We start from the raw sequence: 72,089 nt of genomic DNA, 5'->3' as shown, positions 1-72,089 counted from the left end.
ATGAGTGGATTTTTGTATCTAGAGATGGTATTGGTGCTTATGATGTCGATAAGATAAAATAAAGGGTGACTTTTTAAAGCAAATTGATCCTCTCCTAAAAATTAAAAAATAAAGGTTTCAATTCTCAAAATGTTCAATATGGAGGAAAACAAATATCTCTTTTTAAAAATCAGCTTTAAATTTTTGAAAGGAAAAATATGACTGCAAGCAATGCACCTGACACAGGTGTTGGGTGCCTTATACCACTTACACTGGGGAAAAGGTGGTTTAGGAATACTATTCAGATAACTTAAGGTTTCTTTGTGCACTGGATATGTAACAACTCATTAAAACCCTCAGACTCCAGGAAGGAAATCCCCTTGGAAGAGGTAGCCAGGAAATGCCCATCTGACACAAGTTCTACAGCTATACCTGGTCAGAAACTCCAGAATTGTGTGGTGTCAAATAAACAAAATGCGTAACCTCAGGCCACTGCTCAGGGCAATTCCCCAACCTTCTCCTTTTACTAATAGAGATGTAGTTAACACACCAAAGCTGCTCCAGGCATAAGTTTTCACAACATTCAACAGGTTCTACATGAAATCTTACCAGTTTTTTTAAGAAACCACAAGATACTCAAATATTTACCCCAGTCCTTAACTCCCAGAAAAATCCAGACTCCTTCATTTCCAAGCTGTGCTCTGCACTAACCACAACAATCATCTGCACACAACAGATTTGAGTTACAAGCAGAGAGGTCACACTATAGTTGAGCAATGTCTTCCTTCACAACCTGCTGGTGAATGCCCAGCTCTTGCCTCACCTCAGTGGTCAGTGGGATCTCTGTGGCTGATGAACTTGCCTTTTCTAAAAACCTTTGGTCTGTTTTCCATCCTGTGGGTCTGTTTACCTGTTAGAACAGGGAAATAAAATCCTCTGAAAAGACAGGAAAGGAGGACCGAAAGTAGAGGTGCTTCTTATGGGGGTGAATAGACAAAAGCTGTTCCCTGAGGTGAGAGCTGGGTGCTGGGGGGTAGGAAGGAGTTCTAAGATAAGTTGTTATCATCCATAACTTCCCAAAATGTCTGTAATCTCAAAAAATTCACTGAGTTTAATCTTTCCCACAGCAATATTGTGATGCAGCTGTCAGTGTTCTCTGCTATCTCACTCTCCCACTTGTCCTTATACTCACCATGACACCATCAAAACAGACTTTCACCCATGCTGGTCTATCAGCCTTTGCTCAGCCCTGTGTCAGATCCCTTAAGGAACTGTCACCACACTTGGAGAAACCCCACACAAGCATCACCCAAAGCAGCAGCAGCGACATCTAACACGCCACCAATGCCTGGCTGACACAGCAATGTGGGTTTGCCTGCAGGAAAACCATCTGTGACTGAGCCCCTCTGCCAGACTGTGGGTTTCATGGTTCATTTTTGCTGCATTCAGACCAGGGGAAGCAGAGCACTCTCCCCTCACAGCCCCTGGCTCTGGTTGCTCACTGGCTGCACCCTGGAGCATGAGTGATGGTGGCTCAGAAAGGAAATGTGGTGTCACCAAAGACACCCTGATGGATGCAAGTCAGGCCCCTGCTGAACATCCCAAGGGCAGCCAGAGTGTGTTCCTACTTCTCAACCAGATGCTGCAACAGCCACAGAAATTCAGAGGTGACACACTAGCCCAGCTTTGAAAACAAGCCTGCCCCTGGTTTCTGCTGAGGAACATTTCTACAGTCCTAATAATATATGGATTTTTTTGGATCTGTGCTGAGCCACACTCGAATTGTGGCTCATGTTGCTAATCAGCCTCTGCCCAGCTACTGCTGTCAGTGAAAAGTCCCATATTTACCTGGTACCCCCTAAAAATTTGGTAAGAGGAAAACAAAAAGAAGTGTGTTGGTATTTTTATTATAGGGAGGTAGTCTAAGGAGAGAGAGATGGGTATAAAAAAGGAGAAAAAGAGTTCTGTCTGTGGTTGGGTGACTTTTCCTGGGGCTGAAATGAGTGATTTCAAATGGCTCTCTCTCCACCAGGTCATTAGATCACCTCAGATGTTCCACCAAACACCTGATGGCTGCAGTTTCACTCCATTATGTTATCACACCTATGACTGTGTCACATGAAGAAGGTACTGCTGCTCCACTGCTTTCAAACAGAACAAGAAAATGGCAAACCCACAGCAACACCAAACATTCTTAAGGAGCTCTTAAGGGGTCCAAAAATGTGCTGCTAAACACAAGTTTTAACATATGAGTTGAAATTTATCTCCCCTTTCTACCCTTTGATAGATAGTTTTAAAGATACTGCAATTCTCCAGACAGCAAGATAAATTTAGCTGTGTTACTACCTTCTTTTTTTCTCCAAATCCAACAGCACATCCATTGCCTCAAATATTTACCTTATTCTTAACAGTTGTTTTGCTGCTCTCCTGTTAAGCTGAACTAATGTTGGAGGGTGGAAACTTCCTTAAAAGCATTTATGAAAGAGGTGAAAGATGTGATGTTTGGGATGTCTACCCTGTGCTTCTTTTGGTTTGCAGCATTATAAGATGAAACTAAGCACAAAGTCAAAGAGAGATGAAATTTAACAAGCCTTGTTCCCATTAAAGAGCAATGCTCCAACTTTAGCTATGAATGTTTTCGTTCCTGAAGAAACATCAAGCCAAGTTTTATCCAGAAAAGAAAAATGTCCAGAATTACAACACAAAAAGGGTTATTAAGATATGATAACCCTGAGACTGGCTCAGTTGGTTAAAACTTGGCTGTAATAATGCCAAGGTCATGGGTTCAATCCCCTGTGTGGGCCATTGACTTAAGAGTTGGACTCGATGATCCTTGGGGGTCCTTCCAACTCAGAACAGTTTGTGAGTCTGTGATTGTGCTTTGAAGAGTGACATTGTAGGGAGAGCCAGAGTACGAAACAGGTATTTATAGAGGATGTTAATGGTCTCAGGCTTGCTTGAGCAGCAAACTTGGTTTATACTAGTTAAGACTTTTCAACCATACACTTTGTTTCTACTGTTAAAATGAACAACACTCTAGTTTAAGGAGGAAGTCTGTTTAAAACATGGCTACAGCCCTCAAAAAGAGGAGCCTGGAGATGCACTGGCTCAGCCACTCAGTTCCTACCACACTGCAGGCCTCAGATGGGTCTATTCCACAACCAAAAGTGCAATAGAAGTTCATGCACCCAAGTTAAGTTAAATTGGCCAGTGCAGTGCAAAGCTCACCTGGGCACTCACACAGCCCCTGAGAGGCAGCCTGAGCACTGAGCACTGGCAGCTCCAACATGAGCAGTAACTGGAGATGGCTGTTTTGAGGCTACCTCAGTCAGATCTATGCAGGTTGTATTCAAAATACAGAACAGAAATCCTCTGGAGAGTAACACCCAAATGAAGACTGAGTAAAGGAAAAAGGAAAACATCGACCACACAGAAATATAGAACAAAAAAAAAGGAAGGTGTAGTCAGCCCTGTAGCTGTTTCAGACTCTTCCTGGCAGACACACAGATGAGTCAGGCTCTGCCTACCAAGTGAGTTCTCAGCCTTGCATACCTAAATACTGTGGACAGGAGCAGTATGAATCGCCCTGCTTTGATATCAGGAGATCAAAGTGTTCCTACAGACACATGGCTTTGTCATATTGATATTATGGGACAGCCAGCTTGGGCATGAAGCTGTGCATAATGAGACTTAATAAGCTTAAAGAGCTACCCCTGCATTTCTGTCTTTAACCACATCCTGTTATTTGATTTTCCTGCTGGTGCAAAGCTATGGCTGTCAGAGCAGGCAGCTGGTTTGGGGATCTTAGCACTCTGATCCTTTCATCACATCATTACAGTGGCACTGGGTGAAGCGTGGGGCACAGGGGAAAAGCTTGGATAAAAGATTCCCTCTGTCTGATTTCTTTCTTGCTATATTATTGAGCCATCATCCTTTAAGCTGCTCACTATTTATGATGTGCACAAAATACATAATTAATTGTCCAATTCAACACTAGCACTGTGGCCTCTGACAGACTTTCATTTATCTAAGTGTGGTTTTTTTCTTTCTCTGGATTTATGATGTTTCTTAAGAAAATTAATTTGGTCAAATTCCCCCTGAGGTTCAAGGGAGCAAACCACTCCTTCATTTCCACTGAAGTTATTGTTATTGGATTTGAAATCTTCCTTTTAACAAAGAATTAATTTGCATACATTAGAAGCGAGTCAGTTCTCAAATCAAGGAAAATACACTGAGAGATATTCCAATGTATTCCGACATTTCTCTGCTTTTCAAATGAGTTTCAGATAATCATTCCCTAAACTGTGATGGGATTACCCTTCCCTTTCCTACAGCAGAAATATAGGAAGACATTATGACCCACAGAGTCTGGGAGTCGTTCCTTTGCTGGAAGGAATATCCACCTGCCCAATGGAAGGAAGATTGTCCAACACTTTGGGCTGCGGTTTCAGGTTTCCCAGAGACAGAGAACTGTGCAGAATGTACTGCTAATATATATATATATATATGTGTGTGTGTGTGTGTATATATATCTGCTGAAGGTATATGTGTAACACCCTGACAGCATAAATGCTGCCATCAGTTAAGAAAATTGGCCTGACATGATCTAAAATACTTGTTATTTAGCTAAAAAAAAGTCAGATTCTGACTACAACTGCTTTAAGGATGGAAATACCACAAACAGACATAATTCTTAATATCTGTTTGATGAAGGTGGAGAAAAGACCCTTGGGGATGCAACTGTGACTTCACACATAGTGGTCAAGACTCTGAGATACAGAAATATAATTTCTATCATTTTTGATACAAGACAGATTTGGTTTCAGATATCATTTCAAAATACCAGCAGGCAGTGGAGAGGAGCGTGGCACTACAAATAACAGTAAATAGGGATAGTCAGATATTAATCATGTCTGCAGTAATATCTCTATTCCTTATGTGTATTCACTTTAAAATAAATTTCAATAAATTCAATAAAATAATCATTTCAGGCTTTTTTTTGTCTGATGCTTTTATGCTTCCTTTCCCTTGAGTAATTCAGTGATCTGCAGAAATATGCAAAACCTTTTAATTTAAAAATCTCATACTTGTGTTACTCTTGCCAATCCTCTATGGTCTGTGAAGAATTCAAATGATCAACTGCAAAAACTATATATTTAAAACATGGAAAAATCTATAATCCACTGTCTACAACTACCAAATAAAATAGAAATTAACCTCAATAATTTGCGTTTGATTATTTTCCTACCAGAGACTGAAGTGCAAGAAGTTCTCTGCAACAGAATGCAGGTGATGAGGACCTTACTCAGTGCTGTAACATAAAAAGGAGAAAAATGTGATATGTGCCTGTAGGTACAGCATTATGGTTAAATCTAACAGGCCACAACAGTGAAGAAGTCAAAACAAGAAAATACCACTGTATAAGGTTGAGTTCTTGTCAGCCAGGTGCTGATTTGTTTGCATTTTTTACTAAAATCTTAACGATTTAGGTAAACTTTTCTTGCAATAATAACAGTCAGAACTAAGTCCTGCTCCTTGTGAAGCTTATGGCAAAATATAATGAATTAAATGGGGACACTGGAACGTATCCCTCAGTTTTCAGAGAGCTACTTGTACCATCTGCTTATTAATTCATACCCTCAGGACTTGTTCTCAGGCTACAGCTTGTGAGCAGCTTCAAACAACTGACATTTTGTGGCAAAAAGTCAAGCTAGTAGAGGATATGACTTTTATTATTCCCTCCAAAATTTAAGCCCAAGATTCTCTTGAACTTCTTACAAGTTAGAGCCTTTTCTTTCTGTAAAGCAGAAAAATCTAACACACCATGTCTGAAAGTGCCACTTTCTGTGTTCTGTGTGATTCTTGCCTGATGGAAATTTGCTTGAGATGTAGCTAAAATCTATGATCTGTAAAATACAGCAGTAGTGATGTGTAGTTACAACAGAGCCTCATCTAGATTTGATCAGTTTAATTTCTTAAACTTGTTGCTCTTGTTGCTCCAGCCCCTCAATCTCTTGCCTGAACTGAGGGGCCCAGAACTGAACACAACACTCAAGGTGTGGCCTCCCCAAGGCAGAGTCCAGGGGAAGGGTCACTGCCCTGGGCCTGCTGGCCACGCTAGTTTGGATCCAGGCCACGATCCCATTGGCCTTCTTGGCCACCTGGGCACACTGTTGGCTCCTGTTGAGCTTCCTGTCCCTCAGTCCCCCCAGGTCCCTTTCTGCCTGGCTGCTCTCCAGCCACTCTGTGCCCAGCCTGGAGCACTGCAGGGGGTTGGGGTGGCCAAAGGGCAGGACCTGCACTTGGCCTTATTGAACTTCATCCCATTGGAATCAGCCCATCTCTCAAGCCTATCCAGATCCCTCTGCAGAGCCCTCCTGCCTTCCAGCAGGTCGACACTCCCTCCCAACTTGGTGGCATCAGCAAGTTTGCTGATGATGGACTCAATGTGTAGTTACAAGAGAGCCTCATTTAGACTTGATCAGTTTATTTTTTATCAAGGAAGGGTGGCATCCAGAAACCAAGTTATGAACATGGTTTCCTCAGTATATCCAGTATATTGGCACTACCAGAAAAAAAACAGTAGCAGAGCACCTATACAGAGACTCGTGGTCCTTAAAAGATTTTATTTGCATCAAGACACTTTCATAATGATGAATTTAAGATGGTTACAGTTCATTTATCAAAGCCACTGTCTGAATACTGGAAAAATGGCATCCTGTCCTGTATCAAAACCAGCGTGGCCAGCAGGCCCAGGGCAGTGACCCTTCCCCTGGACTCTGCTTTGGGGAGGCCACACCTTGAGTGTTGTGTTCAGTTCTGGGCCCCTCAGTTGAGGAAAGAGATTGAGGGGCTGGAGCGGGGCCAGAGAAGAGCAACGAGGCTGGAGAAGGGAGTGGAGCACAAGTGCTGTGGGGAGAGGCTGAGGGAGCTGGGGGTGTTTAGCCTGGAGAAGAGGAGGCTCAGAGGTGACCTCAGCACTGTCTGGAACTGCCTGAAGGGAAGTTCTGGCCAGGTGGGGGTTGGTCTCTTCTCCCAGGCACTCAGCAATAGGACAAGGGGGCACGATGGGCTCAAGCTCTGCCAGGGGAAATTGAAGTTGGAGAGCAGGAAAAACTTTTTTCCAGAGAGAGTGCTCAGGCATTGGAATGGGCTGCCCAGAGAGGGGGTGGATTCCCCATCCCTGGAGGTTTTACAGTTGAGCTTGGCCGTGGCACTGAGTGCCATGATCTGGTAAAGGGGATGGAGTTGGACCAAGGGTTGGACTTGATGATCTCAGAGGTCTTTTCCAACCCCATTCATTCTATGATTCTATGAAATGAGATAGGGCTCAAGCACTGTCCATATAAGACCTGACTCTGAACACTTTGTTCCCATAAGGACAGTGCTTGTCAGATAACATCGAGGAAGTTTTAACATTGCTGTGCCCTGACGGACATTTCATTGCAGCTGCCAAGTTTAGGATGAACAAAGGTCTTGCCTTGTTTTTAAAGGAGCACTCTCAGAATTGCTCAAAACACAAAACCTTTGGCAAATGATTACTGTACCAAAGTCAGACTGTGATGTCTGGTCAGACTGATCATGATGTACCTTCTAAACCAGCAGCTCCTGTGCTGGCTCAGCGTTGGACTCTTCAGACTCTTCCACACTGCTCTCTCCCCTCTGCACCAGCTGAATTGGGTTGTCAGAAAATATGAAACTGCAAACAGGAGCTCCTCCTTTATCTGTTCAGAGCAGAGCCAGACACTTTGCTGGTGCAACATGAAATCATGATAAAATGAGTGGATAATTCCATGGCATGTGATGTCCCCTGGGGTAGGGTACAACTTACTGGAAAAAAAAAAAGCAAGTAAGCAAGCAATCAGAATATTTAACATTAAGTTTTTTTATCTTCTGAGTTCTGTAATCCCAATTCAGTGCATTTTGTTTTCCTTCACTGCATCACCACTGCAAACTGTGTGTTCTCCTCTCCAGCAGGACCACAGACCACAGCAAGCAGATGGGCAGCAGCAGAGCAAGGTCTAGATTTTTGTGAGTTGCCAAAAGCCCCAAGTAATTACTCCCCAGGTATCCAGCCCACCATCTCACAGCCATCAGTAAGAACTCATGGAATTTGCACTACCTACTTCAGGATATTTAGTTGTTCCAATATCTCATAAATGGAGTTGTCTACACCAATTTTAAAAATCCGCTCCCAAACTCAGCGTGCTTTGGCTCAGTCTCTGTGGAGGAAAAGCTTTTTCTTCTCAACATTTAAGCTGAAGCCTCGAACTTCCACCACATTTAGAATCCTAAAGAAACTCATTTTTCAGTCACATCTTCAGTACGGAAATAACTGAGAAAAACTGCCCATCTCTTTGTTGGTGCAAATGCAAGACATCAGGGCTGACTCTCATGTCCAGCTGCCATGGAAATGGTACATTTTTTTTTGAAGTTTTAAGCCTCATTTGCATTATCCAGAAGTTTCTCAATATGTTCATACACCCACAGTTGAATAGACCACAGCTATTGATGGAGATAATCAAACATTCTCTTTAAAATGGAGTTTTTCCCTTGATTTATTGTAGCCATTAAATGCTGCCTGCCTTACAGGGACAGCAGCAAACCCAACACACACCAGAACCATTTTTGTTGGAGTGTGTGTGTTGACTCTGACCACTGCTGATGTAGCTGCAGGTGAATGAGCTAATTCATGCTGATATATGATCTTATTTATGCTTTTGATGTTGTCTACCTGCCTAGACAGAGGTGGATGTTATATTAATTCATTTATTCTGCCTAAAGTGTAATATCTCACCAGACTGCTCAAACTGCTTCACATAAAACAGGAGAGTAAAAATTTCTTTGTCTTTTTAACCTTGACTTGACTGTATCCTATTAGTAGTCTAAAAACACACTAAGGCTCCTTCCAGGCAGAATTAGTGCTTAAATTAAACACTAAAAACCTCACTGACATATGCAGGTTACTAATTTTTTTTACAGTAACTATACTCAATATTCTTAATCCCTGTGTTTGTTGATTCTATCTGAGTCTTATGGTTAAAGAAAAATTCATTATAGCACAGTAGGTTTAAGTACTGATAAGAAATCAGTGAGTTTCTGTCCTCAGAAAACATAAGGTTGGAAACCAAATTTCAAGAGAGTAATGAGAAATAAATCTTCATAAGTTACTGTTTTAAATGAGGGATAGATGATTATTCACTGTGATGAACTTCTTTCCTCATTGCTTTTCACTTACACATTTATGGAAGGATATGTTTTCATTTTTGGAAAACAGAAATATGGGCACACTTCAGGATTTCTTAACCTCTGCTATAGATTTTCAATTGTTAGTTTTAGATGCAAAACTGCAGAGCAAATACACAACTAGACAGAAAAGTTGAAGCCCTCTCTTTTCCATGTGAATGGAAGTTCATTGAAAGCAATGTACAGTCCTTTTGGCAGATTCTAATCTGTTCAATGTCCTTAAATTTAACATAAATATTGTCTATGCAGGGCTAAGCATAAATAAGAGACAATGTTTCTTTGGAATTTATTATGTACAGCAGCAATGTGCCTTTCACTTCTGAAGACATTGTGTTAAAGATTATTGGCATCCTTAATCACATCAATACTCATTTCCATCCCTCCATATAGTGACTCTAAAAAAATTTGAAGGAAAAATAAAAAGGCTCTTTGATAATGAAATAAAAACCCAAAAGGACACTGGGGATTGAAAAGGGTAAAAGCCTGTCTGGAACTGATTGTAAACTGATGACAAAGTGAAAACTGGAAGATTTGTTTGAACCAGATGTTTGTTCTAGAGCCGTTCAACCATCAAAAAGAGAATGTCTCCTGAATACTCACCAAATGAGGATTGATGAAGGAGCATTAAAGCTGCACGAAACCTTTTACCTCCTCTGCTAAATAAGAGTCCTTGCAAGAGAACTGCCACTGAAGCCAGAGATTCCTGCTTTGACCACAGGCACACACACCTTGAGGAAGAGCAGTGTGTGATCTGGAAAAATCCTGCTTTGTAGCTGTCAGAGAATTCGTGGCTTTCATATGGCAAAGGTTTAGAAAGCAACTAAATTATAATTCAAATGTTGGAACAAAAACTGTGCATCAGAAAGACAAGCCAAGGGCTGGCACTCAGGAAAGCATCAAATACCTCTGAAGTTTTCGGAGTGGGTTGCTCCCTTTAAGCCACTCAAACCACCTGCCAGCCCTGTAGGGAAAAGCTGTGCTTCCGTTTGGAGAAACCAAAGGTTTGGAGGGGTGGAATGGGACTGTTCCTGCTTTCATGCAGAGAGAGGTTTGGGGGATGTGCAAGACTGTCTTTGAAACAGAAAACAAAAGAAAACTGGGACAGAAGTTTTAAGAAAACCCCCAAGGGGCCTGATTCAAAAGCCAAATGCAACAAGTAGACTATTCAACATCAAACTTAGAAAGAGTTGTGTGAAAAACTAATGTTGGAAGCACATGCTGGTAAGTAAAATAAACAGAAAAGTTCACAGGATAGCATTTCTGAGCCTATAGATTCTTCATTAATGCTGTTATGCATAACATGTCAGTAACAGAAATATCAAGGTTATAAAACTTGCATTCCAAACCTGTTAACCTAATTTACCCTAAAGCTATAGTGCTGCCCAGAAAAGTAAGGATATATCTCCTTTTCCTGAAGAAATCTCCCAATGGTATTAAAAACAAAACAAAGCAAAGCAAAAGAAAACAAAACCCTAAAAAATTATGATCCTGACAGTCTGGTGGATTAAATCTGATTTGGCAAGATGAGGGGAACCCCATCAGTGAGCACAAAGAGCTCAGCCCCTCATCTTCACACTGTTCTTCCCACCAGCTCTGCTGGAAGGACAGAACCACTACTTGTTTCTCCACCATAATATTATCTGATAAATTAAATAAACTCAAAAAATCCAGAGACTAGATTTTCTTAGTTAGAAAGTCATGAAGAAACAATCTTAATAAATGTTTCATGACAGACTTTCAGACTATTTATCTGCTGGTTTAATTATTAATGGCATAAGACAAACAGTGTCTTGGGGTCCAGTAATAGTTGGTGTTAAGCTTGAGAGAGAAACAAATGTTTCTGAGGAGGCCCAAAGTCTAGAAGTGTTATTACCTCCAATAAAAATCTGAACTAGTTCCTGTGGTGAATGATTACCTGAGGATTGGCCAGGAATGGGTGAGTACTGCTCTGTGTGAAATAAAGCTCACTCTGGAGAGAATCTATGCCCACTTTCCAGTAACTTCAACCAAGGAGAGTCTCCTCAGGAACTGAGGCAGCTGCTGAAGGGCTTCCCTTGCCGTGGTGAAAGGCACAGTCCAGTCACTGCAGCACAAGAGTCAAACTGCAGGGACTGTGGCCTGCCAGGCACACACAGATGTACATTACAATTCAGGACTCAGGCAGAGAAACCTAAATGGGTTTCACTTGGAATGCAAATGCACTTTGGAATGTGATCTTTAAGTGGTGTCTTGGGTATACAGTTGAAAGTCAAACATAGCCTAAGCACATTATTCATTAGCAATCAAAAATTCCTTTGCTTCACTATCTTTGTATTAAATTCTTTACCAAGTATAATGCACTACACTCCAAACTTTCAGATTTGACTGTCAGGAAGATTCTCCTTCCAGAATTCTATACATGACTCGTATTAACAGACACTATTTGTTCCTATAGAGGCATCCAAAGCAATTATAGAAGGAGGCAACCATAAGGGTTTGATGTGTTGGTAAATGCAAGATGATAGAACTGAATGTGATAAAGTCTGGATGTATATTGAGAACATTTTTGATGCCAGTGTTTGTACAGTTGGAACGAGGGGCTTGTTTTCCTTAGTGAACATACACCTGCAGGGGGATATTCTTTAATGGATAGGCCCAGGATTTTATATTCCTTTATTCAGTGAAAGGCCTCGATTCTGTAACTTCTGCTGGTGCATTTTTTAAGTTATATGCCGAATTTTTCTTGTGATGGAGCATGACAAAAAGATCATTGCTGAGGTTCCTTCTACTCAAGGTAAAGGTAAAACAGTTTTACTTCTAGAGGGTGGAACTGTCCACCTTGACTCAGTTTCTCAGACTGTTTGAAAACACAGCTTTAAGTCAGCTTGGTCCTTTCTCTATTTAGAATGTGTCCAGTAACCAGCAGATCACATAAAAATGACCCAGACATCTCAATTCTTTGCTCCTTACCTGAATCACTGAGGTTTCAGGTGTGTCCACACATAGACCCACAGTGAATTGCTGTCCCTGGAGGGGAACTCTGCAGAATCTCATCAAAGCACAAGCCATCAAAGAGCTGTAACTCTCCTCTTAGGATGGCTGGAACACCTCTATTAGAAGAATTAGGACCTGCAGAAAAATAAAAAATATTTATTTTCAGGGGTCCACAATGGAGGTAGCACCAAAATTGTAAATCTTTGGTCAGTGGAAGATCAGGAGGAATTTGGATACCTACATAACAACTGTAGAAGTAAATATTCAAATGACCTTAAAATATCTGAAATGTCTTGCACTTTACCTGAAAGTTTTCTATCCAAATATTTTAATTACTGAGATTGTTTTCCCCATTAAACAGCATGTTTTACTTGGGTATTTATATACAGGAGTGGAAAGGATGGGTCAAGCAGATCAGCGGGTCTAGAAATGGACACAATCTCACTTTGTTATTTTTTTTCCATATTAAATACTCCCATTCTTCCAGTTTTCTTGCTGACTCTCCCAAAACTCTGATGCATATTTAAAAAAAGAAAAGCAGTATAATTGAAGTTAATGGCTTGCATAATCCTTCCTCTAAAGATGTAAGATAGAGCTCTGAACATGCTGCTTCCTTGTAATACCTGCTGTGATCTGCAGTGTAGCTGCAGCTTGTCAACAGGATAAACACAAGACAGAGTTGTGTGTCTATTTGGGCATGACAGCTGTGAAAAGGAGATTACAAACCCCCACTCAGCCACCAGCCTTATGCAATGGGAGCTTTAAATGATACAGGAAAGATAACACTAAACAGAGATTTTTTTTTTTTGGTCACAAGGAAATGCTCTGCATCAACATCACACCTTTGTCTTATTTCTTACCTCAAAACTTTTCAAAGATTTGCCATTTCTGTGGCTTCAGGTTCACTGCCCAGATTAAGCCTAATCTCTGCCCAGTGTGTATTTAAAGTGGGATTTGTGGCTTTGGCTGCATGACTCCTATTGAAGTTAATGGGAGTCAGCAGGGCAAATCCTCACATACCATTTTACAGTTTGTCCCCCTGTGTGTTTAAAGCCTTCTCAGCAAATGAACCTGAGCCTAATAGCTGAATAAACAAAATGCACTTGGCTATTTTGACTAATGAATTAGGCTTCCAATCCCACCTGATAAGATTTACAAGGCTGCTGAAACAAGATCAGTTAAAAAACCCCAACCCTGGTTTTATAAGACTACAATGGCTCTCAGGGAGTAATAAAGGAATTTTTGTGACCCACGAGCTCATTGGAGTTGGTTTGAACAAGTGAGAGTTAGTCAGGAACGTTTTGTGAGTTGTGTTTGGGTTGGTGGTTTTGGGTTTGAGGGTTTTTTTGTTTTTGGGTTTTTTTTGGTGGGGGGGGTTGATGGTTTGGGTTGTTTTTGTTTTGTTTTGGGGGGGGGTTGTTTTGTTTTGGGGCTTTTGGGGTTTTTTTTTGCTTAGTAATACCCAGATTTTTCTTAAACTCGCATATTGCTTTCCTAAGAGTATTTCAACCCTGACCAAAAAAACCATCACTAAATATTTAGAACACAATTTCTATAGGAAGAGGATGAAATTTGACAATCTCCATTCCCTCCTAAATACACAGTGAGATGGCTTTATGATTAAGTGAGACACAAAATATCTCCTATGTTAAAAAAGTGCATCTGGGTCAGGGCAATCCCAGACACGAGTCACAGGCTGAGAGCTGCACTCACTGTGAGAGCAGGTTCTGACATTTATCTCAGTGAGGAGTGGAGGAAAAGCTCATTGCAGGGTTTGAAAATGTCTGTCTTGGCGAATAGATTCACTTTTGTCCACATTAGGATAGTTTATCATAATTTCTTGTATGTTATGTATTTTCCATTCTTCTTCTCAACATGAAGCCCAGGCCATTATGAATGATTTGTGTTGATTTGGTATTAATGTATATTCTATGTGATCACTGCACTCCCTCAGGGAATAAAGGTGTAAAGTGCTGCTTAACATTCCTTCAAACATTTTTCATTGCTGCTTTACTGTGCATAATCTTTACTGGCCCCCACACTAATTTCATTTTAGAGTCTGCCTGAAGGGAATAGCTGGAGGTGTGAAAGAGCTGGAGGAGGATAATATGACACTTTATTATGAAGTAGCAGTTTGAAAGTTGTCAGCTTGGTCCTTGCTTAAAAAAAAAAAGAGTGCAGCACAATGTATGAGGTGCATTTTGAGCAGATGGACCTGGTCATACACACAGCAAGAAACCAAGAGGCAACCCCAGACAGATTTAATACATATGATTTCAGATTCCTACATATGATCTCTCTCTAGACCTGTGTATATTATTATTGTTACTACTGCCACTTTTATTCTGCCCCTGTGGCAGACACAAATATTTGCAGAATGGATAAGAAAACACCTGGCCCAAATATAAACTAGATTTTTATCACATAGAACTGATTATAAAACAGTCACAGTCTATGAATAAGATTAGACAAAAACCCCAACCAACAAAACCAAAAACAGCCACCAAAAAAACCCCCAAACAAAACCAAAAGCAAACTAACAAACAAACCAGGAGACGACTACAGACAGACAAGTGCAAAGAAATACAACGAGCCTATTGATCAGTCTGACCAAACAGCTGGTGGTTGATGTACTCACAGTCTGAGTCTGTGCTCAATTCCCCCTGGACAACTAATAAACTGTTGTTAATCAATTGCAGCACAAAACCACATTGCAAGGCAATTCTCTTTGGTGGCTGAATATTTCTGTATTAATACCTTCAGCTTCCACTGTCAATACCTGTGGACCTGCAGATCATCTAAATAAAGGATCTTGACCATATTATTTTCATGTGAACAAGCTGAATTCCACAAGTTACAGGTGAAAATTAGATGTCCCAAAAACTTTTGCTTGGCCAGCAAAGTTGCAGGTTTGACTGGAAATCACCATTTCAAGTCCTTCATTTCCTTTCTCCCTGTGTATCTTACAAGTTGTTCCCCACCTTTTTTTCCTCTCTGCCCCCACCTCCCCTCACTCTCTGATTCATTATTGTTTCTCTTTGTAGCTCACAGACATTTTCCAGCTGCTTCCCTGCTGAGCACAGTCCACAGCTTAAATATGATGCACTTGAGGATCACACTCTGAGCTGTAGAATCATGGAACCATTAAAGTTGGAAGAGACTTCTAAAACCATCAAGTCCAACCATGAATCCAGCAGTGCCAAGCCCACCAATAAATCATGTCTATGACCACCACATCTACCATTTCACCAGCCTCCTAATTTTCCTGCCCTAACCCCTAACACTGAAAGAATTGTCTTAAATCATAAGTTCTATCCTTGCTTATCTTCACATTAATTTCAATAGTGAACAGGAACAAGATTAGCAAGAGATTAGCAAGGAGATTTCCTTTGGGATGCAGCTTTTGCTCCACTCAGAGCATCATTCTGTGCTTTTCTGAAAAGTTACAATAGAATTATAACCTCTGCCCTTAAAGTGAACCCAGCCCTCATCCTTTATTCCACATTTTTGGAGCAGGGATACAGTTTGTTCATCACTGCTGCATCATAGTATCTATGACAGAGCAATCTGTATTTCTTTTTCAGAGAAACAACACTTGAGAAATCTTGAAAGATAAAGAATTAAACCATTAACTGTAAAATATCTCTGGAGTTTTGGGGGAGGTAAAATAAAAAAAAAAACACCACAAACCCCAGCACGTAACACAAGCACAAATATGGAATAGTAAAAAGGCAGTCCACAGAGAGACTGATATATCTGATTAAGTCTTCATGAAAACCAACACAGACAGTGAGCTGAATAATAAAGTATTCTGAAAGAAAGAGCTTAAGCAAATTACTTCTATTTGTGGAAGCAGGGACGTGCTATGAGACACAAAGTCAGAAAAATCCTGGCATGTATACAGGAAGCAATTAGATAGTGACAGATTTATTCTTGCCATTCCAAACACAATGGGTAGGTTAGTTTTAACCCAAGTCATCTGTGTAGCCTCTACTCTTTTCTGAATACAAGATTATACTTAAATCATGTCTTAAGTCACCCCTCACTGTAGTATATGACTTAAATTGTACCAAATACCTCTCACTCTGAGGCAGAAAAAGTGCAGAATCAATGAAATTTAACTAAACTTCTCCAGCTCTGGTGTGCAGCTGGTACCAAATAGACACCCACTGACTTCACAGGAGCCACACCAGAAGATGTGACCCCTTCATGCCCAGAGCTTTAAAGTAAGTGGACAACAAAGAAATTGTCATTTAACATGACCTAAGCTTGAGCTTTCTCTCCAATACACAAAAAGCCTGAACAGTAGGAAAGCACACAATGTTCCTTCATCTGCCTCAGGTGGCACCAGATTTCATCAGATATCTCACTGTTCTCTGGAAAGAAAACCCCAAACTTTCACATTACTCGAACTATAAAGTATTTCTTTCAAAGACTGGGACAAAAGAAATATTTGAAACCAATGACACACAGACAGTTTTACAACTCCTCCTGTTGAGTGCAAAAAGCTATTCATGTTGAATTCATTCATGAAGCCATTTATAGGACTGGGGCTGAACAGAAATTCTACTTTTTAATAAAATCCTCTTGTGTTTCATAATTAAAATGACGTGCAGGGATGTTTCAGATGTGCCAGAGATACATTCATACTAACTATGATCACAAGGTGATGCTGAGGTAGCCACATATTTCTGCTTCCTGAAGGACCTAAGACTGCCCAGAATCCCAAGGGCTGAGCCAAGAAACCCAAAGCGTGCAGAGAACTCCTGGTATCTTGTACTGGTTCCAGTATTATTACTTAGCAAGGGACCAAGAGGTCTGCAGACTCCCCCAGCAGACAAGAGAAACATTTCACACTGCCAAGTGGGCTGAGCAAGTACAGCAAACTACAAAAATACTTCTGTTTTTACAGAAATAATGTCTCTAGTGTGGAGATGTTAAAAAAAAATCAATTAGGACTTTCCAGTATCAGAAAAAAGTCCTTTAACTATTAGAGGGTCATAGGAATGATTGTCACTTGTACTGCAGAGGCTGCAGATGTTGCCCAGGAATTCCCTTTCTCCTGCTGTGCTCCCACATCTCACAGAGGGCAAGGACTCAGTGGAAACTTTAGGGACAGGATAAATAACCTCATAAAAACCCAGTGCAGAATTTCTGTACCCTGTGTCAGGGTAAGAAAGGGTCTTTTCAGTCCAAATGGCACAGTCAGCATCATTTTACCCGTTGTTCACCTGCTTCACTTCCATAGGCTGCAGCCACCTTGGAGCCATGATTTTAGTTTAATTAGCACAGTAGGCTCTGATCTAGGGCCTATGAACTACTGGAACATCAATTAGCTTTTAATGCTGCCGTTCAGAAAGGCCTCTGGGCTGCAAATAGGGGTCATTTTTCTGCAAGTCCCAAAGGCAGAGCAACCCTTTATCTCCCAGCCCAGTTTCACTCCTGTCCTGTCTCTTCCTCCTGCCAGCACTTTAGTCCCATAGCAGGGAGTGCATTTCACTTATTAAGATCTCTAAGGAAACAATATGTGCAAACCCCTTCTTGTAATTTAACACATCCATCACCTGGTTACATTTTAGCTCTGCCTTGACTTTGCCTTGCAAACACAATCTGAACCACATGCAGTATTCAGGAAGGTGAAGGCAGGTCATGCAAAACAGTCATCTGTGCTGCTTTAAGCACTGCCATTTCCAAAGGTTTTCCAAAAGCAAACGCACCAGAATCACTAATTGTCTGCAAATCAAGAGGGATTTTTCTAGGTTGCTCTTCAAAGCAGTATCTCTGGATTTTGTTTCGATTTCTTTACTTCCAGCTGTGCTGAGGGAAGGAGGTTTAGGCAAAACCCATGTCTGAGAGCAGAGATGATCTTCTAATCTCCTATCTAAATTAATCATGGCTGCTTCATACTAATATTTTAAGTTGTGCACATTTTGCTTTCGAATTAAATAGCTTTTCTTCCCTTTATTTCCCTTTTTTTCTTTTGTTGTAAAAAACCTTTCACCCCTTTATTTTGCCATGCCAAACAAGCTGGATTCAGGTGTTCTTCCACTGCAAACTTCCTCTTTCCTCTAATTTCTTGCCATCTTCTTTACCAGACCTTACACAGTTTGCCACAATGTATGCAGAGTTGGAGCAAATCCATACAAGCAATTTATAGCATCAGTAAAATTTAAAATGAATTCTGATTTCTTTCTGTTTCCTACTAATTTTACTGAACTCTTGGCTAGGCAGAAATCTTCGAGGTTTCTACATTTTTATAACTTATACTAGTCCTCATTTATCTGCAAAACAAAAAATTATTTTGGCATTACTAACACGATCTCTTTACTAGAAATATGAAATACATGTGTGAGTTGGACTTGATTAATGCCATTATTTTGGCAGCTGGAGGCAAACAGGCTCTACTATACCCATCAGGGACAGAAAAATGTTAGAGCACCACAAATGCCCTTTCAAGCCAAGCAAATTTCAGACTACCAGTAAATTTGTCACTAATATTTAGAAGATTGAGGAATGAGAATTCTCCCCAGTTGCAGGCATGGACATTCCAGGATAAAAACTCAGATCACTGATTGTATCAGAACTCATGGATGTCTCTGAGTAACCCATTTTTTTTTTCTTTTACCAAAGAAAACTGATTTTCTGCCATGTTGTGCCATTTTAATAACATGATAAGCCTTTGGAGATCCTGATCTTCTGCCAGTAGGGACTGTTGTATAATGGGAAACTTTAAGGAGCACATAAAAGGACAATCATACTAAAAGGTCCAGTTTGGGCACTAATTATTTTCAGCAGGGGAGGATTTCTCTAATTATCAGAGTAGGATGGCACAGGTACAAACCTCCTGTGACAATTCTCTTAGCTCAGTATCTTCTTTTAAAGCAAAGCCAAACAGATACATATATTTAAAAAACTTTTAAAAGGGGTTTAAATGACATAACAATTGTAAAAAAAATACTGTAGACATGCATTTGCAAATATTTCTAATATTTTTCTTCCTTTCTTCTACCTCTCTATTATAGATACTTTTTTACTTATCACCCCTGTCTTTCTAAACCCTGACACTTCACATGCCCAGACATTGAAATACTTTGAATCATGAAAAGTTCCCTTCAAGCAGTTTATGTTTCCTTTTTCTGAGGACAGAACAGACACTTTTTCAACTCTTGCTGCCTTTCTCAGCTATCTTGCTAAGGATCTCTCAGACATCAAGAAATCAATAACTTGGAGATATTAGAAAAACTGTAGTTTAAAACAGGATGGGGGAACATCTAACCAAGAAGATGAAGCAATATTTGGCACAGCTGAGGGAAGAAATACTGAAAGTAGTGATGTAACAGAAAGAAAAATATACTGTGCTGGTTCTGCCGACCTGGTGCAATGTCTTATGTGATACCAATGCTGCAAATACCTCTATTTTTTTTTCTACACATAAAATGTGGCTTACTTTGTTTTTCCTCAAAGCTTTTCTGTTCTTCATTTCAACTGAAAGAACAAAAGAAAAAATCCAATATAATCAAGCTTAATCCTATTGTTTAAATTAGTTACTCATTTCAGATTTCATTTTCAGACATCTCAGGGGCAGGAAAGTTCACTTGATCATCCAATTTGATCTCCCATTTCCAAAAAGCATGTAATTAAAGCATGATCAGCCCCTGACTAATGCATTTGCCAGAAAACCACTCACTCCTGAAGAAACCCAGTTGCTTTTCAGTATAAAGACATTTACTCCTTCCAGAAGTAAAGTTCCCTCACAGCCTTGGTCTGTGTTGCATTCGACTGCCCAACAGGCTTCTAAAATTATGCAAAAAAACATTTCTACTGCACATGGTGTTCCCATCTGAAGTCAGGCCATGGATACACCAAAAATCGACAGTTAGGAGTGCATAATGATTGGGATTAATTAAACTTAGGAGTTAATGTGTATCCCCCTGGCATATTAGAGGCTTTCATAGAATCATAGAATGGATTGGGTTGGAAAAGACCTCCGAGATCATCCAGTCCAACCCTTGGTCCAACTCCAGTCCCTTTACCAGATCATGGCACTCAGTGCCACGGCCAAGCTCAGCTGAAAAACCTCCAGGGATGGGGAATCCACCCCCTCTCTGGGCAGCCCATTCCAATGCCTCAGCACTCTCTCTGGAAAAAAGTTTTTCTGCTCTCCAACTTCAATTTCCCCTGGCAGAGCTTGAGCCCATCGTGCCCCCTTGTCCTATTGCCGAGTGCCTGGGAGAAGAGACCAACCCCCACCTGGCCAGAACTTCCCTTCTACTCCTGTGAGTTCTGAGATAATTTTAAGAGGCATTACGTATCAGGTAGAGAGGATGAATTAAGCCCCAGTTTCTCCTGTACAATGACAAATGAACCCTGCAGCTGGTCAGCAATCTGCTGTCAGACTCTCCTGCCCTGTTCACAGTTCTCAACACCCTTTCCATTCTGTACCAACAAAGACAATTTGCATTGCAAGGTCAATTGGGCTTTACTTCCATTTGGAAGAAATGATGCGGTAACTTGTTAAAGAAGATACTTCTTTTAGGTTATTTATGAGTCATGTACTTCTACAAGATAATTTTTTTTTAAATACTAAAAAAATATCTGATGCTACCAGTTATGCTTAAATTGGAAGGCAGGGTGGCAGGAAAATCTCAAGGCATGAAAGCAGTGGGGTAGAGCAGCAAAGGCTTGTGGTGTGAAGCAGATTAAGCACTGCTTAATTGAACAGCACTGTCTCATCCCTTTGTTCTGCTTCACAAGAGCACCTGAAACAGCATTTCAGTGCACCCACATCTAAGAAATGGTAAAGGAGAGGAGAAAGAAAACTACCCTATAAATTCTAGATCACTAGAAATATATGTTAACATGTTTTAGTTTGAGATTACTGATTAAGGCTAAACTTGAAATGGCTGAGAACCAACTATAGTTATACCATTGGTGACACTAAGTAATTATCATTTAATTACTATAAGGAAAAAGTAAGTATTGGCTTCTGATGCTGGAAGGACAACCAGCTTCCTGCCTGACTTTCCAGTGGTCATTGGCAGCTGTACAAAGGCATCAAGGCAAAGACAACAGGGGGAATAAATTGCAGAGGATATAAGTGAGGTTTGCAGCCTCCAGGCTTGCTGCCATCAAAAGAGGGGATCTGCCTGTCCCACCACCCCACACAAGCCCTCTCCCTCCATGAATTCCAGGCTGGAATGGTGATGGCAGGCAAGGGAAGGGCAAGGCTGCTGTGTGATGCTCCCTGGGCAAAGCTGAGATGCCAGCCCTCCCCAGCTCTGCAGTGCCAACCACACTGACACCCTGTGGTTTCCTCCTGGAAGATTTTATATCTCTCCAGGTTGGAGGGTTTCTTCCTGAATCCCTCAATCCCTCAATAATCTTCTCTCTGTCCAGCTGAAGCCTCAGGGGAGCAGGAGAAGATTATGGAGAAAGTTACAGACAGCTGTTCCTTGTGTTTGCTTGACCTTTCTGAGGTTTGATTTAACTCACTGATGTGCTAAAAGGGATGCAGGGCTGGCTTGCTTACTTTTCCTTTCTTTTTTTATTTCCTTCTTTCCTGCTCCATCCCTGGCTTTGCTTTCTGGCACAGTGCTCTCAAGTCCCCTCAAAAATACTGGAATATATCCTGCAATTGATTCATCAGCACCTCGAAGAAAATAAGGCCAGCAACGGCCAACATCAGTTTGTCAAACCATTTTAAATCACTTTAATTTCCTTCCCTGAAAGAACTCATAGAGAACTATTAGATCTGTCTCATGTATCTTCTCTTTGGCAAGGTCTTTTTCACAGGACAACCTCACAATCTAAATGCATGTCAGATAAAACCTACAGGAAGACTGAAATCATGATTGGAAATTGTCTTTCAATGTTAAAAGAAGGACTGTGTTATGTAGCCATCTTTACCTAATATTAATCATCACTTTTCTTAATTGCCCACTGAGAGTATCCTTATTAAAGTCAAACAAAAGTAGAAAGAACATACCATGAATGTGCTACTTTCAGTAAGGGAGGAAATGATCTTGAAAAACTGAAAAAAAAAAAAAAAGCAGCTCTGCCAAATATTAAAATAAACATTAGTTTCTACACTTAAAATAATTTTAAAAATTATATATTCTAAAGAAGTATTCACTGACTAGAAAGAAGTCTTGCAGGAAAGGCCTGAAGATTGTAAAGAATTGCAATGTGGACATGAATCAACAGTGTTAAAAAAAATTGTATACCAGGAGGTATAAACACAGCCTACAAAATAAGCAGCCAAATATTTCCCACTGTATGAAAGATGTGGAGCAACTGAACACCAGGGGAGAGCAAGACCAAGAGAAATTGTGATTTGACAGAGAGGTTTTGTCTGTCAGGAGAGGACAATGCTGCAGATTTCAAGGGGTAAAAAGCTGCTGCAAAATTCTCCATGTCCAGGGCAATCAGATAAATATTAATAAGCATTAAAAGAGATTCAGGTGAGATATGAGGGTAAGTTTTTAATGATAAGGGACATAATGATAGACTTTTGGTCTTAACTGTTCACTCTGACACTGTAATGCATTTTGATTTCTGATTAAACAACCTTTAAATTGCTGAGATCCAAGAGGAGGAAGGGGGATTAAAGCTTTTGTATGGTATTTCTTCCCTCAGGAGAGGTACCATCAATTCCAAATTCATCACAAAATAAATAGGAATAAAAGCACTGAGACTCTTCTTTAGGTAAAAACCCCTTTGCTCAAGACCAAACCCCACAGCACAAAAACTGTCCTGGGTGTTTATTCAGTGGAATGAACACTCAGGAAAGTGAAACGTTCACAATAAAGAGAGCAACCAAATAAGTCGTTAAAAGCTCTTTTAGTAAAAAGAATCATTAATTATATTTGTTCAGTGATTCATGATTTCAGCCATCAAGGTTATTGTCAAAAAAAAAATATTCTACACTAAGAATACTTATGTGCCATTTACTCACAGGCTGAGAAGAGCAGTAAAAATAAATAAATTGTCTTTTTTTTGCTCTTGGATATGAGAATTCTGTGACACCAAACCTGATGCTGTAAACTGTTATAATTTATTCATTGTTGACTAAAATAACTATATTTTCCCTACACAAATGTGTGAGCTGTGTTATAATTTAAGGTGAAACCAAAGAATTGAATGTGTTGGGCAAACCCAAAACTTTCCAGTAGAAAACTGTGTGGTCATTTGCCAAGAGCAGTGGAAAGGTGAAGTCGTGAGGAAAAAGAAATAAAGTCACAGAATAATGAATAGTCAGATTGTAAATGTTGTAGAGATGTTTAAGAGAGCACAATAGTTTAGATGAAGTTGTGTGGAAAATGAAATAAAGGCACAGAAAAATGAAGAACAATCAGATTGTAAATGTTGCAAAGATATTTAAGAGAGCACAACACTTTAGTTATGACCTGGCTTTGATAGACTGGAAAAAAACTTGTGTTTATTCCCAGCTGTCAGATATATAATAAGATTTTCTTCCCACTGGGCACAGGGTGTCCAGCCCTCTGTACACAGTGGAAGAAGAACTAAAATAATAGAACAAAGTAGCCAGAGCAGTTCATGTTTTTGAAACTCTTTTCTGTCTGATGCACTCTGGAAGGAGCCCAATATTTTTCTGTGTAAGAGAGAGTTTGTTTTTATTATTTAAACTCCACAGAGTTCTGCTCACTGTGGTTCTACCTCTACACTGAATTTCTGACCACACACAGTGACTTGCATGTGAATATTGTGAGTAGGCACACACAGAAAATACCTAATGGGGAAAGAAGAGAATTTAATGGTTTTGAAATACATTTGCAGTTGCCATTACCTATTTAATTTCTTTTGCTTTTCTTAAGAATTTAATTACATGTTCATTATGTTTCAGATAGTAAAACCCAGTCATGCTATCTCAGTGTCTCACCAGTTATTGCTGCAATTAAATTTAGCATTTAGAGGCACTAGAGAAAGAGCAACCTCTCCTTGCAAACAAATGTGCTTCTGAATTTGACCTTTGACTGTTTTGCAAAATGCTTCACTTTATGATTTTCTGCAAACCATTCACTGAACCTGAATATTTCAAATTTGCTGTTTGAACTGTTTGTCTGGTCCCCTAATCCACCTGGCTGAGTTTCTGTTCTGGAAAGATAAAATTTTTAGACAGAGGAGGATGAGGGAGAACCACAGAGCCTTCAATTTTCTCTGCAAGAATGTAGTTTAGGGAAGGATTGTTTCAGATGGAGCAGCCATAAGTTTCATTGTGATAGGAGAAATCCTTTGTGGATTTGGATGTGTGTGTTGTTCCCAGACTTAAAATATTTTGGCTAATAAGTCTGCAAGCATCAGATTTGCACTGGGGCACTTTCCCATTCCCTAAAACACCACAGTGAATTTTCAGTGATTTTACTACCAACTAGATGGACTTGGTCTGTAAACTCTTATGAAACTTCCAGTCAAGGTACCTGGGGACAGTGTTGGGTAAATAAAAATGTCATTTTCCAAAAGAAATACACACTTACTTATTTCAACTTTCCTTCTGACTGATTCTCTCAAATCCACTCTGCTCCCCTCAACCTTGTTGTGGCTTTTTGTACCAGATTCAATAAATGTTTCATACTCAATAAGGTGCTTCCCACCTTTAGCTGAAAATGGCTGTGAAAGGAGACTCTACTGGACAGGAAGAACCTTCTGCTCTTTTGGGCAAAGAGCCCAAAATACAAAGGTGTTTTATTAAAAGCTGTGAAATAAATGTTTCAATTAAAGTAATTTATCCCTGAACTTCACTGATTTTGTGTTCCTCAGGTGGGTTGGACATAGGATGGTAACCACTTCCAGAAAGGATTTGTGCCATCAGCATTTCCAAACAGAAGTATTTAGGATAATTACCTTTTTTTTTATTAACTATAAAGGGGGAGTGGGGAGGAGAAAGCAAGAAATTCAAAGCATTTTTTTCCAAAATCTTTCAATCCAGGCCCTTTTTGCTGTCATGCAAGTGACAATGTCGTGTGTAAACACAGCAGGGAAAATAATACCCATTAACACCAGATTCAAAATGAAAAGGCATTTGCAGGTCATGAAGTGCTGAGCACAGACTGGGGAGAGAGAAATTTCTGGAACTGTGTATCTTGATTTTGGACTTTGGAGATTTTTTGAAATAATTGGGCCACTGCAAGAACTTCAGGGTTAAACTCAGCCTGTAAGTGTGGACAAATTTTCTGACAAGAGGCAACAGAGGAGTTTTCTAAATAAGGCTTTCAGGCTGAGATTAGATTTGAGGATGAGAAGCATCTTAGAGCTCTTGGACACAATGGAAGTGAAATTAGAGAACCAAGAGAAAAGATCCCAGTCAATGATTACATATATTTTACCCAAATATATGACATTGTGTCATGCAGACATGTATGTTCCTCATCCAGGACAGAAACAAATCCCAGATGCTTCGTGGCTTTTGTTCCTAATCATTTATTCCTTTGCAACAAACAGAAACCTCCCAGCACAAACACGAAAACGAGCTCTCTTAAGCACAAAGAATAAGAAATTAAGCTTAAAAATCCTTCATATCACTGTCAGAAACAGAATGAAGATGTTTGGTGTGAAAAGATGTCAAATGTGAGGTCTTGCTGAGAGCTTTGTAGTAACAGATCAAAGATGGGAAGAAGAAATAGATATGGAACATCAGAAAATTAAATAAAATGGACAAAGGACACAGGAAAAGATCAATCATTAAGCTGTAGGTAAATGGTAAGAAAAAGTGTGAGTAAAATATAAGATAAAAACTACTATACTGCTAAAACTCTCAGTGAATACTAAAATAAAAAAGAAGCATAGAGCAGCAGAAATTACCCATGTAAATGCAGAGGGGAACAGCAGAGGGGCAGAACCCAAGGGTTGGACTCGATGATCTCGGAGGTCTTTTCCAACCCAATCGATTCTATGAACTCAGCTGACACATTTACACAAAGGTGAACCTCAATGTGAACAGTTATTGCTGAAACACTGACAGATTTCAACACAGGGTAAACACACACAATTGTGGAAAGTATTCTCATTGTCTCGCTTGAGTGGGTTTGTCCCCACGTTATCCAGATAATAAGAGCACTGATTTGCTTAATTATGCCAGCATTAGACTAACTAATAATATTACCAGCAGAGATGGGTAAGAAACTGTGGCTTTAAAAGCTTATCTTCCTAATTTCTTTAGAAAAACACACAAACTGCTGGATGAATGACTTCCAGTAACAATAGTGCCTCCTGAAATTTTGCTTGATTTTAAATACTATCTCAAATCCTACTGCAATAAAGGAATGCTGGTACTAAAAAGTAAAACTCTTAAATAAAAAGCTAATGATAAAATTTGGCCTGAGTAAAGCCTAGATTGGACTTAGAGACCTCATATTGTAACAGAAAATTCCCCTTTGTAATACCCAACCAATTCACAAGTGCATCAGACCCATGGAAGGAAATTACACTTACAATTTTCCTACTTTTCCAATGCAAAACCAGTCTGTGTATTTATCAGATGCAACCAAGACAAGTATTTGGCAAAGTAATTCTATATCTGCTCTTATTTATTCTCTTCCAGCTTGCACCAAACTAACAGAGAAAACTTTTGTCAACCTTTTGAGTACCCACCATCAAATCTGGAAAAATGGGGAAAAAAAAAAAGAACCAGATTAAAATGATTAGGAAGGTAAAACATTCCTGGAAAAAATTAAAGAGAAAGAAAGATATCCTACAGATATTTACACACTGTGTATAATTTTTTAACCTCTGAGAAATGTGAAAGGTCATTTGCTTACTAGAGTAAAAATAAGTTTACTTCAGTTTGTGTCCTACTGACTCAGTGGATTTTCTGTTGCATAAAGTGTCTAAATCAGGTTCAGTGTCCTTTAAAAATCTGTAGCTGTAGCTTTAAATTAAGCTGTAGTTTTGCAGCAAAAATTAATTGGATGAGCTACTTAGTGTAGCTAATGCAGGAAGTCAGACTTAATAATCAGCATGATCCTTCCTGCCCTTAAAATCTGTGAAATGCCAAATAAATACTGTAAGGGGAGATCCACTACAGAAGGACAACCCCAGGAGAAAAATCTGGCCTTTGATTTTATGTGTCCATCAATACCCTAAAGAGAAAGGTCTTTTATATATGGCTCTGGTCAAATGGAAGCAAATCTCTGATGGATGGAATGTAAAGGTCAAATGACACTTAATAAAAATTTCACCAGTGGAAAGTGAGGAAATTAATTTTGCTTTATAACTGGCTTCCTCCTGTCCAAAGGAATAGTTGGGTTCTGTGTGCTCAGTCTGTGCCTCTGCCTTACGGTTGGACTCGATGATCTCGGAGGTCTTTTCCAACCCAATCAATTCTGTGATTCTATGATTCTATGACACACCTGAAACAGGCATTGGGCTTTAAAGTGTTAACTGAGAAACTGAAACTCAAATTCCATGTGCCTTGTACCACCAGCACTATGTAAATACCAGATAAATTGTTCTAGACTAGAAATGAATGTCAAGAATGTACTTAAAACATCCTTTTCATCACAGATTGATAAGATGATCACTTAAAGAGAACGAACATGAATCAGAAAACTCCCTGATGTCAAGCACCATGAGTCAAGAGAACAAAGAAAGGTGAACAGTTCAAGCAAGGAAGATGAGTAAGAAAGACTCCCAGAGAGGCCAAGACATGAGAATGACCCCAAAATACGTCCCCTAAAAGAAGATTCTAGCAAGACTCCTCCTCTAATGCCGCCTCAACCCCACCTGTTATGAATATGCATGTAAAATGTTGTCACCCCATGCCAACACTGTATAAAATCCCCCAAATTCCTACCAAAAGTTGGAAGTGAACTTTCAGCAGTACCCACTGCTTCACTTCCCCTGCACAGCAAATAAACACCTTCTGCTAAAAGATAAAAGTTTTCTCTTTGCAGTGTTCATTTCAGCCTTTTTTTTCGGACACCACAAACACTCCATTTTACTGGGTGGGACAATCCAGTCTCATTAGAGACACAGAATGGTGAGTTCTGCAGTGAAAAAAACTATTTATTTCCAAAATATCCAACACTTCAGGTTGAGCACAATTAGCCAAACTCCAGAATTTAATGCAGGGAGATGAGATGGGTGGTTTTGTACAATACCTTCCAAGGGCACTGGAATAGCATCATAGAATGGATTGGGTTGGAAAAGAGCTCTGAGATCATCAAGTCCAACCCTTGGGCCAACTCCAGTCCCTTTACCAGATCATGGCACTCAGAGCCACGGCCAAACTCAGCTGAAAAACCTCCAGGGATGGGGAATCCACCCCCTCTCTGGGCAGCCCATTCCAATGCCTGAGCACTCTCTCTGCAAAGAAGTTTTTTCTCATCTCCAACTTCAATTTCCCCTGGCAGAGCTTGAGCCCATCGTGCCCCCTTGTCCTATTGCTGAGTGCCTGGGAGAAGAGACCAACCCCCACCTGGCCAGAACTTCCCTTCAGGCAGTTCCAGACAGTGCTGAGGTCACCTCTGAGTGTGGTCACTTTGCCTCACCAATAGGTGATGTCTCCAAATTCATCTCTTTTTAACTCAGAACTCTGTCTTTCTCATGTTAAACAGCACAGGACTGGGAGACACCTTCCCCTACTTAGAGATAACAGCAATGGGGTTGTCATTAATATAAAAGCAAAAATAAGGAAATGACAATTCTTCTTTCTGAGTAGAATTTTGTGAGAAAGGCATGAATGCAGTAAAAGAGAGCCCACAAAATGCCCACCAATCAAGCCATGCCCAAGTCCTAATCTAAACCTGTTGGCTGAGGACTAAAGTAAAGAAAAACTTCCATCCACATTCCACTTTGGGCAAGAAATTTAAAGAAAAAGGCCACAATATTGTCATTGCTCTCAGAGCAAAGATAGTTTTAAATCAGACCTTGATACTCAGCAAGACTTAAAAAAATCTTTTAACTGTAAGTTATTGCAGAATTCCAAGAAATAATAGCTGGTCTCTTGAAAGGAGACACTGCAAAATTGCATTAATTAATATTTAGAATTATTGGTACTGCTTATTTGCCTTGCAGAATTTTCTTTCCTTCCTTTAGAAAATATAGTTTCATAGTCATTTGGCTCAGGACTCCAAGCAGAGGGAATTCAATCCCAAACACCAGAGAAGCTCAGCACAACTTTCTCTGCTTTCTGAGGGTAACTTGAATCAGGAAACAAACTCTAAACTATAACCAAGCTCTCAGATAAAAGGAAAGGTCAGAGCAGTAACATGTCCAAGAGGGAGAAAAGACACTTGATACACATTTTTTTCTCTCTGAATGAAGCAAATCTTTACTGTGTGGGCACACAGAAGGCAGGACCTGTTTACTTGGAAGACCAATAATTAGAAAGAAAAGGCAGCTTACAGGAATTTTCATCTTACTTTTCAGCCATGCAAGTTTCAAGGCAAGACACAGCCAGCATTGCAGCATATTCAGAATGAAGAGGTTTAGGAGAAAAAACAAACCTGCTCTGCTTACTGAAGTTTGGTTTTGAATAATTGAAAAAAAAATGAAACAAAACAACTTTATTTTTCCCCCATGGTAGTTACTTACCCTTCTCATGGGTTTAGTCAATAGAGGAGCAGAAGAAAATAAGAAGATAATAATATTCTGCTACCAACACCAGAATATGACAACCATGGTATCTTCTTCAAACTGCTTTGTCTCTGCCACTGTTGGCATTAAACGTGGGCTGATGTCACACTTGGTGGGCTCTTTCCTGCTTGAACAATAATAACATCATATAATCTGTGCTGGTACGTTCCACACTTACACCCACACCATGAATTGAATGTTGAGAACAGTGAAGAGTAAATGGGACTATGAGAGTATCATTGCAGGCAATAATATTTGGTAAATTTGTATCTGACTGCACACATGGGCAAGTTACCCAAATGTTTCTGGAAAAATCTTAAAGAAAAGGAAAGAAAAAAATACTTTTTGAAGGCAAACTCAAAAGAGCAAATGATGGGAGAGGGGAGCCAATTAGAACTACTGTACATTTTGGAAACTCATTTTCAGATTGGGAACATCACCTGCAAAAAAAAAATTAAATCTCTAACATTTACAGATATGGGAATAGATGAAAGACAACATTCCTCAGCTGAATTTTAATGTCACAATGTACTTACTAAGTGCAAAGGAAAGTCCCTGCTTAAACAATGAAACATTTTACAGTTTTCCATCCTTTTAATGCTGCCTTCATTTTTCTCATTCCTGCCCCTTTATCTGAATGCAGGAGGTGGTTGCAGGTCCTCAGTAACACCCAGCAATGAACTCAGCACAGTCCAGACAATCTGTTCTGCTGCACCACCTGCACTCAGGATCTGAACAGACTGAACAAACCCAAGAGACATTTCAAACCAAAGTTTCTACTTTTTTTACCTGTTAGGAATTATATTACATTGTGAGGAAACGCACTTATAAATCAAAATTCAACAGATATTTAAGTACATCTTAAAGGTGGTGGATTCCCCATCCCTGGAGGTTTTTCAACTGAGCTTGGCCGTGGCACTGAGTGCCATGATCTGGTAAAGGGACTGGAGTTGGACCAAGGGTTGGACTTGACCTTGGAGGTCTTTTCCAACCCAATCCATTCTGTGATCAGCAGAAAAGCACTGGAGCACATTTAAGTCTAGACTGGAGAGAATTTTAGTGCTGTTAGAGCAGCCAAACTTAGTTTCAAGTAATTCCTGTGTCCAGAGCAGACATTAATGCACACCAATCCTGGAGAAGAAGCACTCCCCTTTCCCACACAGGTTTATAACCCTCAGTATTTCTCCTCTGCTTTGCTCCAAGGCAGTGGGAGAAGCAAATGGGAGCCCATCTGCCTCCACTTATGAAGAGACTGCTCAGTTCTGTACATTTTACCCCTATTTTAGATTATATAAGCAAAAAATCAGTGATCTATACCCTTCTATCAGCACTCCTAAAATGAGCTGCTAACAATAGACACTATTCAGGGAGTTTGCCATAATTTATGATACAGAAATACAAAAGCAGTTTGTTTCCAAATGTGACTTTGAGCATGAAGTGCTGATTGATGGAAAGAAGGGTTTTTTTACATGAATTTACTGTGGAATCAGGGCTAACAAAGAACCAGTCAACAGAAAGATGTTATTTTTCAGCATGACTTCACCACAGGCTTGCAAGAGTGATCATCCTTTCATCATATCAAGATTGAATCAGGTAAGATACACTGAATAGAACAGGATAGAATAGACTGAACATAGCAGCATATTGTCTACCTTCATCTAAGGGCTCTCAGGAAAGAAATGGATTTCTTTGTGTGCAGCAGTGTCTTTCAAACCAGACAAAGGCTGTTCAGCTTAGTTTTAAGGGCACACACTCCAGCTGTGTGTCCTGACAGGCTCATTGCCCCCACTAGGTCTGTACCTCCATTGCCTACAGCACCAGGATCTTTCTCATTGTCTTACAACCTACTACATAGAGTGTTATTCCCTGTAAGTAATCACAGGAGGATTTCATTTACTGTATAATAAAACACTGGCACACTTTCATCAGCACTGACGTAACAGTTTTACACAGTAAACCTTTCCCTGGAAAATACATGTTAAGCTACATATGTGACCTGAATAGCACTACACCAGCACAGCTCAAAACATCCTTTATGCCTTGGAAAAGGGGTTGTAAAATATGCAGCCTGTTCTTTGATTAATTACAAACATTATCCCATGTTCTTTCTGACACAATGACCATTCTTACTTCACACAGCCTTTGAGAGCTTCAAAAAGTGTTATCTCAATAAACGGGAAGAGCTGCCTTTCTATTCCCTTCCACAGAAGAGGCCAACCTGTGGCTCATGAGCAGAGGGTGTTCCACCACACCTATAGCTGCATTTCTTCCTTTTTTTTTTCCCCAAACCACCTCCACATTTGACCTGAGGGATCTCTGAGGACCGTGGCAAGCTTTCCAGGAAACCTTTGTGATCTGCCATCTCTGTGCCATACACAGCTCGTGACCACAGGAAGAATGTCATGTGGGTCACAAAATCAGGAATATTTTCCCACTGTGACATTGCAACACAAAACCACAGCACTGCAGCCCAAAAAGCAAGTGTGCAGTCAGGTGTAATTAAGACCTCAGGAGGTTGTCCTGTTCCCAGAGGAACCCCAGCACACCCCTCAGCAGGTATCACAATTTATATAAACTGTATCACAATTTATATAGACTGTACTTAACTGACACAATCAGTGCTGAAATCTGTTTTCTCGTGCCAGTGGGACAAATAATGTGAACTCACTCACCAGGATGTGCATCTTTCATTGGCTTTTGTGCAGTATGTGGGGTTAATCATGGAATGGATTAACGGGGGATGAAATGAAAAAAACTGGCACTATTATAATTACAAGGCAAGTTATATACTCTGTCTGATTCTTCCTCAGCCTTCATTTATGAATGACAGATTGTTCCTCAGATTCCATTTAAACTCATTATTAAACTGCAGTTATTTGTATAACGCATGTCATTCAAGTTAGGGTGCTTTTTTCCCACAAAATACTGAGACAACACTGACCTGAATCTAGAGATCAAAACAGAGGGAGTCATTATTTTTTTCTTACATTTTGCTGATAAGAATATTCAAGCTGATTGAAGAAGAGTCTTTGATGAAGCCAGTTAAAATTTCCCTCTCAGGTATTTCAAGAAAAATGCAATTTCCTTTTACAGCAGTAGTCCATTTAGTCTGTGATTAACCCAACTTCTCTGAGAATTTCATTGTGGCAGATCATCATTTCATATTTCTAAATCAGTATATAAATGACTGACTTCAGGCATCCAAACAAGGAGTCTGGGATTACCAGACATGGCTGAGACCAGCAAATCCTGGAGGGAGCCACTAACTCTGCAGCATTATGAGGCTGAGTTTGGGGTTGTTTAGGACTTGAAATATTTAGTTATTTAACTAAATATTGCAAAGGGTTGGCACACACACCAAAAAATCATTTTAAAATGCTGCACTTGGATGGGAAACAACAGGCAATGGGTTTAATGGAGGTCTGTGCATTTTGAGGACAATCTTCTGGGATCCTAAACAGATAAGGACAAACCCAACACTTTCTGTATTGATTGTTAATTGCCTTAGGCAGCTGTTTTTTGTTTCAAAACAATTTTACATGCATCAAATTCCATTTGCATAATACAGCATTGTGAAATCCAGGAATCTGGTTAATTAATCCAGAAATCTGGTTAATTGTACAGGCACCAGTACAATTAACAAGCAATTATTTTGCAGAGATTTAGCAGCATTTAGCAGATATAACAAAGCAGCATATAACTATTTAGGAGCTGGGTTAGGATATTAATAGAGAGTGCAAAATACTGCACAGTCCTGCATTTTATTTCAATAGTGCAACAGACACTCAGGATGATAAACTTCTTATTTTTTAGCCATCAAACATACATGCTAGTGTACATTTAATAAAGAAAAAATGTTATCTACTTTATTAGCATCATTGTTATCTGGCCATGTCTGGCACTTCAGGACTATATAAGCAGAAAGTCCCAACTCAGGAAGACAGACATTAGAGTAGTAAATACATAAAATACAACCAACATTAAGAACACAATAAATTGTGAAATGCAGCCTTGATTTGACTTGTGTCCAGTCACCTTTATTGCTGTATTTTATGGCTTCATATTTGTTGCTTAGAAAATGAAAGCCACTGGGAGAGAACCTGATCATCATGGGGTATCCCTTTTGGAGCCACAAAAACAAGCTCCTTGTTACAGGTCATTCTGTCCCCTGCTCCAAGGGGTTCAAGGAGTGCTAAAAAATCATAGAATGGATTGGGTTGGAAAAGACCTCCGAGATTATCAAGTCCAAGCCTTGGTCCAACTCCAGTCCCTTTACCAGATCATGGCACTCAGTGCCACGGCCAAGCTCAGTTTAAAAACCTCCAGGGATGGGGAAACCACCCCCTCTCTGGGCAGCCCATTCCAATGCCTGAGCACTCTCTCTGCAAAGAAGTTTTTTCTGACATCCAACTTCAATTTCCCCTGGCAGAGCTCAAGCTGAGCAAGTCAAAGTGTGTTCAGACTATTGACTGCATTTGGGAGGCAGATTTCCACAGGGCTCAGAGCACATCCCACAGTGATGCCCTTCAAAAGTAAAGTTCTACTTACATTTGCATGGGAGATCCTCCTTCTATGAGCTTGGAAAGGTCAGGCTGGGAAGACCTAGAGAGAAAGGAAAAGGTAGTTCAAGTTCTCATCAGGTAAAACATCAAGCCCTGCTTTGAGGGACAATTTTCTTCATACCCTGTAGTCTCTCTTGCCCCTTTGCTCAAGAACAAAGTTTGGAGGCTGCACAGCAATCTTTCCATCTCCCCTTAAGCAAGACTCCATGGAGCCCAGTTTTATGGATTCTGAGTAGACACACAGGCAGAGCACCACCAAAGCTGAAGGATATGGGGAAGCTATGGAGAATTCAGAGAGGACCTGTCAAGAGAAAAAGGGGAGGGAAGACAGAAATACAAAGATTTCTAGTCTCACCTGTATTAATATAAAGTCATTAGGTATGAGCTTCCTCAGAACCATCAAAGCTTTATGAACCCAGCACTGCCTGACTACACTGGACAAAACACAGGCTGGAAAGATTTTTGACCTCCCTGTGAGGATCACACTTAAGCCAGGGAGAATTTAATGGCAATGAGCACCTCCAGCAAATCAGAGCCTTATGTTCCCAGCTCTGCCTATGACATGGACAGCACACAGGCTGGAAGGGCTTCTGACCTTTGATAAGAGACCACACTTAATAGCAAGAAAAGAACTTTCCTCGTGACAGCTCCCAAAATAACATTTATTAACACAAGTATGTGACAATGGCTATATGGGTTACTTAGTCAGTGATAACATTTAGCTGCAGGATTGTACAGAATATCCCCAAAGACACCGACACAAAATACATTTTACAGGCAACTCCAGCAGTGTTACCCCTCCCACAACAAACTTCACTAACAGAGGATTACTAAACAGAAACACAACAGTTCAACACCACCTGTAAACACACTCAGTAACCCAAAACAAAGCAACAGGAAAAATATGGCCACTTCCCATTAACACCTATACACCCAGTGAGCTATAACAAATTATAATTAGTAAGGCAAAGGAAAATGAAGTGAGAATTTGGTTGCTGACTCCTGCACTGTCCAATGGGATGGGGCAGACAGGGTAGCTCGTAGGTTGCCCTCCCAGAGGTGGAAGTTTTTTCCCCAGTTTTAGTTTCTACTCAATCTCTTTTTATACCTTTTTTTTTCTTTTTAGGTGGTTTGTGTGACTAATGTCAATACTTTGGGGGTGACAGACAATTGCCTGAGGGGTGGCTCCCTGGGTCTCCTGCAGGGTGAGGCAAAGAAAGGCCATGCTAATCCAATAACATTCCATTCTTTGGTAACACCATCACTGATCAGCCCCCTGGAGGGGGCTGAGGCAGTTCCCTCAACTCATCAAGGGCCAGCACCCCACAGGACCAGAGGGGACACAGGAGACAGAGAAGTGCCACGTGCCCATCATGAAGCTTGTCAAAAGTTACAAAATACAGACTGGGAAGCTGAAAAAACCTGCACAACTTCTTCATGTACAGGAGCATCCCAATGCATACAATTACATTCTCTCTTGCCAGACATTTTAAAAACCAGTTCCCACTGGAAGTGGATGGTAAGAGAAAGATAATGGCACATGGGCTTAATTACATGGCATATATTAGAGATAAATGGCACTTTTGTTTTCCAAAGAAAATAATCATAATCACTGCAGAGTCTTCAGAATCTTTAATTGCCTTTGAGTAATTATCCATTTCTCCATACACTGTGTTCAATTTAATTTGTGCACCAATTAACAGAAATAAAATGCAAAAGTAAAAATAGTCAGGTTTTCTCTTTAATTATTTATTGAAGGTTGGGAAGATAAATCATCCCAGATTTTAAAAGCTGTTTCCCTCATACTGGTTATTATATTCCTGATGTTTATTTGCATTTACTGCTGTTACTACAGAATCACCTTGTGAATTCACATATTAAGAAAGACAGCTATTACCATTTTACTGGTTTTATAAATCAGCAATAAAGATATTCTGCATGAGTGTGTTCTTCATTCATTTTTATGCTGCTGACACCAGTTTAGTTTTTAATTATGATACTGTTTTGTGAGGCACTGATATCATCACTGGAAAATAAAATAAAGGAATCTTCATAACATGAGATTTTGCACAATTAAACACTCTCTGAGGAGCAAGGCAGAAGCTGCCACTTGTGTGTGACAGTGAGAAAGAACATGTTTTAACATAACACAGATTAGCCATATTTTTGTATGGGTTTTTTGTTTTTAAAAATGAGGTGGAGTAAATTCAGCAGAGTACTCCAGTGCTTTCCACAAAATCAGCAGCAAAATGTGTCTCCATTTCTTTCTCCATAAACAAAACCCAGTGCAGAATGGAACTCCAAAAATAAAACCCCAAAGCCACAGCAAATGATGTTTGTAACAGATCATTCCATTATCTCCCAAACTGCACAATGTATGGAACATAAAGTGTCTATAGAACAAAACCAAAGTGAAGATCCTCTCTCTGTGGAGGAAAGAAATAACCTTTTCTCCCTTGTGCGTGAAATTGGACTTGATACATTATTCAGTAAACTCCTAAAAAATCTGTAGGTATTAATGACAACCCAGTGAAATGCTGAACTTGCTAATTAATGCCAAGTTATTAAACACATCCTAATAGTACATCCTGTTAAAATGATCATTAAAGGAAGGTCACACACCAAGTCTTACACTAAGGAAGGCCAGGGTAAAATCACATCATATAGCTGTAAAATTAATATAGGAACTACAGAGATCAATTAGCAAAAATTGTCAAAAACCCTTTTAGGAAGTGACACAAATAAAAATGAAAGTCAAGGAATCAAATTCTGAATTCTCAGCTGTCTTATCAAGGAAGAAGTCACAGATGGCCCATTGAGGAATCAATTATGGATGCAAAGTTCGTGATCCAAAAGCTTCGTGCCAGTGAGATGAATCTCAAAGGTCTGAGAAATGATGACAATGTTAGGAGAGAGATTCATAGCACAGGAGAAAAGAAAAAGTGAAAATGGCCTGTAGGATGGAGCCTCACTCATTTTTCACAGCTGCTACAGAACACACAAAAATTGCCCCTTTATCCCTTTCCCATCCCACCTCCAGCCCCACAGGTGGAGCTTTTTCTGCATCCTGAAACTCTGCCTCAAACAGATGTGATGTGAATATGCTGGTGGGTAACAGCCATCAGCTTTGCTAGTCTCTCTCTGTTTTCCAGGGAAATTTGGTCAGGCCCAGGCCAGGAACTGAAGAAATGCACTCTGACACACTATTTCCCTGCACTTGAATATAACCAGAACTGGGAAAATGTTTTTTTCAGGTTATTGAACCAGCTTAAATTCTCTCTTAGAAAAGTGTTTTCCGCCACCTGAGCCCCTGTTGGAGTCACAAATGAAATGATCATCCAGACCACACTCAGTAGTGAGGGAGAAGCTCATTGCCAGCAAAACTCTCTTCCCAAAGGTGGGACACAAATATGTTCACTTGGCAATGCTGACAGTCATGGAATAGGATCCATCCAATGAGGCACCAAATGTTTTCTGCAGGGACATCTGTGTCCCTTCTCTGGGTGGAAAACCTTTCTCTGTGAAACTGGTGGGGTCCTGTAGCACAGATATTCAAATATCATCAGAGAATGATGGCAACTTATGTAACAGCAACAATTGCATAACAGCAAAGCTACAATTTTCTCTTTCTCTGATACCATTTTAAGGTGCTAATATTAGTAAAATACATTTGGGAGTAAGTAGAGTTGACAAGGATGAAACATCAGATGACTCTTCTGCAAAATGGAGAAGAGTGACTGGTAAGAATCTTATTCTAATCTGATTCATGTATTCACAAACTTCTCCCTAAATATAGTCACAAATTATTTTTTGAATCAACTTCACCTTTTTTTCCTTTACAAAACACTCATGCATGACAATCATGTATTTCCATAGACTGGAACAATTTCAACTTTGCAATTTGAACTTTGTTTAAAGGCACAGTCCTCATTCTAAACGTTTACTTCACTTGTCTCCAAGATTATAGTGCTTTAGTTTTAAACTGTATGATAAATAACAGATAAATAATAAACACTGACACTGCCTCTGACATAATGGATGTTTTTTTTTTCCCTATTCAGTAATATCAGTTACCATTAACTATTCTCCCACTTCAGAAAAAACATTTTGGGGTCTTATGGTAAAAACCAAGTTATGTAAATAATGAGGACACAACCCAGGAATACCTAAAAGACTTTCATTCAAATTCTCCTTTACAAGGCTATAACAAGGTTATAGGAACTTCACACATACCTAATAGTCTATGCAGAAAGGAAAAGTATCATCAGAAAAGAATGAGGAAAACCCTTAAAATTCCTAACACTAATAGAGAGTAAAAAATGAGAAGCAAGAGCAATCCCACTCATAGTTCCTGTTTGCTTCTTCATTACTTTGTAAGTAAGATTCCAGAAATGGTGGTAATATTGTTTATGAAAGATTCCAGTCAACCTCAGCATTTGCTAAATTTTTCAGGCATTTTTTTTCCACACTGTGGAATGCTTAATATTCATTCCATCAGAAATTTTAAACTGTTTTAATAAATCTAGCCAGACCTGATTATCAATCCTGGTAATTCTGAAATAGCATTTATGGATAAATATGGGCAACTAATTTCCTTTCAACTCCGAACGTGATGTGTTGTAAAGCCCCACCATCAGCTGCCATTCAACAGCAATAGATTATTTCTGCTGCTGTTCAGCAAAAAGAAAAATATGTCATTTCTGCACTCTTGCAACTGCTCCTGCTTTCGTAGCCTGGTTTCTTCTACCACAGAAGTCCCACCTGTTCTGCAACATTCTGAAAGTACTAAAAGCTGAGAAGACACAGCGCTGAACAGGGACCTTCTGTTGTTTCCACGAGCCAGAATAAAATCTTGTAGTGGAAAAGTTTAGCAAGCCTCAGGCTGACAGAATAGAAAATAAACCCCTGGAGCTTGAATTCGGCTTGTGGGAGCAGAGAATGAGCAAAGCCCACAGAACTGTGGATGGCATGTTATAACCGAGATATAAATAAACCTACAAACCATCTAAACAACTTCCAGGGTGAGAGTTTAATATTTTAATGCAAAAGGTTTTACTCTAGGAGGTCGAATCTTAAAATATTTAATGAATATTTTTAGAGGATTTAACAAGTGATAGGGGGGTTCTTGCACTGAATAACACCAGCTGTATTAGAAAAAAAAAGAGTTAAAACCAACCACCCCAAGATATATTTGTGTTTTAATCTAATTTTAATTTCTGAAGATGTCTGATTGCATATTCTCATGAAAAATTCCTTAAAAAAAAAGATATATGGGGCAATTATTTTTTAACTGTTTTATTTTCTGTGTGATTGTTTCTACTCCCTTAGGATGAGTTTTACTAAGAACTTTGCTAAATGAAGTGTGAAGTTTTCTATCTCTGGTTTTACTCCTCTTTACTCCCCACACCCCTGAACATGGTTTTGTCCTTCTCAACTTCCACCATTCCCTGGGAAAGAAAAAAAAAAAAGAAAAAAAAAGAAGAAAAAAAAGGAAAAAAAACCCTAACCAAAGTAAACCAAAACACGAACAAAAGACACATTCTCCCAGAGCTGGAGAGTAATAAGCCCAAAAATACTGAAGGTGTTCTTGGTGCCAAATTCTGTTTCTCTTAACCTATCACATAGTACAGACCACAGATATTTCCTGACTGCAGAGTTAAGAACAACTCTTTTTTTTCCAGGTTTTGTACTGGCCATACGGCCCTCTATGCTCAATAATATTCTCTTTAGAGCAATCTGATCTATGCTCAATAGTTTAGAGTAATCTGACACTGTTACATCACCCCTGTGGCCTGATTTCTGATTTCTCCTTCCTAAAAACTCTACACATACCACAGTCTTTAGTAGGAAAGTGAAGCCAGGTTGGGGACCATAAATCTTCATAAAACTTGTAACTGATACTGAAAAAATGCCAACTGCCCAACACAGAGAGAAAGGGTCCCACTCAACCAAGGGAAAAGGAGGGAGAGGAAAAAATCCCAAAACCCGAAGTAGCAGCTTCTTATATTATACAAAAGAAAGATAATTAAAACCAGAATATGATATAATACATAGATATACAAATGTGAGAAAAACCAAACTAACAGCAATATCTACCGAGCCACCCAACCAAATAACACAGATTCCAACCACCCAAACCCCACAAAACCTCCCAAAAACTCTTCCAGACAAAACTCCCAGAAAGAGAGGAGAAAATGAACAAGCAAATGTTCCCTCCCTGGATAACAGAGCGGGGATGGGGCAAGGCCTGATCTCGGCAGGGCAGGGCAGGACGGCCTCAGGGGCTGAGGCAAAGACCAAAAGAGAAGCTGCTCCTCCCTCTCTTTTTATACTTCTTGACACTTCTTAATGATGTCAGATGATACGAAATACCTCTTTGGTTGCTTAATTCAGGGAATGTTTGTCCCTTCTAATCTATGTCCCATCCTTTGGGCCTGCGGAATTGAGGCCTGGCTGAGGCCTAAAGCCAAAACTACCACAGAGGGTTTGCCCACCCTGATTTCAATGAACTACTTTGCATTTCCCTTGGGATTAAAGCACACACAGAGTAATGTCAACACTACGCTACACTAGATCAGGTGTATACAGGGAATTAATCCCTGTCCTAACTAAGTATCACAGAATCCCAGACTGTTCTGAGTTGGAAGGGACCCACAAGGATCATCAAGTCCAACTCTTCAGTCAATGGCCCACACAGGGGATTGAACCCATGGCCTTGGCATTATTACAGCCAAGTTTTAACCATCTGAGCTCATCTCAGGGTCAACACAAAGTGCCCTGATCTTTCTTTTTTTTTTTCTTTTAAATAGGTGGCAGTCTGGGAATTGGACTAATACTAGTTCTTAAAATAAAAATGTCAATATCACCCTCTGGGATAGGATGCCAGAGGTGGGATGGATTCCTGGGCAGTTCCACAGTCTGGCTCAGGATCTGCTCTTGGTTGTGGGACACAGATGTTTTCTCAGGGTTAGGCAGACGTCTCCATATTTGCACTTCAGGTGGCAAAGTCGTTGTGAGTAGGTGGATGTTGCCATGTGTGATGCAGATCAGAGCCCTGCTGAGTCTGTGAACTTGGGCAATTTCTATCCCAAATGTCCCTGCAGTCCTGGATATGTGGCCTTCAAATACAGGAGATGTGTAAGAGCCTCATTACAGGCATTTATACAGAAACTCCAGAGCTACCTGAGAGGCATTACTGGTGTTCTGCTTGAAGAAAGCTGTTTTTTTGGCTACAGACAGTGGTTTTACCAGTGTTTTAGGTGGTGAGCTGGTGGCTGCAGAAGGTTGTATGACACTCTCTGAACCAGCATCATGACTAAGTTATTTGGAAGTGACTGAGGGAACATCCAAATTCCAAGAAATGCTGTATAAGGCAAGAATAGATGTATTCACAAAGTCTAGGTGAATGCAGCAGGGATAAGGGGACGGTGAGCACTTGGTATGTTCCTCCAGACAAAACATCACTGCACCAAGAGTGGTGAGACGAGGAAACCAGGTCACCAGGCAACCAGGTGGCCAAGAAGGCCAATGGGATCCTGGCCTGGATCAAAACCAGCGTGGCCAGCAGGCCCAGGACAGTGGCCCTTCCCCTTCTCTCTGCCTTGGGGAGGCCACACCTTGAGTGTTGTGTTCAGTTCTGGGCCCCTCAGTTCAGGCAAGAGATTGAGGGGCTGGAGCGGGGCCAGAGAAGAGCAACGAGGGTGGAGAAGGGAGTGGAGCACAAGTGCTGTGGGGAGAGGCTGAGGAGATGGGGGTGTTTAGCCTGGAGAAGAGGAGGCTCAGAGGTGACCTCATCACTGTCTAGAACTCCCTGAAGGGAAGTTCTGGCCAGGTGGGGGTTGGTCTCTTCTCCCAGGCACTCAGCAATAGGACAAGGGGGCACGATGGGCTCAAGCTCTGCCAGGGGAAACTGAAGTTGGAGAGCAGAAGGCAATTCTTTGCAGAGAGAGTGCTCAGGCATTGGAATGGGCTGCCCAGAGAGGGGGTGGATTCCCCATCCCTGGAGGTTTTTCAGTTGAGCTTGGCCGTGGCACTGAGTGCCATGATCTGGTAAAGGGACTGGAGTTGGACCAAGGGTTGGACTTGATGATCTCAGAGGTCTTTCCAACCCAATCCATTCTATGATTCTATATCTGCTACCATGACCCTTTTGCAGTAATAGTAAAAGCAAAGTCTGCCTTTCTTGAGAAAGTTTTACATATTGAAGAACTTACTGAATTCCAGCCTTTATTAATTATTTTTTCCTTCATCACTTTCACCACATAAGCTTGAAATATTCATCCATTAGTTAAGAGGCATTAAACCAACAAACCAAGCTACTTTGTTATCCGTCTTCCAAAGCATTTCCAAGAAACTCTGCATGGACTACCGGGTAAGAACAATAGGAGTATTCCCTCAGTATGTTTTCATAAAGCAAAGGGGCAGCAAACACTGTGATAAAATGATTTGCACAAGGCATTTCTGCAGGAGCCTGGCTTACCTGAGGCTGCTGCACATCCATCACACGCTGCAGAGAAGCTTCTTTATCGATGTCAGGGCAGTACCCCATGAAAGCAGAAAATAATCTCCCAGGAATGTCCCTCCAGACACCTGTCCAGATCCATTTCAAGTGGCATCAGCCCAGGGGACTGCTTGGCCTTCTGTGCCCCAGTGACAGCTGAAGAGAGAAACTCTTATAAATCCTGTTTCAGAATTGAGAATAGAAACATTTCTTTTCTCCCTGAGCACTGCTGGCACAGTACCCTATTACTTTTTTATATATATAATATCACCTGCACGAGCAGCTTTGAGTTACAATGCACAGGGCACCACACAAAAGAACAGACTGCCCCAATACTTTATTACCTACTTGTGTAGGTAATGCAGACATGAGATGGAACTGCCACACAAAGGAATGGAGTTTCTTGATTGTGGAGGGCAAGGGTGACCATTATGTCACACCCTGGAGGAAACTGCATTGCCAGATATATTTCAATGACAGGTTCATTTTTAAACTATAAAAATTTGCTTTTCAAACCATGCTGAAGGAGTGAGATTATCTACAATTACCCAAGTGATTTCCCTGGATTTGTTATTCCCATGGGAAATCAGCAACATTTGTGTTATTAAATCATTTATGGTTTTACAAAATAAAAATACAACAAAGCAAATTTTTCATCCTTCTGCTCATTGTCAGTTTTCAAGCAGCATGGAAGACAATACTCCTAGAAAGAAATAATGGGGGGAAAACCTAACAATACTTATACATAATATTATACTTCTCATTAGCACAGTAGTATCATAATCCCCCCTTTTGTTTTTCCCTTTCAGGCAAGAAACTGAGAAACAGAGAGATGATATTATTTTTAAGAAAGTCAGGAACTGATAAGCCATCTCAGGCCTGACAGAGACAAAACCTCATTGTTCCTTCCTGAAAAGGCTTCAGGAAAAGAAAATTTTGGGTCTCTTTTGCACTGTAAAGTACATAAGATACTGAATAAAAATAACTTTTTTTCTCCTGTAAACAAGCTTTAAATGATCATTATTTATTACAATGATTGTGAGCATTTTACTAAAAACTTTCTAAGTATTTAAATATTCTTTTTTATTTCCCCTTGGCAGATTTTAACAAAAAATGCTGGCAAGACAGTGGGTACAGATAAAAGTGCATGAGTCACTCTCTCATGACAGAAAAATAGACTTTCAGTGACTTCTCTTGTGTCTGCTTTTGAGTATGCAACTGGCTCAGATGGAGCAATGAATTATCTGACTTGTCACCAGCTGAAGGAGAACCACGAGACCACTGTCGTCTTCTATAGCTAATAAGAGTTTCAAACAATAAATTAACATATAAAGTAGCTAATTCTCTTTTCTAAACCACAAAAGCTGGTGGCCACAGGTTTCTCTATGACCATTTTTACATTTTACACTCCACATGGCACGTTTTGAGGTTGGAATGAAAAGCTTTACGACATCACTGGGCAGCCAGAAAAACACACAGGAGGCTCATTCCGTGGAAAATTCCAGCTCACTCCAGGGCTGAAATAAGAACTTTTTGTCTCTTCTCAGTCTAAAATTTGCTTTCTTTAAGCCACATTCAAAGGTATTGATGGGGTAGGACAAGGTGTGTCTGAGCACAGATTTGAAGGAAGAATTCTAAAAAAGAGCTTTGAACTGTGGATTTTATTCATGTTGGAAGAGAGAAAATCGAAGTTTTGGTAAAGATCTCACAAGGCATCAATTTGTTTTGAGTCCTCACCCATCCACAGCACCAGGAAAGGATACAATCTCATGCATCTTCCATATAGTTTCATATATATCATATATTTTCCATCTATTTTGGCTACAGGTAAGAGAGAAACCTGTGATTTGATACACTGCACTTCAAAGGTTTTCTGAAAATCCATTCCAATAAAATACAATGCTGGTTATTTCACACCAAACTTGAGCTCCTCCTCTTAAGGACTTGGTTAATTGATTTCTTTTAGCAACACTCATATCTGTGATAGCCTTGTGTTTTACCTGGACACTTGAATTCTGGCATTAAAGACAGAAAATTATGGACTTAATTGCATTTTCTATATAACAGATGCACAAAGGGAGACTGAAAGGGAGTGAAATTTAGCATTTTTTGGAGACTCAGAGACACACAGGCATCCTGAGCCACTCACAGATCCCATGACCCAGAATGAGGATTGTGCATGGTTAAACACCAGAAAAAGAAAGGCATAAGAACCTTAATTTTTGGAAGCTGCCAAAGACACTGAAACATTTCCACAATTGTTTCTAGTATCAGGCAGGACTTCAGATTCTGAGTCTGAAGGTTCTTTCTTGATTCTGCCTTCAGAATGTGCTTTTCTTATTATTATGTTAGCACTGGCAACAGGTGTCCCAAAGTGGGCCTCCAAAATTTGAGACAATCAGCATCTTTTGGAATGTGAGCACAAGGATTTCTACACAGTCCCAGAAAAGCCCAAACTTTCTACCTCTGAGCAGTTGCAAACTGTACTTGCATCCTTTAGTCACTCCACGTGATTTCTTGGTAGCCCATTTCAAGTAAGAAGTAGATTATACAAACTTCAGAGCTCTCAGAAATGACAGACTCTATGGAAATCAAAAGCTGGGAAAAGAATACTTTCATTTGAAAAATGCAGCCTCCTTAGGCTCCTCCATCACAGAGAAAATCATTGGCTCATTTGGTTAAAACTTGGTTGCAATAATGCCAAGCTCATGGGTTCAATCCCCTGTGTGGGCCACTGACTGAAGAGTTGGACTCGATGATCCTTGTGGGTCCTTCCAACTCAGAACAGTCTGTGTGATTGGGTTACCTCACCTGAAGGACCATAAATGCCAGATCAGACAAATCAATGTTATTAATATTAATTGAAGCTATTTAATAATGTCTCTGAAAGGGAAGAGTGGGGCGAAAAAACCATTAAAAGGCAGAGAAAAGCCATAATCAAATATTTTCTTAAGTGTCCTGGCTTTTTGGGAATATGGTCTTTGAAATATTTTTCTTGATTCTAAAGGCTGAAAGAATAACTTTGTTTTTTTTTCCATCTGCCTCAGCTGATTCTCATCTTTGCATGAAAAAAGACCTGCTGTGCAGGTTCTGCAGAGCTGCAGTGAGCAAGGCTGGAGCAGCAACACATCCCTTCCAATTTTGTGGTTATTTTGCTGGATCCTGCCACCCACACTGCCATCCACACAATGTCACACTGCAAGGATGGCAGACTCTGCCACCCATATGGGTTTTATGCTTTATGGAGCGTCTTCTACTGTTTCTTAATTGCACAGACTTTGAAATGCATTAAAAATGCCACTGCAACTGGTTATTAAAAATGAATAATTATTCAAGTTAAATTCTCACTTCCTTTCAGTTTTTTTTCTTCTCCAGGTAATATGGCTCAAAATAAAGGAAGGAAACAAAATATGGAAAAAGGGAACATTGCAAACTTTGAGGCCTTCTTGATCTTGTCATTAAACACAGTACTTGTAAAAATATAAGACAGGAAGATAAACAAGCTTCATCACTGGACTTATATCCATTAGATATACTGCTGATGTATTTATTTGTTTCCATTTTTTCCTTTGCTCAAGATGTGCCAAACACCCAAGCAATATTCAGTAACATAATACCACAAACATGACACAACACTGAAGGAAGTTACTTTGGCTGAATTCAGGAATAAAACTATGCTGGATTAACTAAAACAGGTCTCCTAAGGAAGGGCAACATGATCCTAATAAAATCAACATATGAATGCATGAGTAAACTCCATAAATGTGTTATTGCTTCACTTTCCAAACTAAACAATGTTTATGACCACAGCTCTGCAAAGCAGGGATTTTTTTCTTCCAAGTTAGACTTGAGGAGTCTAAATACCAGTTTTAACAGAGTTTGCTGAACTCACTTCAGTGAGTGGCAAGGCAGGAGAGAGTGAGTGCTTTCCCTCCCTGCTATCTGATGACTCCAGCAGATGCAGCATCATCTGTTGCTTTGCACAAGGCAGCAGAAAATGTGTCCTTTCATAAGTGTCTCCCCAAACTGAATGGATTTCCTCTAATAGCAAAGGCTTTCTCCAAACACTGCATGGATTAACATTGTTCAAAGAAAAGGTCACATAAATCCTTCCTAATGGGAGAAGCATTAAGTGCCTGAGCTGCCCCAGCTGAGAAACAGCAGCTCCCACAATATTGGTCAGCACTGGCTTCAGCTTAGTTATTAACAGCACTAAAATATTCAGTGGTATTTATACTGTGTCTTCAGCAGGTGCTAAGAAGGGATACCCTGCTTCCTTCCCAGACACTGAGCCCAGACCTTTACCCTTTTAAAGCCTTCCTTAGGCTTTAGGGTGGGAATCATGTGTGCTGGATCCTCTTAATGCCATGTTCTCAGGTTAGTGGAAAGACGTCACCTTCAGTTTTTAAATAAAAGTTTCCTGACTTTTCACAGACTCCCAGACTGTTCTGAGCTGGAAGGGACCCCCAAGGATCATCGAGTCCAACTCTTAAGTCAACGGCCCACACAGGGGATTGAACCCCTGACCTTGGCATTATTGCAACCAAGTTTTAACCAACTGAGCTCATCTCAGGGTCTACTCAAGCACACTGTAGCTCCAATGGTTTCATTTGTCCTCCCTTTCTATTCATTATAGAATTTTTTTTTACTTCCTTAGAAAAAGAGGACATACATTCCATTCCTGATTTATCCAGATCACTCTGTTAGCACAAAAGCATGAAAGTAACCAAGGGCAAAATCGAATTAATACACAGTAAATGCCTTAACTTTTGTCTTGGATATGTGAAAACCTTATCACAGGTATCTGTCTATAGACCAGCCTCTTTTGTCCTCACAGATAGCACAGCACATGCAAGAGGGATTGAGGCCTCATTAGTAATACTTCATTATCTTCACAACAGATTGCCAGCATTTATTAGCAATAGAATAAAATAATTTCACAGTGTACATTAGAAATAAAATATAAAGTATATTCAAATTACAACTTTTGTAGTAATGAAACACTGTGGGGCAGGAACTTTGAGTTTTCTAATATGCCTGTTCACTTATTTGCTAATTTACAAAATTCAATAAACTACTATAAGTGTCCAAGTGGGTTGTGAGATTTGGTAAGATTTTAATGTACTGTGGTGACAGCACTGGTCACTGTGTAATTAAGAAAAAATTAATCAAGCAGTAATTTAAATATATGGTCAAGCCCACTTACCAGCTCACAGTTGTCTTAGATGGATTTTTATTTCCACGCACAAGCCCCTTTGCATTAGTGCAATGTAAATCTGCTCATTTAATATCATTTGTAATAATAACCATTTCCTTTTTTAATGTCAAGAGAAAAATCACTGGTTGCCTGCTCCAAAGAGCACTTAATGTCCATTATTGCCCTTTGCACAAATGAGTTTGCAAATTTAAACAGATTTTTCAGCAATAGTTATTATCTTCAGTCTATCTGGACAGCTCAGGTGTGGTAAGAGCAATTTTATTTTTATTCATAGGCATTAAAGCATTTTAAAGTCTTCAAGGTACCAAGAGTCTTTACATTTGAAAAGCTATTTAAACCTATAAAAATCCCCTCTGTGCCCTGTCCTTCAACTACCATGAGCTGTGTTGGTGCTGACTCCTACACTCAATTATTTTATGCTGGTCCCACCAGATGAACTTCGGTGTTGTTTTCACAGTCCTGTGATGTTCTCCATGCATGAAACATTAGGATTATGACAGGTTGCCAGTCTGGAGGCAACAGACTGGTTTAGATGCCTCAGGGGTGTCATGCCAATCAATTCTCTTGTCTCACTCTTTCTGGTCATAGAAATGTGCATTAATGAAGGGTGAATAATTAAAGAGAGGGGATGAATTACAAGGGACAAGACAATGTCACAAAAGTGGGAACTCATAAAGATCCAGTCTCCAAAACACAGCAACATTCCCAGTGTGACACTCAGAACTGCCACAATTTCCTCCTCACTTTGAAACCTCAAAGCCCCTTGCTGGATCTGAAGGTGTCAGGAGCTGATCTGAAGGACTGCAGAGATGAAAACTGTTTCTCCCTGCAGGTCCTACAATATTCTATTTGCTGTTGCTGACTTCACAACAGAGTGGTGCTCCTGGCTCTTTCAGAAGCATCACAGAAGAAAGCACTGTGTGCTCTCCAAAAGCTGAGGGTTTTGTAGAAGGCACACTTCAAATATGTAAGAGGTGCCTCCTCCACCAATTTAGGTTGCTTTAAGCACACTCTTGTCTCAAGGAATATTGGAGAGGAAGGAAATGTCAAGTAAATATTGTGAAGCAGTTTTGGCCTTCAGAAAAGATCTATCTGTCCATCAGGGTCCTCCTCAACACAGCACATCTGCCTAGATTTGTGCTAAGAATCACATGGATCCACCTGGAATACACACCTGGAAAGGATAACAGTGAGCATCTCTCAGACAGATGGACCCTCAGCAAACCTCAAGTTTATTTATTAATCCTTGAATGCAACCATTTCTTTCATCCAGGCTGAAAGGGACCTGGGGGGACTGAGGGACAGGAAGCTCAACAGGAGCCAACAGTGTGCCCAGGTGGCCAAGAAGGCCATAGGGATCCTGGCCTGGATCCAAACTAGCGTGGCCAGCAGGCCCAGGGCAGTGACCCTTGCCCTGGACTCTGCCTTGGGGAGGCCACACCTTGAGTGTTGTGTTCAGTTCTGGGCCCCTCAGTTGACGACAGAGATTGAGGGGCTGGAGCGGGGCCAGAGAAGAGCAACAAGGCTGGAGAAGGGACTGGAGCACAAGTGCTGTGGGGAGAGGCTGAGGAGCTGGAGGTGTTTAGCCTGGAGAAGAGGAGGCTCAGAGGTGACCTCAGCACTGTCTGGAACTGCCTGAAGGGAAGTTCTGGCCAGGTGGAGGTTGGTCTCTTCTCCCAGGCACTCAGCAATAGGACAAGGGGGCACGATGGGCTCAAGCTCTGCCAGGGGAAATTGAAGTTGGAGAGCAGAAGGCAATTCTTTGCAGAGAGAGTGCTCAGGCATTGGAATGGGCTGCCCAGAGAGGGGGTGGATTCCCCATCCCTGGAGGTTTTTCAACTGAGCTTGGCCGTGGCACTGAGTGCCATGATCTGGTAAAGGGAGTGGAGTTGGACCAAGGGTTGGACTTGATGATCTCAGAGGTCTTTTCCAACCCAATCAATTCTATGATTCTATGATTAGATAGCCTTGATCTCTTTCCCTTTTTATTCCCTAAATTGCACAGTGAAAGGCAATTCAAACTCTGTGAGGATCCTGTGCATTTATCACCATGTTCAGCTCTGTGTTCCCACCACTCCCTCAAGTAACCAAGACACCATTTCAACCCATTCTCAGAAGCAGCACTAGATTGTCTTCTCCCTTTGGACACAGCAACACATGTGGCAAAGTCCACAGGCTGTTTAACACCTTTAAGCACAGCTGCTTTCCATATCCTTGGGGTTGAAGGAGGTTCTGACTCATGTTAGTTGGAAGGTCCTGCTGTCTCCAAGAGTAAAGCCAATTATGAATGAAGTCAAGGACAACACAAGGCTACTTCAAACACAGATCAGGTTCAGATATCAAAACCAGCCTCATAAACCAAGTGGAAACAGCCTGCAGTCCAAGCTAAGTCTGTACAAGTTCTGTACATAAAACCTATGAGGTTTATCACTAGCAACTGTAGAGTGAAAAAAAATAAAGCTGAATTTGTGTGAAATAATGATTAAAGTAATAACAAAAATGTTTATCCAGTTGACTGCAAAAATATTTTTTCCATGAAAACACACCCATTTTTTTTTACTATGAAAACACAGCCAGCATGATATTACAACAGATAGTTTAAGGAAAAAAAGGACATTTCTCAGGTGGTATTTTTCTGATCACACAAGTTGGGACTTTCTGTATGTAATAAATAAAATTCATGCTTATACCCTGATAGGACAGACATTTTATGAAAGTGGAATACAATGCACAGGCTCAAGCTCTGCCAGGGGAAATTTAAGTTGGATATCAGAAAATAATTCTTTGCAGAGAGAGTGCTCAGGCATTGGAATGGGCTGCCCAGAGAGGGGGTGGATTCCCCATCCCTGGAGGTTTTTCCACTGAGCTTGGCCGTGGCACTGAGTGCCATGATCTGGTAAAGGGACTGGAGTTGGACCAAGGGTTGGACTTGATGATCTCTGAGGTCTTTTCCAACCCAATCCATTCTATGATTCTGTGATTCTATGAATTGAGTAGATGGAGCACAATACCATGGATGCCACTTGCTGGCTGGTGCCTGGATGGGTGGATATTGGAAGTGGAATTCAAGAAAGTTTAGAAAAAACCAAAAGTAATAAATGTGGTGATTTAAAATAACATCAGTTTACAGCCACCAGAACTAATATGCTAAGGTACTGTACTGTGGCACAGTGGGAAAAAAACCAAAAACTTTACTCAGTCCTGAACAAACTAACTCTTATTTGGAAGAAGTTTCTAAATTAGAGGCCTTTCTTCTGCCACTTCACTCACTAAAAGGCCTGGCAGTGTTCTCAACTGCTCTCCCAAGAGTGCAATTTTATACAGAAAATCTTCCTGAGCTTGGATGCAGACTGAAATATTCATTTTTAAACAGCAGCTATTTGCAGGAATTCCAGATAATGGATTATTTCATTCACAACCAGGTGGAAGGCAGTGGTCGTTAGTGGGTGTTTATTTCCCTGTAGATTGTTTGCCAGCCTTTGTTTACAATTATGTGGCACTGTTAGCAAAGAAATTATAATTTCCACAGAAAGTAGGCAACTGAATTTCTCCCTAACTGAAGTCTTAGAGCACTCAAAGGCAGTCAGATGTTGAGTAAGTGCTGTTGAACAGTGAGAAAAATTCCTGTTTTGTGGTTAAAGTTTAGCTCATTAAAAAAATTGACATAGCAATAATTTTGCTTTGAAACTTAACATATAGTAGCTTTTTTTTTTTTTTTGCTTCAATTCCATTTGCATTTGGAGCAGGTTAAACCAGAATTACAACAGAGTTCTGCAGGAATTACCATACCTGCAGAACAGGGCTGTAATCATATTTAAAGGATCATTATTTTTACCTCCCTACATACCAGGCTTCAGAGTGCTTTGGAGAAACGTGGCCAGTAATATTTCCTGAGCAAATACTGCTCCTGGCTCTCCCACCTGAAGACTGTGAATCTTGATCACCTTCAGCCTTTCCTCTATTCTCCACACATCCTGTTATCCTTTGGGTTTCTGAATTGGGAAAAAAAAAAAAGAGAGAAAACCCCACAATTACTTTCAGGCACTCCATTCTCTCTCCTCCTGATTTTCCTGGCATCCCACAGTTCATAAATACAAATATCTATATATTTTTTTAACCCCTCCATGCAATTTGGTACCAAACTATGAGTTTAACATTCCATTTTTTATTCTTCTTGTCAATTTTATGCATATAACTGAGAATATCTGTTGAACTTGTTAATTATTTTCATTAGCTACAGGCTGTTGGTGTTCAAGGTCTAGTGCCATTTGTACCTCCTCTTCATGCCTGCAGAAAAATAAAGTTAACCTATTTATAAAAGGTTCTTATTGAACTGCTTCACTTAACATGGTGATCTGATGCAAGAAGTTGAATCAGGGATTAAATTTACTTGGAAAGGGTAGTTTTGCTTCCTCAGTAGGGAAAAAAAAGGACAGTGATGTGGTAATAGCAATGATGTTCTCAGGTACAGAGATAATTTGAGAGAAGCACCGTGTTTAACATTTTCCTGATTTTACCACTGGCTTTAAAATACAAAGGGAAAACACACATCCTTTCCAATGCAGCATAAAGTTAATTCCAGTAAGGAGGTAATGAAGCTGCTAATGCTTGGCTAAGTACTGTCCTTAGCCAGGAGTTCCCTCCAGCTCACACCTCTGAACATTTATTGCCAGGGAGAATCATAGAATGGATTGGGTTAGAAAAGACCTCAGAGATCATCCAGTCCAACCCTTGGTCCAACTCCAGTCCCTTTACCAGATCATGGCACTCGGTGCCACGGCCAAGCTCAGTCGAAAAACCTCCAGGGATGGGGAATCCACCCCCTCTCTGGGCAGCCCATTCCAATGCCTGAGCACTCTCTCTGCAAAGAAGTTTTTCTGATCTCCAATATGAGGCAGATTCCTCTGCTCAGGGTTGTCCTTACACAAGCCCCAGCAGGGCAGAAAACCAAAATACTGGTTCTAATTAACACCAAAGACACCTGTGCTTATAATGAAATCCCTGTAACTGGTTTGCTGCCTCCTTGACCTTCTGAACTCTCCTCTCAGCCACTCAAAGCCATTTGCCTTGTTTAGGTTTGATTATCCATCCCCTCATGCCCGGCCTTGGCAGGTGGATCAATAAATGTGTATATGTTTGGAGTTAAGTTCCCTCACAAAACAAACTGTAAGGAAAACAATCCAGACGTGTCAAAGCAAAAATACACACATTGATTCTCTCTTTATTGCCATTAACAGTTCCTGCACATTTTGTGGTGATTACCTTGTGGATCCTGCAGGATTCATAGACAGCAGGGGGCCACATAATGTAAGGCAAATAAACTCGGAATGGGTTAGAGAAGGTCACAGAAGAGAAAGGAGCAATAACATTTTTGAGGATAAAAATGGGAAAGAATGAGAGTGGCAAGTTAAGATTTAAAATTTCAGGCTGTCGTAATACAAAGTGTCTCAAAAACCAACCTGAAAACCTTTAAAGTCTGCCAAACATGAAAAATTAAATACTAGAGAAAACACACTAATTGTGGGAATATAATTAGATTATATGTGGGGGGGAAAGGCTTTTAGCTAAATCCCTGCACAGGGAAAAAGGGCATTTCATTCAAGCTTTTTTTTCTTTTTTGTTTTTTTTTTGGCCAAGTTAGATCCCTCTTTTTAGAAGTAAATACTTGTTGATGTCACATGGTCCAAAATTACCACCAGTGCTGACTATAAATGAGAAATAACAACTATTTACAAACCTGACAACTTTTTTAAGGTTTTAAGGTAACTCTGAGGTTGGATTGAGTGTAATGAATGAATTGCAATTCCGACTGGGAAATCAGTTAATGCTGGCACAGAGTCATGGAATGGTTTGGGTCAGAAGGGAACTTAAAGATTCTAATCCTAATTATCACGATCATCACATAATTGTCATGTTCATCACATAATTGCCATGATTTGGAGTAATAATTAACAATTAAAAATTAATAATTAGAACCCACTCTGGAATAACGAAAGGTCTGACAAAACCTGTTCACCTCTCAAGTGTGATTGGTTTGTATAAATGAGGATTCTTAATGAAATAAAAGATCTTTATGTGCTCAATCCTTCCTCTTGTCTCACTGATTTAGCAACAGTTTTTACAAACAATGCAAGACCTGAAAAGAATTCCTAAACATTTCTTCCCTGTGCACAAATCTTGCACCAGGTGATGCAGGATCCATTTGGTATTTGCTACAAAGGATTTACCTCCTTCTCAGAAAGTGATTTTTCTAAATGAAGTCAGCAAAATACACACCTAACGCTTGGAAATATTTTGTCTATTTAGTTACTTTAGGAAAATTAGTAAGGATATGAAAAAACACAAACAAAACAACAACAAAACAAACAAAACCCCACAAAACAAACAAACAAAAAAAACAGTGAAGCATTTGCATAAAAAACCCTCCCAAATTTAAACACTTGCTAAAAATACAAAAAGAAAAGCCAAACCAAACAACAAAAATACCTATGGAAAGTTTTGATTTATAATGTTCTTTCTTGGAATCCTGAGAATATGACACTAAAAGCAATCCAAGCCATTCCTGCCCAGTGTGGTGGATAAATCTTTATGGCAAATTGGAGAGAGCTACAGGGAAAAATAACTGATGCCTTACACCAGAGCAATGCAAACCTTGTATCTCCTAAAGGATATTGTGAGACACTGGAAGTGGGAATGAGTAACTTCGAGGAAGAAGTAGGATATAAACAGAGACAAAAAGGTTCCAAAAATTTGGTTGGGAAGTTTCTAAGCAAAGAATTGAATAAGCTTGGGACAAATCAGGTGCCCAAAGACTTGGAGCCAGGCAGAATATTCTGATGGCTCCTTATAAAGATGGGAGTGATTTAATGCTCTATTTATACTGAAAGAGGAGACAACAAGCCCAAGTTATTAGAAGAGTGAACAGCAATCGTGTTCTGTGTTAAGTGGCCTGACAGGCCTGGTGCTATTTCTGCTGTAACATCTGTGGCTGGGGAGCGTCTGGAGAGTTTCTTTTCAAAAGTTGGAGGAAAAATAAATTTGGCTACTTAGCCCTTTCTGCTGCAATTTTGCAATTCAAAAAAGAAAATTTTTGGTTTGAAAATGTAATGGATTCAAAACAGTTATTTTCGTCATAGCTGTGTTATTAATGTTCTGATTTGTTCTGAAATTTAAAATAGAATTATTGCAACTTTATTCATTCTGCAGGTGCGAAGGGTGGGTACAAGTAACCATCTAAATGACACCAAATATTATTTATATCAAAGGATTTTAAAGTGCAAGCATGTAGTATCTTGACTGTCATACTTTCATCTGTATATTTAATATTTACAAGAAAATTTATTAAAAATAATTAATAAAATAAAATTTAATAAATAAAATTAGGCAAATAAAATAAAAAAGATAAAATAAAATAAATAAAAATAGATAAAATGAAAATAGATAAAACAAAAATAAAAAAATAAAAAATAAAAATAAATAAAATAAAATAAAAATAAAAATTAAATTAAATTAAAATAAATCAAATAAAAATAAATAAAATAAAAATAGATAAAATACAAGTTAAAAAAATAAAAAATAAATAAAATAAAAATAAATAAAATAAAATAAACAAATAAATTAATAAAATTACTATTTATGATAAAAAGTACAACTGGGCTTCATCTTAAAGAGACCTTTCTCATTGCATTTCTCAGTGAAGTGAAACATTTAACAGAGGGAATTATATGGGGGCGAAATGGAATGTCAGGAGGGGCAAATAGAGACAGGAAACTCCTTTCCTTGAAGTTAAAACAACCTCTAAATGTCAGGAAACAAAAAGGCAGCTGAGGGAATGTGGTGGGTGGGAAGCTCCAAAGCAACACCTGAAAAACCCTTTGGAAAACTGAAGCACGGAAAAATTTGTGCTTTAAAAAGACATCAATTAGTCCTGTTTTGAACTAATACTATTTTAAATTTCCACTGGATTGCACGTTTTATACGTAATTAAGTTGATGATTGAGAGGAATCTGCTTTGATGGCAATTAGTCATGTCTGATGACTTTCCCTGTTCTCTGATGGAGAAAAAGCAACTTTTTTAATAATCTTTCCTGGAGCAGCCGGTGTGACTGAATCAATCTCCAACTTCTGCAGACCAGGGAAAGAAGAACCCAAGTGAAGACACTTCACAAAGCATATTCTGTTTTCCTGAGGAGCATCAGCAGCATTCCAAAAAATGTGATGATGCTTTCCCAGCTGAGAGCACAAGGTTTCAATACCACCAAAGTGGACAGGCATTTTTTTTCTGATACACTCAAAGGTCACAGAGTAATTGTGCAGGAGTAAAAGAGACAGAACTGGAGAGATGGACAAATAAAAATGTTCCTTCTGCCACAACTGCAAAACCAATCAATACAGGTCGGTCTGAGTGACTCAGTCGATAAAGAACTCAGAAGTTTTACTCCTCATTAAGTGTATTTATAGGGAGAAAAATATTGATAAAATAAGAAAACCCACATAAACACCACCTGTGGTGTGGCAAATCTCTTGCCAAAAGGTTTCATTACAAAAACTCACATATAACTGATTCAGTGTAGTGCAATCACATGAGAAATACCATCTGGCTGCTTTTTTCATACAGGCATTTGTTTTTCTGCCACTGAAGACACCCCTATGGATTTGTAGGATATCAGAAAGTTCAGGTATCTGTCCAAAGTAGCCACGAGGTCACAGCACTGTGTTTCTTCCCACCCTTGTCCTAGAATAATGTAGAAGTCATTTTTTAACTAAAATTTTCTTACTTTGCCAACCTTTATTCTAAATAAACAGAATGTGATTCTTTGACATTCCCATTCCAAGACCCATAAGTCACATAGAGACATTCCCACCCAGGAAACTCCAATATTAGGAAAAAAACCCAAACAACCATGAGGACAGACAGACACTGGAACAGACTGTCCAAATAAGTTTGCTAATCTCCTCCTCTAATTTTTGAATTTTAGCTTGTCAAACAATCTGAGTGAAGTTCAGAGTGACTCTCAGTGGGTGTTTGGACCTTCAGAGCTTTATTCCAACCTAAATCACTATACAATTCTATGAAACTTTCATAAACTATTAATGAGACAATAAAAAACAGCTGTCAGTGCTTCTGTTCTCCTTGTGGAGCACAATTCCAATTTCAAATGCCAAGTTCCTGAGAAGTCTTTCCTTCCTCTCTGGGAGGTGCCCTTAGGAAGTGCTCAGGAATGCCAAGGAAGGAAAATATCTACAAAGAATTAGTTTCTCCATCATTCCAACTGTAAACACTGTTTAGATTGGTCCTTTCATTTGTCCTGCCAGAAATGAGCATTAAAAACCAGTTCTGGCTTCCAACACTGTCACCTTAATGTCTGAAAACCAAAAAATAATTATATGAAATATCAGCCTCCTGGCACCTTATTGAATACCCAGACTTCAGCAAGGGAAACAAAATACCAGAATTGAGTGTATGTAGGGAAATTAAGAAAAAATATTTCAATTATTTACCTATCTTGGTGTCATATAAGGCAAATACCTAAGCATATAGAATATATAATAAAGAATATATAATAAATATCTATAAATAGTATATAATAAATATATAATATATAATTAAATATAAATATAAATATAAATAAATAAAAATATAAATATAAATGAAGGTAAATTTAAATAAATATAAGTATAAAAATAATAAATACATATTCCTGAAAAATGAAAGGACATGGCCATTTTGTCACGGCCTTCAAGCTCATATATCTGCAGTGGTTCTAAAATTTAGCATTTCACTCCAAGCTCTTTGAACACCTTTTCAAAAATCATTTGTAAATAAGCGTTGAACAAAAAAGGATTGCTGCTGGTGGTTATAATTCTGAGTTTCATAATAAATATTTGAAAGTGTGTGCACTGCTGTTAGTATTTGTACAGCACTTGAAAATCCAATCATCTCCTCAGAAGATGGTACAAGAGAGACATTTTTTAATTACTAAAAGTGTTTCAGGCATCAAAAGCAATGCACAGGTCAGGTCTTAAGCATACAAGGTGTATCAAGTGACTATAGGGTGAAAAACTGTCAGGATCCAACATAAAATAAATTATTTTAATCCAATTAATCAAATAATTTTAATCCAATTAAACAAATTATGGTTAAAACCCATTCTAAGGAAACCACCGAAACATCGACCAAGCACTTCTTACACAACAACCAGGCTGTAATTGCAGAGCTGGGTTAAGCATCGTCCCCATTTCAAGTAATATTTAAGTTTAGGGTTTGGGTTACTTTTTTCTTGCAAGTATCCAAAATCTGAAAATCTACTTGGCTTATTTGTTGAGAAAGTGAAAAACTCCGGAATTTTAAGATTCCTAAAATTTCCAGAGGAAAGAAATCAAGCGGCTGAAGACAATTGGTTGGTACTTCCCTTCTTGTCTTGGCTGAACAGGAATTTTTAGGTGGGAAACAGAAGATGTCAAGTGCCTTTGGAAACCTGTATTTCATTTCAGAGCCTCCTTATTTAGCAACAATTCCAGTCTGGGATCCCAAAATTAACTTTAGGTGGAAAATAAGGTGGATTGGAATGGGGATAATGTAGAGCAGTGATGGGGAGAGAGGTGAAAATATGGGCACTGGGGGGGGCTCGGCATCTTCAGCAAATTCCTGACCAAAGAATGAATGAAATGACCAAAAAATTCATCTCCATTCTGAGGAATCTGCCAGAATTCCACCCTTCTTCTTTCAGGTCACATGGACAGAGGTGACTTGAAACCTTTACCTAAGAAATGATTAAATAGTAAATGCTGATTTCCTTCTGATTGTTGCTTCTAAAATACAGAAGTGTCATAGGAATGCCATGGCAACGCCAACGACTTCTCTCAATGGAACGGCTGCAGGAAGTAACTGGCACCTCCTCTTTAATTCCAATTATGGACACCAGCATTAATTTAGTGAGTGTTACATCTGTAATGCAAAGGATTTATCCACTGAAACTTTGAATCAAAGCAAGGAGTGCTCCACAATATCAGTCTTGGGTTGCAAAACCCATCCCTGGTGCTGCTTTCAACAGCAAAATCTGCTCCTCCCACCTTGCACTTGCTGTTAAAACTCTGAGGAACAGCAAATAAAAGCCAAGCAAGTCAATCAAAGTGACACTGCACCTCCAGACTGCAATTTGCACTCAATTTCCCTGTCAGGAATTCCAAGGGTTTGTTTTAATATCTTGATACCCTGCCCTGATCCAAACTTCCAGTAACAGAGCACGTACTGTGGCATTTAAGGTCAAATAAAGAATGTTCATGTGTTTGTTTTTATTCCTGAATTAGAAATAAAACTACCATGAGTGGTAAATAACTTCGAATGAAATTTAAGGCACATTAATTTTTAATCATTTCCCCACAGCTCATTTTAATTTGGCTTTATGCACCATTTGCCTCCTTAATTTTACCTTTTAGTGAATTTATAACCAAACAAATCCAGAATGCTTCTTTTAGAGGGGAAAGATATCGAGTTAAGTCCTTTCTTGCATGGAAATCATTGATCATTTATTTACAAGTAAAGTAACAGGGAATGAAAGAAGATTAACACACAGTGCATCCCGTTACAGGGAAATACATGATTATTTTTGTCTTTGACAGCCTCTCCTTGTTGAAGGTAATTACTTTTGTGTCTACTGTATTAACCATAATTAACAGCTAATGTGTGGGAACACGCATTTAATTTGTAATTAAATGGTATTTACCAAGGCAAAACTATTAAGTAGTTTGTATTTGAAGGAAAAGTTCTTCTGTTCAATCTGTTATTTTAAGATTGCAGCATTCATTTAATATTTCACTAGTTTTACAAACTGTTCCTTTCACAAATTTATGCCAGAGCAAGCAGGTCTGCAGTGGCAGAGGCAAAGGTTTGGAGGATAAAAACCCTCACACAATAAATATGAAAATGTGTTAAATGTCCTCCTTTCCTCTGTAGTGCAAACTAAATAAACCCCAAGCTCTCAAGAGCTTTTATCTGGTTGTACGAGCATGACTTACAGGAAGAATTCATTCCATTTGAGCCTGTTCTTACAAAATCGCATCTGGCACTCAGCTGCCACAATTTCTATTTTGACATCTTCAAAGGACATAATATCACATTGTTCTCAGGGTGAAAAAGTGTTTTCTAATCAGCACATTTCACTGTTACATGTTCCTGTCTGCACTTGTCAGCTCTTTTCAATCCTCACAGCCCTTGGATTCTTAGACAGCTGGAGAATGACATTAATGCATTGCAAAGAATCAAATCCAAGGGGCTCCAAGAGTCAATAATGTTGGTTTGGCTGCACAGCTGATGATACCTGGGGGGTCCCTTTAGAGGACTTTTAAAATCACAGACTGTTCTGAGTTGAAAGGACCCACAAGGATCATCAACTCCAACTCTTCAGTCAATGGCCCACACAGGGATTGAACCCATGACCTTGGCATTATTTCAGTCAAGTTTTAACCAATTGAGCCAATGTTATTTTTATTCAAAAGTTTCAGCCCCAAACCAAACCCCAGAGCCTGCATTCTTTTATCTTTTTGTTCCTCTTCCTAAATTCCAAAGCCTAAAGGATGATGAAAACAGAAAGACTGTTCAAAACAGTATTTTGATCTTATAGCTGACATCCATCAAACTCCTTGAGAGCCTGATTTCCCCTCTCTTCTTCATGAGTTTCTTTGAAATAATTTCTTGATGTGTGGTCTTGATAAAACAAGGCATGTACAACAGAGAATAACAAAAATGTGACACTTACTGGGACCAAAAATAAAAAAAAATGCTGTGTCTAATGGGAAAACACTCAACACTAAACTGTTCACATTTTATTACACATTCACTTGAACTTCAAAATTAAATTCTGAGGAGATAATTATTTTCTATTTAAGTCAGACAAGCAGTTTCTCTACTTTTTGATACACTTGGGGATTGTTTCTAACCTGCAGATTGATTTGTCATGTTCTGCAGCAGCACCTTTGAACTCTGAAGGCTGAGAGGAAGGGCAAAATATAATATTCTCATAAATCTTGAAGGTTACTCCTTTCTCAAAATTTCTTTGCTGTGTACTCCAAACTCTCTGAATGAAAACACTGAGGGGCACAGAGCTGAACTTTGCTGCTCCAATCTTCTCTGCATGGATACTCACCCAGCATCCATTAAAGGGAATCCTCTGAAGCTTTCTTCAAGCATGCAATTTGCAGCTTGGCTGTACACTGAAGAATTCACCTAAGCTTGACTTGCTGACATTTATCCAAATCCTAAAAACCTTTAAGGATTGCTTATTTTATAATTCAAGCTCTAAAAATCCAGCCTAAGTTATTTCCAAACCCAGGTTTGCTGTATAAGTTGGCAGAGCCATCACCAATGGTACTCAGTAATGTCAGTCAGCAGCATTTCTAGACTTTCAAGCCAACAAAAATAATTGACTTCAGGACAACCAAATGACATGATTAAGACCAAATTCTTATGGCCCTAGAAGAAAGAGAGGATGATGCATCACTGAACCTTTTCTACAAGTCACAGTAAGTACTGCACACTTTAAAATTAAGCATATTGGGAACAGTATTCATTAAAATGCTTTAGTTCAGAAAGATCAGCAAATTATGTGCACATGTGATGATTGTCCTGCAGAATTTAATCAGCTTCTCATTCTTCCCACTTCAACCTCCTTATGCTCCAAGAAACACTTACTATTGCTGCTTCTTATGGGCCAGTGATTTATACAGAAACACAGATCTGTTAAACTTGGAAAAGACCTCCAAAATCATCAGGTCCAGCTGTTAACCCAGCACTAGCAAGTCCACAACGAAACCAGGTCTGCAAGAGCTACATCCACTCAGGTTTGGTTCCACCACTTCCCTGGGCAGCTGTTCTAATGCCTGACCACCCCTTCAGAGAAGAAATGTTTCCTTAAAATCCAACCTAAAACTCCTCTGGCACCACTTGAGGCCAGTTCCTCTTCTGTCACTTGCAACCTGGAGAAGAGGCTGACCCTCACCTGGCTACACCCTTCGTTCAGGTGGTTGTAGAGAGAAATAAAGTCTGCCCTGAGCCTCCTTTTCTCCACGTTGAACATCTCCAGCTCCCTCAGTCATTCCTCATCAGACTTGAGCTCCAGACCTTCCCCAGCCCCAAGGCCTTTCTCTGGACCTGCTGCAGCACCTCAATGTCTCTCTTGCTGTCAAGGGCTCAAAACTGGACACAGCACTCGAGGTGTGACCTCACCAGTGCCGAGGACAGAGGCAGAACCACCCCCCTGGTTTCACTGGCCACAGCATTCCTGATACAGCCCAGGATGCCACTGGCCTTCTTGGCCACCTGGGCACACACTGGCTCGTGTTCAGCTGCTGTTGAGCAGATCCTTTTCCACCAGGCATTTTCCAGCCACTCTGCCCCCAATGTGTAGCTCTCGTGGGGTTGTTGTGACACAAGCACCAGACCTGGCCCTTTGCACTCCCCCTGACCCCAGCCCATCGATCCAGCCTGTCCAGATCCCTCTGCAGAGCCCTCCTACCCTCCAGCAGATAAATTCCCACCCAACTTAGGTGTCATCTGCCATCTGACCGATGGTGCTCTCTGTTGTCCAGCCCATTGATAAAAACATTAAACAGGGCTGAGCCCCACGCTGAGCCCTGAGGAACAACCACCAGCTGCACTGAACTGTGCTCACCACCCCTCTCTCAGCCTGGCCATGCAGCCAGTTTTTCACCCAACAAAGTCTATGCCCATCCACACCATGGAAAACCAGTTTTTCCAGGAGAATTTTGTGACAAGTGCTTTACTAAAGTCTAACAAACATCCACAGCCTTTCCCTCATCCACCAAGTGGGTCACCTTGTCATAAAAGGAGATCAGGTTGGGCAGGCAGCCCCTGCCTTTCATAAAGCTGTGCTGACTGGGCCCAAACCCCTGGCTGTCCTGCTCCCTTAGAACTTTGGAAGAAAAACATTCCTGGACAGTGTATTTCTATTGTTTTCATCTGCTCCAAAACTGTGTAGGCTTCTTGACCTAAGGGAGAGCTCAGGTAAAGATTGCCAGAGCCATCATGGTCACAGCAGAAGGTGCTCTGGATGTAGAGTGAAGGGTTTGGTTATTAATGTCTGAAAATTAGGTCAGGATAGGAAAACATTTTTTCATAGCACATTTAAAACCTAAATTCATTCTAATCATACACTGAAATATATAAGTTTATAAATGGCTACAGAGTAGCTGTTACAAAGTCATCCATCACTGAGTCCCTAATTAATCTCTCAATTCTAAAGCACAAAATGTGTCAATTAGTTATCAAAGAAAGAAAAAAAATTGCCAACATAATTCTCCCAACAAACTTGGGGGCTATTTAAGCAGCTTTGCAGTGTAACCCTGCAGGATGTCAAGGCAGAGTGCTGAAAGTCACTGAGATGGAACAGAAAGGAGCAGAGTTCTGAGCCCTGGTGCAATCTGATGCACTTTGGGGGATTTCTGTGCTGGGTTCATCCTGCAGACATTTACTCAAGACTTTACTTACTGATCTCTGTGCTGCTGCTGAAATCAAAGATCCAGACAAGAGGAAGGCATTGCCCTTTGAGCATCCAGAGCAGGCTACTATGCAAGATGTAATTAAGCACCCTCATGAATTTTTCTTCAGCTTGGAAGCCTAAATTTGGCTCCTACATCTATACAAGTGACCTATTTTTTAAATATGCTGAGTGCCTGCAATTCCCAGCAATTTATGCAATCAATCATCGTTAAATTGTATGAAAATACTGATGAAACCTAAAGTTGCCCACAGGCATTTGTTTCTCCTCATTGTTACCATCAAAGCAAGTAGCATTTATTCTGAGAAACACTCCTGTAATACCAAGGAACAAAAATGCATTTTTAAATGTTGAAAAGTTGCATGCCATTAACTTCTCAGCATCTTGAGCACACTGAATTTCCCCTCTCCCTCTGGTGAAAGCAACTACAGAAATGCTAAAGAAACTAGATAGAAATGTGGATCATGGAAATGCCCCAGGTCTTCAGCTGATGGAGAGGCATTGCTTCATAGTAGCTGGACTCTAATGCATTTCCCAGTATAGGTCCATATTCTGATAAATTAAACACTTAAACAGGAGGGTTTGACCTGAAAATGCCCCCTCTAAAAGGGTGAAGAATAAAGTCACTTATTCCTGTAAGGAAGAAAACTGTTTCTAAGTTTTCTGATTTTCATAGTGTGCTGGTTTTGGCCAGACTAGAGTTCATTTTTTTCACAGTTAATTTTCTTCTTCTTTCAGCCCCAGCTGGGATGGAACTCTGTTCTGGATTTGCTGAGAACAGACTGGATAACTCAGGGATGTTTTGTTACTGCTGAGCAGAGTTTGAACAGCACATTGAGGTCCTTTCCTGCTTCTCACCCCACCAATGAGTGGGCTGGGAGGCCACAGGAATTTGGGAGAGACAGAGCAGGACAGGTGACCCCAAAGGGATGTTCCACACCACATGGCATCATGCTGGGCATATAAAACCGGAGGAAAAAGAGAAAAGGGGGAACATTCAGAGTGATGCAGTTTGTCTTCCCAAGTCACCCTTGGGAGCAATGGATTCCTGCCCTCCTGAGGATTGCTGAACACCTGCCTGCCCATGGGGAGTGGGGAAGGAATTCCTTGTTTTGCTTTCCTTTGCCTGTTAAATTGTCTTTCTCACCCTCTGAGCTTTCTCACTTTTCCCCTGCTGATGCTTCTCCCCCTTGTGAGCAAACAGGAGCCTGGGGGAAAACCACAAAACCTACACACATTTTAACTCAGGAAACAGAAACCTGAAACTGGCCTTGTCCAGTTCTTCAAAACATGACATGAATTCATATGACAGGTGCAGTTTTGGTAATAGGACCATATGCATCCTAATTTTGTGTAGCCCTGATAAGAGCCCATTTCCTTGGTGATGTTCAACACTGACATCTCTGAGACAGCCTGAGCAGTCAAGTGAACCAGGAGGGTTAATGAGGGGTTCAAATGCTCTCCATTCAGGTGTCAACACCAGCACATCTTGGTCCTTGTGGACATACTATGAATACAAAACCAAAGTTAATGACATTTATTTACATCTACGCTGACATTTTTCTGTATGCAGATGAAAATCATCAACATATTTTCTTAAAGGTCAAAAGCCTTTGCATAATATATTTCACTACATGGAATGGATACCCTTTGATATAATTCACTGGTTGTGTTTACCTTGTGTTACCCCTTAAAAACTGAGTTTTTACCCTTTTTAATACAATGGTGTATTTTCTGTCTTTTATTTCCCATTTTGAAATCACATTCCTTATTATCTCAAAATACAGAATGTTTACTGCTCAGTTTCAGTTGACATATTTTAATTTTTGTGTTTCCCTCTCCAGCTCCTCTATCATCATTTATTATACTGTGATGAATATTAAAAGTAATAGATATTTGTCCCTCATATGCCTTGAAAAACAGCAGTATCCTCCTTGCTTCTCCCTGCAAATTTCCTCCTACTTTCATATTTTTAGATATTAAAGACACCACCATTTTTTCCTTCATCTGGATGGAAATGGCACTAAGTTGTTTTTATTTTTTTAATTCATACAGCATTTTTCTTTAGGGATCCTGCTTCTGTGCCTTTGTTTTTGAACAAGCAGACTGCAGTGAAATGTTCTGCAGTGAGCAGAACATCAAGGGAAAGGATTTGACTGGTGTACGAGTGAAAAGATGGTATTAGATATTTTTATTTTAATCAGTTATATTGTGTGGGATGATATTTCCAAATCTGCTCTGATATCTGCTGTTCAAGCTCTAAGTCTTTCATAATCAAGCCTTGCATAATAAACAGCAGGGACAACCTTATTCCAGATGGCTCAGAGCCAAAATTTAGCTGAGTTCACAATTTAACAGAGAGGGGAGGGGAAGAAAAATGTAGTAGAAATTATACCCTTTACAGTATCTGTCTCTCTCATCAAGTTTAATTTAAATGCAGGAGATAATTTTACAGCAACTTCAAACTCCTTGTTTATTCTTTGTATTAGTAGCCTTTGTTTGTTAATTATTTTTCAATTTTATTTCATTTAACATCTGTTATCTCAGGTAGTTTGAAACATTTTAGTAAGATATATAATTTAGTATTATTCAATCAGGTGCAAATATTTAATACAGCTTTTCAAAGCACACTGAGAACTTTGTGACATACACAGCCCTCCTCTCCTGAAACCTTAAACTTCTCCCTTTGACAGTCCCCAGGCTTTTGCTGCAAAGATAATTTGGACTATTTTCAGTGGCAAAGGTACCTGACTTCTGTTGCAAAGATAATTTTCATTATTATTTTCAGTGACAAAGGCATCTGACTTTAAACAAAGCTTGATCTTTTCACTAATTCCTTCCCTCCTTGCTCAGCATTGTGGGATAGTTCCCATGGCAATTCCTCTGCTATTAAATGACAGCGAAAGCACATGCATTAAAGTGATACTATTTATAAAAGATTAAGTTACCTGAGCCCTGGTAGTGCTTAAACAAGAGCTTATACTGAGACAATATTTATGGAGACTTGAAGGAATAAATGTATTTAGCACATTATGTGATTTCTCATCTAATGATGTTCCTTGATAAGGAACCCCCTAAGAATCAGCCCTTGGCCAGAGGGGGAGAGAAAAGATTTAAGGGTGCACTAAGACACTTCTGTTCTGGGATGGAATTCAGAAAAGAAGGATCACAGAGAGGTGTTACACTCAGAATCTTGCTCTGGGCTAAAAATGCCTCAAAAGTCAAGTCAAGAATTTTCTGTTATTACACCTGAAATGCCAGGAGTTTAAAGAATGAACTATGAACAATGAACCGTTACTGATTCACTTCTAATTATGACAGAAAGAGCGAGAAAATATGAGGAAATTAATAATAATAATAATAACAATAATCATAATAATATGCACATTTCTAATATCCATTGTTTTTTTCTGGTGTCCTTCATTGCCCCGCTGGATCTTAAATGATGCCTTTGATGTGTAGGACAGAAGGCACACAATGACTCCTCAGTATCCTGAGCCCCCTTCTCTGGGAGGAGTGTGACGTTGAGGATTTCTTTCTCCTCCCCACTCCAGGATGTGCTTGGGGTCATGTTTTGATATAAGACATATTTTTACACCTTGATTTTCCTTAACTGGTGTGCAAGGTGCTATTAGATCAGCTCAGTTGGTTAAAACTTGGCTGTAACAATGCCAAGGCCATGGGTTCAATCCCCTGTGTGGGCCATTGACTGAAGAGTTGGACTCGATGATCCTTGTGGGTCCTTCCAACTCAGAATAGTCTGTGAGTCTGTGATTCCATCCAAATGTACTACAAAAGCCATTCTTTACACATGTTGGACAGTCACCTTCACTTTCCTTGTCCTAAAACTCACTGTACTCAGTTCCATATCTATAATTTATAGCTGCCCATCACCAGCAGTGCCACTGCAATTTTCTGTTCCTAAAATCTCATGTCTGGACTCCTCCAAACTGCATCCTGTAGACCCACTTGAAAGGAATTGGCTGTAACCCCAGGACTGCATTCCTGCACACTATTTCATTAGGAAACAATCAGAAATATTTCAGTCTACACAGAATAACTACTTATTGCCATTATCTGTGTCAAAATCATGGCCACACCACAGTAAGATGAGCAAAGGAAATGCAAAGTCCTGCACCTTGGGAGGCAAAAGTTCAGGCTCAGAAGGGAATCTTAATCTTCTCTATGTACTTAAAAGTTTGCTGAGAGGAGTAGAGAGTCAGAGACAGAGTCTTCTCGGGGTATCCAGTGAATGGATAAGAGGCAACAGGAGCAAAACAAAATACACGAAATTCCATTTAAATGTAAACCAAAACTTGTTTTACTCTAAGGGTAGTGGAACATTGAAACTCAGAGAGAGGCTGTGGGATTTCAATCCTTGGAGATAACATATGAAACTGCTTTAAACTCTTTAATTTCCTGTGTATTTATCTTCCCTGTATCTGTAGGATGCTACAAAAAATAACCCTTGCTCCTTTTTAATTAATTTTTTTTCTAGTGTCACACATTTATCCTGTAACTAACTCATTGATCATGAATTATGTGTTTGCTTTGAATAAACTCTCCTTGGAGCAGCAGGAGAAGCAGAAAAGGTTTGGATGTGTTTTTAGGATGATGATATGCATAGTGGAGAACTTTCCAGTGGTGTGGTGAGATGGTCACTTGTAATGGCATTAACACTGGATTTTGATAAGGGAATGCCTCCTCCAAGATTAGTTTTTTTAATGCTATTTTACAGTAGAAAACATGGTTTATTTTCAACTTCTTTAACACATAAAATATTGACCCCCCCAGTGCTGAGTTTCACACTCCTCAAGAATTTCACCAGGGTTTGCATTTCCTTTTGGTAAGCCAGCATTTCTTTCAGTGAATTTAAGCTCTGTTCCACTATATGTAAAAGCTTAATCCTACAATGGATTTTTAATATCTCCCTTCTAAATAGGAAACGCTCTAATTGATTCTTTACTCCCAAGTACCCACATTAAACAGCTTTATGAAATCTTCAGGTATCCCTGAGAAACTTTAGGCAAACAATGCTGAGATGCACATAGCAAGTTAACTACAATTTTCCTCTGTGATTAGATGCAAAACAATGAAAAGGGATAATGGTATTCACCAGTTTGCCTTTTTTTTTCCTGCATCAGACTGAGATAAGGTGAAGTGAACTCATAGATAATGAAAACACCCCTTGCAATTTGTCATCATTAACGGAACCAATATTCTAAACACACATTAGTAAAATTTGTTATTCCTGCACCAACTGTAATTTCCCTTCTTATTATTTGTTCATTTTTCAGGTTAACCTCCACATCCCCATTAGCTGAGGCACACACTGCCCATCTAAAATTTGCTTTTGTCTTTCTTTTTTTCCCCCCAGTATTTAATTTACACACAGGATAAAAAATGCATAAGTTAATAGACATGAACCCACCAAATCTACTTGGACCAATACACTGACAGCTCTCTTATGACAATAGAAAATTTGTGTTTGCTTGTTCCTTTTTTTTATGAGGAATACTGTATGCACCTGATAACAGCATATCATAGAACTCATACCTTTTACCACACCAGGCTAACACTGGGAGCAGAACAGACTTCATGAAGTCCATATTTCTGATTTAAGAACAGCAGTTGCTGGAGGTCATTGAATATTTTTCAACGTGAACAAGAGAACTGAGCATATCTAATATGTGCCTTCTCTAAATATTCACAGTCACTTTCTAATTATTTCCAGGGTATTTTCTGGCATGACAGATCATGTTAACAGCTTCATTAACTCTGCATGCAGCACCACTGTATGGACAGTCTAAGCTATTCAAGGAAAGCAGCTTCCCAACTTCCACAGAACCACCATTATTCTCTCCCAGCACGGAAATGAGACTGGAAAACTGTTTCACATGGAGCCAGCAGAACACACCAACCCAAACTGCACTGGTTCTCTATACACTTATTTTTTTAGCAGTTGTGTTTGTGTTCCATTAAAGAAGACAAACAACGATGCCCTTGACAGGGTTCCTTCATTTGCAGATTACACAATAACGGAGCTTGGCGATCTCTGCTGGTAACCATAAAAATTTCATTCCATTCATGGTTAGCTGTGAAACATCTCATTTTTTAAGCACAGTTTAGCCTGGCACTCGCTGAAAGACGCAACAGATGGCATAGAGACAGAACATTATTTTTTTTCTGGGAATCTCCAAAATTCCAAGTAATGACATTTCCCAAGCTGAATTCTGTAGCTATGGATTATCTGGCAATAATATTTATATAATTAATTATATATAAACCTATTGATTATATAATAAGAATTATGTAACAATAATTATCTAGTAATAGGTGCCAGAAGGAGGCACAGTTATTCTCACATCTCAAAAAGCCTTATCAACTACTGGTAGAAGGTAATGGAAAGACTCCTCCCTGTTGGGAAGGACAATGGATCCTGGATCTCATTTTCCCCCAGATCACCAGGAAAATTTATACTACAAATAAACACTGAGGATCTTCACCACAGTCTTCAAAATGCGTTTCAATTCTCTCAGTACAACAAAACATATTCAATACACACATGGGCTAGAAAAAGTAGAAAACCCATAAATCCTGAGAAAACCAAGGAGATGAGCAGGGAGGACTCTGAGGGCACTCAGGTGTGGAATGAGTGACATTCCATAGTCATGTGAAGAGAAGGCTTGGGACATCACATTTGCTACTGCACAGCATCAGTTCCTTTGCTCATCTTCCTGAATCATTACCCCTTCCAGTGAGTTTCTACCAGATTCAAAATAAATGTGTATTTCAGGGCTACTTTTATTTTTACCCATCTTTAAGTATGGGAAAAATTCACTTTAAAAGACTATAATTCACATCCCTCATAACCAGTTTTGTGACCAAACATCAGGTCCACTAAAAAACCTGTAACAATTACTTGTAAAGTAAAATTAAATACAGAATTTGCCTCTACTTTTTAAAGTGCTGTTCACATTTATAAACAAAATTCACTGTATAAAACCACTCCTGAGCCACCAGTACATCCAAGAAGGATTTGGTATTCTGGGTCCAAGTTTGAAGAGTTTCCTACTTTCCTATGTTCAACAGAGAAACTTTTATCTTCACCTGAGTGTTTAAACTGTCATTGCAGGTGTTCCCTTAGGAAATGGGGAGGGCAAGTTTGGCATAACAAACCTGCCCAGTCCTGCTTTAATGTTGGGAAGAGGAGGAAGAAGGAGGAGGAAGGAGGAGATGTGAATTCAGAGAGTGACAGTGATGCCATAACAGCATTTGATCCTTTCAGCTGAACTCAAGAACTGACAGGTTTATGTCAAGGTGGAGAAATTGTTTAGGGTTTGCCATTGACAGAGTAATAATCAAACTAAGTGTATATAAAATAATGTCTATGCCACCTTACTGTGGTAAACTCAGTGTTTCACCTTCTCCTGTACCAGCACTGTCCAGGAATCAATCCTCTGTGGGCCATTGCTCTTCCATTTAGAGTGGCCAGGAGTCCAATCCATATTTTGGTGTTTGTGACTGCAAAATGAAGGACATGAAGACAGTTCATCAAAAACTGGAAATACCATTTGCAATAATAGTGCAGTTTTCCTGAACACACCAGTGTCAGCCAATCCAGCTTGTACAACTGTCTGTCCTTCCCTTGCCTCCAATTCTTCCTTCATTTATGACCTAAATTGATTTGCTGGGAATTATTTTGGCTGTAAAATGGCACTAAATAGCAGCAAACTGTGTTCCAGGCTTTACTATGATCAGTTGGTGGCCACATGTATCAAAGTGTTTTAACCCAAGTGGTGAGTTGCAAATGGGCAGTAAAATTAGAAATTTAACAAGATGAAAAAAAAAAAACCAAAAAAAAACCAAAAAAAAACCAAACAAAAAAAAAACCAACCAAAAAACCCCCAAAACCAAATCCCAAACAAACAAAAACTAAGCATTTAGACATTTATTTATATAACCTACTTAAAATATAAAATACTAAAGAGCAACACAAGACAAAGCTCCCCTTTCCATGAATAAACACACATAAGTGACCTAAAATATTTCACCACTGAGTTTACACTCCCACACCTTTTGAAAGGGAAGTTGATATCTGAGCTGGTCTCTTCTCCCAGGCAGTTGGTTCTGACAGCTGCTGGCAAAGTGCTGTGCCAGACTTGATTATCTAGTCAAGTTTACACAACCTTGCCTTGACTCAGTTCATTTTGAGGGCACCCATGCATTGAATAATCAAATTGGGATCTCTGTGGCAGCATCAGGGGGGAATCACCTTCGGGCCAAGCCTGAGAGAACTGTGTTCAATTCTCTCCACCTGAAGTCACAAAGGCAAATTCAGCTCAGATGGGCACAAATGGGCAAGGCTGCTCTGAATCAATAAGATAATCAAAGTTTTATAATTAGACTGATGCAAAAAAAAACAAACAAAAAACAAAAACCAACCAGCAGCAAAACTCTGCAATGGTCTTGGGTCCAGATACACCCAGGGCTGAGGCTGTGCT

This window comes from Pithys albifrons, chromosome 1 (assembly GCF_047495875.1).
Source record: "Pithys albifrons albifrons isolate INPA30051 chromosome 1, PitAlb_v1, whole genome shotgun sequence".
Taxonomy (NCBI): domain Eukaryota; kingdom Metazoa; phylum Chordata; class Aves; order Passeriformes; family Thamnophilidae; genus Pithys; species Pithys albifrons.
The sequence above is the reverse complement of the archived record's forward strand: the minus strand, read 5'-3'. Positions refer to the sequence as shown.